A 72,089-nucleotide genomic window follows, 5' to 3' on the forward strand; every position below is an offset into this window, starting at 1 on the left:
ATTGTTTAGAGTGTAAATTTTTTTTTATTTTTTGTAAATTCTATAGGTATATCCCCCCTTAAACAAAAAAACAAATCATTACCAACTTACGTTTACTATTATTGAGCTATTCATTGGTGACGAAGGCATATCCGTTTTTCCCTTAACATATGAGGAGATGTAATGTCAGTTAAATCTTGAATGACTATTTAAACATGAAATTTTTTTGTGCGCAACAACTGCGGTTTAATTACACAACGTAACAAAATTTTAACTTTGTTTTGTTACATGAAAACCTATATCAAATTTTGAATTAAAATAAATTGACAAGTCAAGTTATTTTGTGACATCAAAGCATATGTATAAATTCTTAACCCTTTCATGTCATTTGTTACCTATATGCAACTTTGTCTATTCTCTCGTTATAGTTCCTAAAATATTTGATAAATATTTCTTCTTATTGTAAAGTTATTGTGTTAAAGCAATCATTTGCTAAGTTACGAGTATATGTTAAATGCATTGCTCGTGTTTACTTGGACGCAAATCGTAGCCTAGTTCCGAATTATGTAAAAAATAGTTTAAAAAAGTAGTTGTGGTAAAAGTTAAAAAAAAAGTAAACAAATAATAACTTTTTTATAAAATGTGAATTTTATTATAAACAAAAGGAAATAAAATGAAAACTTCGTAGAACATAAAAATAATGTCTTGTTTTGTGGCAGCAATATCGTCAATAGTAATCTTTTTATACTCTCGCAACAAGGTTGCTAAGGAGAGTATTATAGTTTTGTTCACATAACGGTTGTTTGTAAGTCCTAAAACTAAAAGAGTCAGATATAGGGTTATATATACCAAAGTGATCAGGGTGACGAGTAGAGTTGAAATCCGGATGTCTGTCTGTCCGTCCGTCCGTCTGTCCGTCCGTCCGTGCAAGCTGTAACTTGAGTAAAAATTGAGATATCATGATGAAACTTGGTACACGTATTTCTTGGCTCCGTAAGAAGGTTAAGTTCGAAGATGGGCAAAATCGGCCTACTGCCACGCCCACAAAATGGCGGAAACCGAAAACCTATAAAGTGTCATAATTAAGCCATAAATAAAGATATTAAAGTGAAATTTGGCACAAAGGATCGCATTAGGGAGGACGTATTTTTTTGGACGTAATTTTTTTGGAAAAGTGGGCGTGGCCCCGCCCCATACTAAGTTTTTTGTACATATCTCGGAAACTACTATAGCTATGTCAACCAAACTCTATAGAGTCGTTTCCTTCAGGCATTTCCATATACAGTTCAAAAATGAAAGAAATCGGATAATAACCACGCCCACCTCCCATACATAGGTTATGTTGAAAATCACTAAAAGTGCGTTAACCGACTAACAAAAAACGTCAGAAACACTAAATTTTACGGAAGAAATGGCATAAGGAAGTTGCATCCAGGCCTTTTTTAAAAATTGAAAGTGGGCGTGGCCTCGCCCACTTATGGACCAAAGACCATATCTCAGGAACTACTAGACCGATTTCAACGAAATTCGGTATATAATATTTTCTTAACACCCTGATGACATGTACGAAATATGGGTGAAAGCGGTTCACAACCACGCCTTCTTCCAATATAACGCTATTTTGAATTCCATCTGATGCTTTCTCTGTATACATTAGGAACCAATGATGATAACGGAATAAAACGTTACACAAATACGGTATTTGAAAAATATGTAAATGACGGATAATGAAATCTCGATTATCACTTTATCATGCGAGAGTATAAAATGTTCGGTGACACCCGAACTTAGCCCTTCCTTACTTGTTTTCTTTAACACTAAACCTACCAGTACCAGTCAAATTGACTATTTTCAAACTTTTGTAAAACTTACACATTCTTAAACGTTATAACACCGTTATCGAACTGTATGACAATTATTATAATATACATACATATAATATTTTCTTCATCATTTAATTTTAGTTATTTGTTCTATTTTCCAAGAAAATTTTGTTATATGGCCAACATACTTCTACCGGTCGGAAAAAATATTTCAGCGCGGGTTTCAATGGAAAGGAGTAGACAATAAATAGTATTGGTTACAGTGTCAAATAGTGCACATATAAAAAGTTACTTTTGTTTTTTTTTATAGCTGTTTATTTGTTTATAAAGATTAATACTTGGATGTACATTTTTTATTCCTTACATAGTGTAATGAATTTGTTGTAGATAAAAAACCTGAAAATGTCAAAGCATTGGAAAATTACCTAAGAAATATGTATAAATAATAAAATAGAAGAAAAGGATTAAGAATATGATGAAAAAGAAACTTCTCGAAATGAAAAAAAAACATGGAAACAGAGATATTTACAACAAGTGAATTGGAATCAGAAAGAGATAGTGAAGAAGAAACTATTATAAATAAGCGTCCATTACAGAAAAGAAGTAGAGTTTTATTGATATCCGAAAGTGAGACAGATTTAGAGCATAAACACATCGAAACAGCTGCTGATGGAACAGTCTGGGAAGAAATAAACGGAAGTTCCAACCCTGGCAGGTTATCAGTGCATCATATTTTTCGGGATACGTCAAGGCCAACAGGATATGCTAAACAACATATAATGAATGGACCAATGGAGACGGTATTTGATCATTGATCAGAGTATAATGCATCATATTATAAAATGTACAGAAGAAGAAGCATTTAGGGTATTAGGGACTAAGTGGGAGCTAAATGCAACAAAAATAGATGCATTTAATGCTTTGCTGTTTGCTCGTGGCGCATATGAGGCAACAAATTTGCATATTTCATATTTGTGGAATAAAAATTGGGGACCCGCTTTTTTTTCAAAAACAATGAGTGAAACGACGTTACTGAAATTATGAAGTTTATTTGATAAGAAGAGCGAAATAAGTTAGCGTTTACAAACTAATAAATATGCTATGATATCTACAATATGAAAATTCATAAAATTGTAATAAACCTGGTGCATGTATTGCTGTTAATGAACAGTTGTTTCCGTCGACGACTAGCTAAATGCAACAAAAATAGATGCATTTATTGCTTTGCTGTTTGCTCGTGGCGCATATGAGGCAACAAATTTGGATATTTCATATTTGTGGAATAAAAATTGGGGACACGTTTTTTTTCAAAAACAATGAGCAGAAACGACGTTACTGAAATTATGAAGTTTATTTAATAAGAAGGAGGATGGAGTCATGTGTAGAAGTTCACGCAAGTGAGGAAAGTTCTCTGATCGCCATTCACTTGGGAGTGGCCAGAAACGATTCTTTTACATATGACTCAAGCAGCTCACTACTTCCGGCCTTTGACCAAGTATCCTCTGGGTAGCCTAAGAACATCCGTTTGAAGGCGAGCTAAAGTGAGAAGGCGAAATATCCCCTACATAGGGTTGTGCGCTGGGTTTGGGACCCGCCACGTAAAAACACACCCCCAATGAACAGTAACAACCAGCCTCGGATGAGAGACCCCCCTTTTGATGACGACCACGGCAAACGAAATAAGGACTACGATTTAAGGTGATGCACCTGGAATGTCCGGTCCCTTAATTGGGAAGGTTTCGCTGCCCAGCTGGTTGATGTCCTCGTGAAAATAAAGGCTGACATTACCGCCGTCCAAGAAATGCGATGGACGGGACAAGGACAAAGACGAGTAGGTCCTTGTGGCATTTACTACAGTGGCCATATAAAGGAGCGCAAGTTTGGAGTGGGATTCGTGGTGGGAGAGAGACTTCGTCGCCGAGTACTGTCATTCACTCCGGTGAATGAACGTCTAGCCACAATCCGCCACAAAGCGAGGTTCTTCAACATATCGCTGATCTGCGCCCACGCCTCGACGGAAGAGAAGGACGATGTGACCAAAGATGCCTTTTATGAGTGCTGGGAGCGCACTTATGAGGGCTGCCCCGCCACGATGTCAAATTCGTGCTTGGCGACTTTAACGCCAGGGTGGCAAAGAAGGTATCTTTGGCACTACGGTCGGTAAATTCAGCATCCACGAGGAAACATCCCCAAATGGGTTGAGGCTGATTGACTTCGCCAGGGCCCGAAATATGGTTATCTGTAGTACTAGATTCCAGCACAAAAAAATTCATCAAGCTACCTGGCTGTCTCCGGATCGAAAAACTACCAACCAGATCGATCATGTTGTGATAGACGGAAGACACGTTTCCAGTGTTTTAGATGTGCGTGCGCTCCGAGGTCCTAACATCGACTCGGACCACTATCTTGTTGCAGCTAAGATTCGCACCCGCCTCTGTGCAGCAAAAAACGCACGCCACCAAACAAAAGGAAGTTTCGACGTCGAGAAGCTGCAATCACAACAGACAGCCCAACGATTTTCTACTCAGCTTGCACTCCTGCTCTCTGAGAGCACTCGTCAACAACTCGGAATAAGGGAACTGTGGGACGGCATTTCAAACTCCTTACGTACAGCTGCAACCGAAACCATTGGTTTTCGGAAAGTGCAAAAGAACAGCTGGTACGACGAAGAGTGCCGTGTCGCAGCGGAGAGAAAACAGGCTGCCTACCTCGCAATGTTACGATCGACCACAACACGTGCGGGATGGGATAAATACCGAGAGTTGAAGAGGGAAGCGAGACGCATTTGTAGACAGAAAAAGAAGGAGGCCGAAATGCGTGAGTACGAAGAGCTTGATAAGCTGGCCGACAGAGGTAATGCTCGAAAATTCTACGAAAAAATGCGGCGGCTTACAGAAGGTTTCAAGACCGGAGCATACTCTTGTAGAACCCCCAAAGGTGATCTAGTCACCGATGCCCAGAGCATACTTAAATTATGGAGGGAACACTTCTCCAACCTGCTGAATGGCAGCGAATGCACAACACCAGGAGAAGGCGAACCCAATTCCCCAATCGATGACGATGGAGCAGACGTTCCATTACCCGACCATGAAGAAGTTCTAATAGCAATTGCCCGCCTGAAAAACGACAAAGCGGCAGGGGCCGACGGATTGCCGGCCGGCGAAGAACTGATAAGGAGCATGCATCAGCTTCTTTGTAAAATATAGTCGGACGAAAGCATGCCCAACGATTGGAATTTAAGTGTGCTATGCCCAATCCATAAAAAAGGAGACCCCACAATCTGCGCCAACTAACGTGTTATTAGCCTCCTCAACATCGCATATAAGGTTCTATCGAGCGTATTGTGTTAAAGATTAAAGCCCACCTTCAACAAGCTGATTGGACCTTATCAGTGTGGCTTTAGACCTGGAAAATCAACAACCGACCAGATATTCACCATGCGCCAAATCTTGGAAAAGACCCGTGAAAGAAGAATCGACACACACCACCTCATCGTCGATTTCAAAGCTGCTTTCGACAGCACGAAAAGGAGCTGCCTTTATGCCGCGATGTCTGAATTTGGTATCCCCGCAAAACTAATACGGCTGTGTAAACTGACGTTGAGAAACACGAAAAGCTCCGTCAGAATCGGGAAGGACCTCTCCGAGCCGCTGGATACCAAACGAGGTTTCAGACAAGGTGATTCCCTATCGTGCGATTTCTTCAACCTCCTTCTGGAGAAAATAGTTCGAGCTGCAGAACTAAATAGAGAAGGTACCATCTTTTATAAGAGTGTACAGCTGCTGGCGTATGCCGATAATATTGATATCATCGGCCTCAACACCCGCGCCGTTAGTTCTGCTCTCTCCAGACTGGACAAGGAAGCAATAGAAATGGGTCTGCCAGTGAACGAGAGCAAGACGAAATATCTCCTGTCATCAAACAAACAGTCGTCGCGCTCGCGACTTGGAACTCACGTCACTGTTGACAGTCATAACTTTGAAGTTGTAGATAATTTCGTCTATCTTGGAACCAGCGTAAACACCACCAACAATGTCAGCCTAGAAATCCAACGCAGTATAACTCTTGCCAACAGGTGCTACTTCGGACTGAGTAGGCAATTGAGGAGCAAAGTCCTCTCTCGACAAACAAAAACCAAACTCTATAAGTCACTCATAATTCCCGTCCTGCTATACGGTGCAGAGGCTTGGACGATGTCAACAACTGATGAGTCGACGTTGCGAGTTTTTGAGAGAAAAGTTCTGCGAAAGATTTATGGTCCTTTGCGCGTTGGCCACGGCGAATATCGCATTCGATGGAACGATGAGCTGTACGAGATATACGATGACATTGACATAGTTCAGCGAATTAAAAGACAGCGGCTACGCTGGCTAGATCATGTTGTCCGGATGGATGAAAACACTCCAGCTCTGAAAGTATTCGACGCAGTACCCGCCGGGGGAAGCAGAGGAAGAGGAAGACCTCCACTCCGTTGGAAGGACCAAGTGGAGAAGGACCTGGCTACGCTTGGAATATCCAATTGGCGCCACGTAGCGAAAAGAAGAAACGACTGGCGCGCTGTTGTTAACTCGGCTATAATCGCGTAAGCGGTGTCTACGCCAATTAAGAAGAAGAAGATTTAATAAGAAGAGCGAAAGAAGTCAGTGTTTACAAACTAATAAATATGCTATGATATCTACAATATGAAAATTCATAAAATTGTAATAAACCTGGTGCATATACATATTGCTGTTGGTGAAGAGTTGTTTCCGTCGACGACTAGGTGTACAAATTTGGAATAAAGTTCTGGTTGGCGGATGACGTCAATAGTAAGTACAAAATAAATGGGTTTCCCTATTTGGGAAAGGATGACGGGAGAGACTGTTCAATGCCCCTAGAGGAGTTCGTTAGGACAAGCTGATGGATCCTTTTACAGGATGCGGAAGGAAAGTAACAACGGATATTTTTTTCACGAGTGTTTCATTAGCCAAGAAATTACTTTCAAAAAAACTATAATTGTTGGAACAATTCGTGGAAACAAGAGAGAGTTGCCAAAGTTAGCCAAAGAAAGAAAACATAAAATGGCTAGACTTTCAAGAAAATTGTATAAATCAAATTATATTGCTTTGAAAGTGTATAAAACTAAGCCGAAACAAGTAAGGAAGGGCTAAGTTCGGGTGCAACCGAACATTTTATACACTTGCAACGCACAAAAATCAAAACCAGTTAAATACTTTAAGGTGTAAAACCAAACATATAGTGAAAGTCAGCCGGATGTTCGAAAATCCTGATATTAGTTATTTAGGGGCTAGGCCAAATTTTCGCCCAAAATTATGTATTTTAGCAGAAATATACAGTCTTATGAATTAAACACACCCTCTTATTTCCATTGGAATAACTACATATTGAGCGCTACATGCAGAACAAAGTCACCCGGAAGTTCAAAATTCTTTATATTAAGTATATGGGGGCTAAGGGAAATATTGGTCCGATTCAACCCTTTTGATATGCAGACACATCATTATTTTTTTTTTACGTTTCTAGCGCATATAGCGCAGTTATCGATTTACTTGTATAGTGCTTTCAGTAGTTTTGAACAGTACCGTTATATGCGAAATGAGCGGGGTTTTCGTTTGATTTAATTCATTTTCACACAATCGGTAGTAGTTCTTATAATATTCGTGCTGGGCGAATGTAGTTGTTGTAGCTTTCCCAGTTAGAACAGTGACGGTCATGTTATCTAGTGACATGCCGGTAACGCGTGCCGGTTTAATTGTCACTTTTTCCTATCACGTTCTTAAGGGCGAATCAAAAAAGCTCCCAAAACTTTTGTATACATGTGATCTTGTATCACCTTCTCGCTCACATATTTTCTGCTGTAATAAAACTATATCCTTCTTTCTCACACTTTCATTAAATTTGGGATAATTCAACAAACTTCTTTCAGGAAAGCGTGACGGTGCATTCTACAATAGCCTAGTGGGTAAACCACTCGCTTGTCATTCCTTCAACCTAAAGTTCGAAACTCAAAAATATAAAGATTTTTTTTTATAAAACATTTTTTTTTTTTTATTAATTTTAATAATAAAATAATTTTATTTAGATTTACATTAAATTAATTTATTTCATCTTCACATTTTTTTTAATAATATAAAAATTATTTCAATAAATTATTATATAGATACATATGTCTAAAAAATTATTACAATGTTATCATTCTTCAGCTTTTCGCTTTCTATATTTTTTGTGCTTAAATCTATGGTGGCTCATTTCGATGGACTTCCGCATTTGTTACTCGAAATTTGCAAGTCCACAAGTGATGAAAGAATCTATAAAAAATTTAATGAAAAATCTATTTAAAACACATATTTTTAGGTAAATATGTATGTATAAAATTTACCATAAAATATGTTGGACAACAGATACTTTGATAGCGGTTGTTTGCCTCCCCTACCGTCCCAGTTACACAAAGTCAGAAATTCGTCAGTGTACGGATGCCGCAACACTGTCATCCTTAAAACAAATTTGAAAATATTATGCAAAATAAATATTGTTTATTGAAGAAATTGTATACATTACTAACCGTTGCTGTAGCAAATTCTTCGCATTTAAGTTTTTCTTCCATTTCCAAAGCTGCAGCTAGTGTTGTTAATGGTAGGGTGGAAGCAATTTCTGTTTGTGTGTTGTCGATTTCTTCGCCAGTCAGTCGGCATACTGATTGGTGAACTTTCCGAATTAGCACCTTACATTCGCGGACGGTTTGGGCCATTTCTTCGCTTTTTTGAATTATCTGAAAAGAGAACAAGTTCAGTTAGAGAATACTTAAATAATGCCTAAACAACAATATCTAAACAATACGTTTTCTTGTATTGATGAATACTTATAGAACAATAAAAACTTTTATGGACATAAACTTACATTTTCTTTCAAAAATCTGTCCTCTTTCTTTTCCATATTATCAACTCTTGAAGACAATTCCATATTATCAACTCTTGCGAGGTTTCTTTAAAAAGCGCTGGTGAATCCATCTGATTAAGAAATAAAAATTTGGCTGCATCAAAATTCATTTTAAATAAGTTAATATAATATAATAAAATACCGTCGGGACAATGCAATAATTACAGTGAAAAATACACTTAGATTAAAAGCCTTTTTTTCCTGGCTCATATATGCACTAAATGTATTTTTCTTCATATTGAATTATTAATTTCTCTACTCACCCTTTTTTCAAATATTATAGACACAAAATGTTCACAAATTTAACGAAACACAATTAGAATAGATTTAAACATTTATTTTAATAATTTTGCATAAATATGCACAATCACAAATCTGCACAATTCTCAATTATCGACGCGTTTGTAACCGAATTTTTGTTTTCTTCGAATTCAATTTGTCACAATGAATAAGCAAACGTCAAATTCACGGTATCATGCTGTACGCTTTCACATTCATCGTTTTCAATAAGCGGTGACAGCTAAAAAATTTGTTTGTCTTCCTTTGTTTTATTTTTGCTTAACTCTGTTGAGTGAAGAGCTTATAATATAAAACAAACAAAAGACACAATAGATTGACTTCTTACTCATTTCAAAGATTTGTGAGGGAGTGTTAGTGACAAGTAAAAATTGTGTAAAAGTGTTGGAGTTTCGGTCACGCAAGTTTTGCTGGGTTTATACTATGTTCACATATAAGCAGGTTAGCCAGGTTAGCTAGGTTAACTAGGTTATCTTGTAACCTACCCATAAAATGCGAGGTTAGCCATATAATATGTATGAAAAGATAACCTCGGTCTGCTCTATAACCTACGCGGTTATTTTATAACCTACTAAAATATGCATTGTTGCATTGGAAAGCAGTCGAAATATACTCGAAATTGCGACACTTCAGCATCTATTGTGAATATTTTTGCTTAAATTTGACAGCAACTGACAAAAAATTCGCAGGAATTTAAAAAATGGATCAAATAAGCCGGTAAGTATAAATTTGAATTCATATATTTTTATTTTTTATGCATACAAATATACTTATATATAATAATTTTATTAAATTGTAATTAGGAAAAGGAAAAACCGTGTTAGATGGACAGTAGATGCAGAGAAATTGCTGCTATTGCACTGGGCAGATAGTATAGAAGAATTACGAAGCGCGAAAAGAAAATTTTCATATCTTTGCGCGTTTGGAAAAGAAATGTTCAAAAAATCAGATGAACTACATTGCTGCTGAAATAAAGGAAAAAGTGCATAATTTTACCAATCGATACAAGTAAGTACATTTAAAATTAAAAAAGTATATTTTGCTGCATACTCACAGCATTATAATATGTATTTTATTTTACAGATTAGAAAAGAATGCGGTGGGTATGACTGGTGGTTCGCCTTCCTCTTGGATCCACTACAAGGAGGTGGAAGAAATACTCAGTGGTAGTAAAGCAGTAAATTTCAAAGAACTCATGCAAGAGAGTATGGGTAATATAAAAATGAAACTTTTGTTTGCTCTTTTATTTATTATTTTATTTTAATTGAAGATGTGGAACCAGAAGACAACATTGGTTGCGCTGCTATCTACCCTTCGACGAGCAGCCAATCCCAATTCATTTCAAGCGATGAGCTTGCAGGACTTTCGACGACTCCGGAGTCTGCAAAAAGAAGGAAATTAACCCATGAGCGTTTAGTAGAGAATTTGGAAAAAACTTCAGATATGTTTGATAAAGAAATGGAGTCCATTAGAGGGGTGCAAGAAAGAATGGTGGAACTAACCAAAAAAGCAGTTCTTTCGGAAGAGAAAAGGAATGATATTTTAAAAGAAATGAGTGAAAATACGAAAAATTTTTATAAAGACCTTATTAATTTGTTAAACGAAAAATAAAAATAATTACAAATGTAGAACAAACTTGCAAAATGAATTCGCAATCGCTCTTCTAATTGTTTCAGGTTCTGCTTCAAAATCTCCTACAGCATCTGTGTGCTCGGGCTGTTCCAGGCGTACACTACTTTCGTAAGTGGTTTGTTCTTCTATCCATTTGTGGTTGATGACATTATTATGACAATTTAAAAAGTTATGCAATGTACAGGCTGCTTTAATTATAAGAGGAACATTTTTGATGTGGTTGTCGACTCCTTTCCCTATTCTCCTAAAACGAGCCTTTAGGTGTCCAAACGGATTTTCCACCACTCTTCGGCATTTGGACAATTGGTAATTAAAAATTTTTTCATGCTCTGGAAGATGTACTTGGAATAGATAGGGCTTCATTAGATTGTTGGCAAATCGGAAAGCCGAATCACCCATAACTCCCGCAAGAACATTCACGCCATTAATAGTTTTGCTTTTTGCAGTGAAGATTGGGTCCTTCAATGCAGTATTTAGTTTGCTACATTGAAAATTTTTCGAGTCATTGCATCGACCTGGGCAGCCAATGTAGAGAAAGCGATATCTGGATAAAAAAGAAATTAATGAAAATATCAAGTGAAAATTGATTATACCTCTAACCTATAATCTACAAGGGCAAATAAAACTGTGGAGTACCACCCCTTATTATTGTAATAGTCCGTGCAATCCTTCCCAGGTGGCCGAACTTTAATGTGGCAACCGTCTATGGCACCAAGACATTGCCGAAAGCCAAGCTTCTCAAACCCATGAACACACTCATCCACTTTTTCACTGTTCCTTAATTGTTCTGTTAAATAAATGGGATGCAATGATTGCCACACTTCTTGGCAAAAAGCAAGAAATATTTCGCTGACGATTGCCTTCGAAACACCGAATAGTCGTGCAACAGTTTCATACTCCGCCGAAGATTTTAATGTGTAGACGGCAACAGCTACCCTTTTCTGCAATGGGATGCACTTCCTATAGCATGAATCCTGTTTGGTAATACCTTTGACATATTCACACAATATTTCAAAGGTTGCCCTGCTCATGCGAAAGGTTTCCTTAAAAACGCGGTCGTTCATTGATGGAGCATTCTTTTCCCAGAAGTTCCCATGTCGCTTCTAAAGTATGTACATATATGTATTTAAATGTGTTAATAATTTATTGTGCTTTTTTTACTTACGTATGCCCAAATACTTCTTGGGTTGATTTCCTTACAAAGAGGTACTGTTGTCAACATTAATATTTCATAATAAATCGATATTACTCGAGCTTTTCGTATCCGTAATTCATGCTCACTTTGTTGGATAGCAACTTTATATTCTCGGCTACAGGAATTTCATGCAGTTAGATATTTATTGCTTTCTTCTTGGTTTGTAGCAAACAAAAGTAAACATTTTTTCAATTTTGTATCCATCACTCATTTATTAACTTATTTTTTACAAGAAGAAAATATGTAAACAAAAAAAAAACCCAAATGGATACAGCTGTCAATTTCTCTCATTTAATTGGGTTATCTTTGCTATATGTGAACGCAACAAGGTTAGCTTCGAGGTTAATTTTTGTTAACCATTACCTGCTTATAAGAGATATGCACATTAAACATATTAGGGGGCGGGGCCATGCCCACTTTTTCCAAAAATTTTTATCCACAGAAGCCCTTTGTTACTGTGATACCCTGTTCAAAATTATAGTTTTATATCTTAATTAAGTGCTTAGTTATAGCACTTTGTAGGTTTTAGGTTAATGGCGATTTATGGGCGTGGCAGTGGTCCGATTACGCCCATCTACGAACTAGAACTTTTAAGGAACATGTATACCGAGTTTCATCAAGATATCTCAATTTTTCTCAGCTTGCACGGACGGACAGACAGACAGTCAACCGGATTTCAACTTTTCTCGTCATCCTGTTAATTTATATATATATTATATATATATATAAATATATATAGTATAACCCTATATATATATCGATTGGTTGTAGGTAATATGTACAACGTATAGTATGCCGGAAACTATTCGATTTTATAATAGTTAGTACAAAATTTGGTGTAGATGTGGCAGACCAGTTGGTAAAAATTCAGTGCGAAGTCGAAAAGTCGCAGGTGGCCACTTCAGATATTTTCCAATATTTTGAACCTAGCTGGAACAAATGCTTGGATGGAATTTTTGTTCCAGTTAGCTTTGGAGGATGGAGTCATGTGTAGAAGTTAACGCATGTGAGGAAAGTTCTCTGATCGCCATTCACTAAGTCCGTGCGCAGGAATAAAGGGTTGTTAAACTTATTCCAGTGTGAGAGCGCCCCAAAATTAGCGTTTTTTATAACGTTTTCCATTATGGCCAGATTGGAAAAAATAATTATTTGTGGGCATTTAAATTGAAACACCCAACATTTAATACGAATAAAAACTACTATATAGTTGTTGTTTATTATATGTAGAAACTATTTAAATCTTTTTAAAGAATATTATAACAACTGACTTTTGTCCTTTCAATACCCAATAATAGGATTTAAGCTTGTTAGCTCTCAATCATTAAATGTTTTTAATCATTTTCCATTGAAAATATACTATGATGCTTTAAATTACAAAACCTTTCATCAAATACCTTTAAATTTCTTAAATTCATTTAATTTTCATTTTTATAAGTGGTCTTGAACGATGCAAATAATCCCTCCGTTTACAAATTTTTTTGGTAAGATTTCAATCTGGCCATCGCTCGTTTCCAAATGATAAACGTCAAAACCTCCTGAACTCGATCAACTGTCAAAGTTTAGGTGGTTTTGACGTTTAGCAATTGTTCTCTCACTTCCAGTGAGAGAGGAGTTAAAGATCTCTTTATCTCTGTCCGTGTGTTTAGATCTATACGATTATTGGGTAGAATTGGGATGAAAAGGAAGGCATTTCGAAATCCAATTGCTCAAAATGTAAGGTACACTTAGTTGTAACCCAAAAACTGTTTTGTTTTATATAACACATAAAATATATTGGAAATTAATAGATATAATATATAAAATTAATATTAACCTGTGTTTTAAAAAGGTACTACCACAGCGCAATGTTGCTTATAAGCAACATTTCATAACGCTAAAACCAGCAGAGATAGAAGTTTGAAATTGATATCAGTTAATACTCAAGACTCAACTAATAACCGTGTGCCTTCAAAATCTTTTTAATCACGCCCACTTTTATTCTGACATAAAAGGGTCATAAAGAAGAAACATCAGCTACATCAGCACATAATTTTTTAAAATTTATATGACATTTATCAGGTCTTTATATGTTGATTTATTAAATCTTTGTAATTTTCTGATTTATGGTTCCAGATGAGTTTTTCCTGATCATTCAGATTTTCTTCGAAACTCTTATTCTCTAGCAGTTGGCGTATATATGGACATACAAATATTCCCTCTTTAATTTTTACTTCGCTAAGTTTTGGTTTTTATCAAGCGGAGCTTTATGTAGGATTCTTGTCAGTGCCTTTGAACTTAGTTGTAATACCTTCTGTTTAAGTCAAACGGAAATAACAATCACTTACATGATCGTTTGGTTCGGTCCATATCGCTTGTATAGCAAATGTCTTATGCCTAGGTTTTTGTTTAGCCCAACCTACAAGTATCTATTAGCAGTTTCAAACACGTTAAAAAAAGTTATGTGAACACTGGGTATTTATCGTGATTCCTAGCAAGAAATCCAAAATAGTGCAAATAACACTATTCAATTAATAACGTGAAATTACGACACTGAGTGGCATGTTAACGATGTAGCACACGTATGTACTAAATAATGATAAAAATAAATAATGAAAAACAATGTTGACCAGTGTTAAATCTTCATTTTACTTATAAAGGAAACTACAAAAACGGTAGATTTCAATTCAACTCAGTCGAGTTCTAAACAATAATAGGGGTTTTAATTTAGTAATTTTTTTTTTACTTCGGAAGCATTTTATTATAAACTTATTTCGTTGAAAAAATATCTAATTTAAAGGAATCACAAAAATTTTTATAACGATTATTTAATAAAACAATTTACACCTTTTTTTATAAATTATAAACTGGTATCTGCACATACCTTAATTGGTGACAGTTTATTTATTGTGATAACGGTTTATTTGGAGAATTTTAATATTTCGAACAACCGTTTTACAAAAATGTTTGCAAAGACTAGTTAACCCAAAATAAAGAATAAAGAAATAAAAGTTTAGAAAAACATATCTAAAATTTTTCGTGTTTAGATTTCGTGGACTTTTACTGAAATTTTTTCGAGAAAAATTTTTTGCCACTAAACTTTTAATTGTAAGTAAACGTTTAGAACGTCATCTACATCAATCCAAAGATCCGTTGTATTAAAAGTAGTAAGAGGATGGAGTCTGTTCAAATATCATTGAACATGCTTATTTATCAGCAAAGCCGAAATTCTACTGAATACAAATATCTATTTATATATTAATAAACATATATATGTACATACATAATGCATTTACATGCAATGCGCATGCAATAAAAACAAAAATGCATAGGGACACATGTCATAAATTTAGAGAAGAGATAAGATTATCATACACACACATATGTATCAAAACAACCCCATGTCAAGCAGCAATAAACAATATGCTGCAATACATATAATATACACACATACGCATATATTTAGATAGATAAGATAGTTTTACAAATTGTATATAAGCAAGAAAAATACGAAATAAAGATCAGATTTGAAAGAAAATCTCAATCGAAAACATTCCTTTTATTTACAAATTTTACTTCCCCCCACCAGTGGTAAGGGGTAAAAGAAGAATTAAAAGGAAATATTTCAAATAAAGGAGCCCTTAGCTATCACTTATTGCCCCCCACCCGAGGTAAGGAATAAGTGAAGCAAAACGCTTAACCTTTATTAACATAAATTTGGTCCAATCGAGCCTAAAAAAAAACAAAAAAAAAGAGCTCAGCCAAAATTAAAGAAGCCCTGTTATTAATACAAATACAGGCAAAATTAAATTGTAAGACGGGTGTATATTCCCGCATATTGACAAAATAAAAATAATAATTGTAAGACGGGTGTATATTCCCGCATTAAAACCGATCGCATAAGCCGTTTTAGCAGAGACTAAACGCAGTGATCTAACTGCTATCCAAAAAATATTCAGCGGCTGTGACTCGAGGCACAGCAAGGTCACCTAGGCGACCAAATCAAATACCTCCAACGATTTCTTTTTAGAAAAGCAAGCAGTTCATCAATAAATAGGAGAAGTTTTGCGAAAAAATTCTCGAAATGGGTATAAACAGAAAGAAAATTCTGGATGCCCAGGCAGATTTAGCCGAAAAAGTGTTGTCCACATCCAACACTATTTCAGGAAAGGCATTAAAGAAAGCAAAAATTGAAGAAAACATTAAAATTCTTGAAAAGTACCAAAAAGAATTCGATACCAACCACGAAAAGTTAATGGCAGATGGCATAGGAGAAGAAGATTACTTCAAGAAGAATGAATACAATAACACTATGATTAAAATCGAAGAGGCAATCAATGCATTAAAGATGAGCATTTTAAAAGATAAGCCTCTAGTCGAATTTGATCGGCAAATTGAAACAGTTCAAATACGATGCACTAATCCAGATCAAAAAACTTCCATATTCATGAGGAAAATTGAAAACCTCAGAAGAAAAATGGAAGATCTAAGCATGGAACTAACGATTGACAACGATCAAATAAAAGGCTTAGACTGCTTATTCAATGACATCCAAAATCTAAAAAACAAATTAGATTTTAATGTTGAAATTGATGACATATTCGAAAAAATATGTGACGAATATTACGAAGATCTTCAGAATTTAAAAAGGAAATTAAAAAAAGAAGAGCCTAAAATTTCTTTTCGCCCTAACTTTGAAGAAAGAAAAATAATAAAAATTCCAACATTTTATGGCGATATTAAGGAATGGGCCAATTTTTACAACGTGTTTCAAGTTATGGTACATGACAACGAGCAGATGCCGAACATAGAAAAAATGCTGCGTCTTCGTCAATGCTTAAAAGGCGAAGCTGCACGAGTAATACAGCATTTTCAAATTTCGTCGAAAAATTATGAAGCTGCATGGAGTAAACTTAAGAAAAAGTACGACAATCAGCCAATTCTGTTCATCATACCAAAATTATCTACAACTGCGACGAAACTAATTAATGCAGTGCAAAATATTGAAGACGAAAAACTAATAACAGTTCGATCACTCCCTCTATCTTCTGTTGAGGAAAAAACAACAGAAATAATAGAGGAAGATAAAAAGAAATGAATTTGAAGAAGAATTCTTTGAAGAATTACATAAACCTTCAAAAACTGAGGAATCTTACAATCTCATATCTCTTCCGGCAGGCTCACATTTTGGAAAAATGTGGGAAAATGAAGTCCAGGTTAAATCGTTTGAAGACGAAACTGAAGTAGCTGATCATATTTTGGAAGATGATGCTAAAACACAGAAGGAAGATTTTACTACTTCACAAAAATACATAAAGGAAAAATGCACCGATGCAGAAGGTGATAATACCGGCAGGAATTCAGCGCCAAAGAGTACAAAAACGGTTGCAGCTTTGAAGGACACAAGAACATCCAAGGGTGGATCCAGCAGCATTAAGGACGAACGCCAATGCAGCAAGCCCGATGACGATAAATCAAAGAGAAAAGATGAGAAATCCGGCTCGAAGGACCAAATATATGTTAATAAAGGTTAAGCGTTTTGCTTCACTTATTCCTTACCTCGGGTGGGGGGCAATAAGTGATAGCTAACGGCTCCTTTATTTGAAATATTTCCTTTTAATTCTTCTTTTACCCCTTACCAGTGGTGGGGGGAAGTAAAATTTGTAAATAAAAGGAATGTTTTCGATTGAGATTTTCTTTCAAATCTGATCTTTATTTCGTATTTTTCTTGCTTATATACAATTTGTAAAACTATCTTATCTATCTAAATATATGCGTATGTGTGTATATTATATGTATTGCAGCATATTGTTTATTGCTGCTTGACATGGGGTTGTTTTGATACATATGTGTGTGTATGATAATCTTATCTCTTCTCTAAATTTATGACATGTGTCCCTATGCATTTTTGTTTTTATTGCATGCGCATTGCATGTAAATGCATTATGTATGTACATATATATGTTTATTAATATATAAATAGATATTTGTATTCAGTAGAATTTCGGTTTTGCTGATAAATAAGCATGTTCAATGATATTTGAACAGAGTCATATGTAGAAGTTCACGCAAGTGAGGAAAGTTCTCTGATCGCCATTCACTTGGGAGTGGCCAGAAACGATTCTCTTACATATGACTCAAGCAGCTCACTACTTCCGGTCTTTGACCAAGTATCCTCTGGGTAGCCTAAGAACATCCGTTTGAAGACGAAACATCCCCTACATAGGGATGTGCGCTGAGTTTGGGACCCGCCACGTAAAAAATCTTACCAATGAAAATTAGCAATCAGCCTCGGATGAGAGACCCCCCTTTTGATGACGACCATGGCAAACGAAATAAGGACTACGAATTGAGGTCATGCACCTGGAATGTCCGGTCCCTTAATTGGGAAGGTGCCGCTGCCCAGCTGGTTGATGTCCTCGTAAAAATAAAGGCTGACATCACCGCCGCCCAAGAAATGCAATGGACGGGACGAAGACAGAGACGAGTAGGTCCTTGTGACATTTACTACAGTGGCCATATAAAGGAGCGCAAGTTTGGTGTAGTATTCGTGGTGGGAGAGAGACTTCGTCGCCGAGTACTATCATTCACTCCGGTGAATGAACGTCCAGCCACAATCCGCATCAAAGCGAGGTTCTTCAACATATCGCAGATTTGCGCTCACGCCCCGACGGAAGAGAAGGACGATGTGACCAAATATGCCTTTTATGAGTGCTGGGAGCGCACTTATGAGGGCTGCCCCGCCACGATGTCAAATTCGTGCTTGGCGATTTTAACGCCAGGGTGGCAAAGAAGGTATCTTTGGCACTACGGTCGGTAAATTCAGCATCCACGAGGAAACATCCCCAAATGGGTTGAGGCTGATTGACTTCGCCAGGGCCCGAAATATGGTTATCTGTAGTACTAGATTCCAGCATAGGAAGATTCATCAAGCTACCTGGCTGTCTCCGGATCGAAAAACTACCAACCAGATCGATCATGTTGTGATAGACGGAAGACACGTTTCCAGTGTTTTAGATGTGCGTGCGCTCCGAGGTCCTAACATCGACTCGGACCACTATCTTGTTGCAGCTAAGATTCGCACCCGCCTCTGTGCAGCAAAAAACGCACGCCACCAAACAAAAGGAAGTTTCGACGTCGAGAAGCTGCAATCACAACAGACAGCCCAACGATTTTCTACTCAGCTTGCACTCCTGCTCTCTGAGAGCACTCGTCAACAACTCGGAATAAGGGAACTGTGGGACGGCATTTCAAACTCCTTACGTACAGCTGCAACCGAAACCATTGGTTTTCGGAAAGTGCAAAAGAACAGCTGGTACGACGAAGAGTGCCGTGTCGCAGCGGAGAGAAAACAGGCTGCCTACCTCGCAATGTTACGATCGACCACAACACGTGCGGGATGGGATAGATACCGAGAGTTGAAGAGGGAAGCGAGACGCATTTGTAGACAGAAAAAGAAGGAGGCCGAAATGCGTGAGTACGAAGAGCTTGATAAGCTGGCCGACAGGGGTAATGCTCGAAAATTCTACGAAAAAATGCGGCGGCTTACAGAAGGTTTGAAGACCGGAGCATACTCTTGTAGAACCCCCAAAGGTGATCTAGTCACCGATGCCCAGAGCATACTAAAATTATGGAGAGAACACTTCTCCAGCCTGCATGGCTGTGAAAGTATAACAACAGGAGAAGGCGAACCCGATTCCCCAATCGATGGCGATGGAGTAGACGTTCCATTGCCCGACCATGAAGAAGTTCGAATAGCAATTGCCCGCCTGAAGAACAACAAAGCGGCAGGGGCCGACGGATTGCCGGCCGAGCTATTCAAACACGGCGGCGAAGAGCTGATAAGGTACATGCATCAGCTTCTTTGTAAAATATGGTCGGACGAAAGCCCGACGATTGGAATTTAAGTGTGCTATGCCCAATCCATAAAAAAGGAGACCCCACAATCTGCGCCAACTACCGTGTTATTAGCCTCCTCAACATCGCATATAAGGTCCTATTGAGCGTATTGTGTTAAAGATTAAAGCCCACCGTCAACAAACTGATTGGACCTTATCAGTGTGGCTTTAGACCTGGAAAATCAACAACCGACCAAATATTCACCATGCGCCAAATCTTGGAAAAGACCCGTGAAAGAAGAATCGACACACACCACCTCTTCGTCGATTTCAAAGCTGCTTTCGACAGCACGAAAAGGAGCTGCCTTTATGCCGCGATGTCTGAATTTGGTATCCCCGCAAAACTAATACGGCTGTGTAAACTGACGTTGAGTAACACGAAAAGCTCCGTCAGAATCGGGAAGGACCTCTCCGAGCCGCTCGATACCAAACGAGGTGTCAGACAAGGTGATTCCCTATCGTGCGATTTCTTCAACCTCCTTCTGGAGAAAATAGTTCGAGCTGCAGAACTAAATAGAGAAGGTACCATCTTTTATAAGAGTGTACAGCTGCTGGCGTATGCCGATGATATTGATATCACTAGCAGGGGAACCTCAGCTAGAATTATGAAAGGATCCACAGGGAATAAGAGCAAGGCAGCTTTAGCTAGAAAGCTAAAGTCTGACCGCCGATTGGCGGCCAAAATCTTGGAGCGCTACGGTGACAAGCATGCTGGTCAGGTGTCTGAGCAGCATGCTAGTACGCTTGAGTGGGCCAAGAAAGTGCTGAGCGAGGACGATAGGGTAGAACTGAAAACCGGCAGGACAGAACCGGCGGTCAAGCGGCAGAGGTCGCATGAGGGAGAAACCTCCCTTGTTAAGAAACCGCGGACAAGAAAAGCGCCAACCTTCAGCGAAATCGCTAAAGGTGCTGGGGCCAGAATACTGGGGGTGCTTGACCGCAGTAGAGAGGACGGTGCCATCTCCCATGATGAATGGAAGAGGGTAGCAGCGGCTATCTCATCGGTCTTCCTGAGGGTGGTCAAGGAAAACCCGGGGCCACCCCCGAAATGTGTGAGTGCCGGTTGGCACCAGGGGCTACATAAGCTCACTTGTTGTGCTGATGAGAGATCGGCCATCTTGTACAAGAAGGCAGTCTCTCAGGTGGGGGAGGTCTGGAAGGGAGCCAGACTGGAGGCCGTGGCCAAGGAGGATCTTCCCTTTCGTCCTAGGGCTCGAGTCTGGCTGCCGGCCGAACCTTCCACTCCGAGTGAGATTGAGGAAATCCTCAAATATTGCAATCCCTCACTTCCAGCGCAGGACTGGAAAGTCTTATGGCTGGAGAGGACTGATGAACCGTATCGGCAAGCGCTGATAATGCTAAACACGGAATCCATCGGTCCTCTCAGCAAAACAAAGGGAGCCATAAGCTATGGTTTTGAGATGGTAGTGCTGAAAGTACTGACTGATGGCCCCCAAGCTGCGGTGCCTGCGGTGGAGGTGTCGAAGGTTACTGACGGTCGAACGACCGTGGAAATCGGTGCGACAGAGGGCGCCAACGGTCAAATGACCGTGGAAATCGATCCGGATCTCTCGGATGTGGCGAGTGTTGGGGGCGGTTCGTCGATTGGCGACTCCGTCTTCAGCCTCGAACGACTGTTTGAGGAGGTTCGGGTCGACCACGACTTGGGCACTGAAATAGCGCTCCTGGAGGAAAGTCTGAAGGATGAAATTCCTCCAGATTAACCTCCAGCATGCGAAGGCGGCCTCCGCCAATCTATTGCTCCGTCTGGAACAAGATGGAGCTGATGTCGTCCTGATCCAGGAACCGTGGCTGACTGGTAACGGGATATCTGGATTGAGGACAAAGAGCCACAGGCTCCTGTCGGCCAAGGGTGCAGGTAGGAACAGAGCCTGTTTGCTGGTAAGGAATGAATTAACGGTATTTCTTTTACCTAATTTCAGCAGTGCTGACATTGTGACAGCGAAACTGGAGTGTGACACCGGAGATTTCTGGCTTATCTCCGCATATATGCCACACGATGATGTGGTGGAGCCACATCCCCTAATGCTGAGAAGGACCTTAGCCGAAGCGTCTAAGGCTGGCACTGGCGTCATCATCGGCTCCGACGCTAACTCGCGGCACCAGACCTGGGGAAGCTCGGATACGAACATTAGAGGTGAGTCGCTTTTTGATTTCATTATTGGCGAAGATCTTCGCATTTGTAATAGAGGAGACTCTCCTACTTTTGTGTCCGCTGGCAGGGAGGAGGTCCTCGACCTCACCCTAACCTCACAAGCGATTGCCCCGCTGATCTCGAACTGGAGGGTCCTCGACGATCACTCCTTTTCGGATCACAGGTACATCGAGTTTAGTCTAGTCGGAGAACGTCCGCCTACGAAATCCTTTAGGAATCCTAGGTACACGGACTGGGTAGGTTACCGCAGAAGGCTTCGGCAAACTCTCCCGCGCGCACCGAAGGTGGACGCGTTGGCCACCACCGATGCGGTGGAGGAGTGGGTTGAAGTCTTCAGCTCGGCGTGTAAGGCTGCGCTGGAGAGGTCTTGTCCGCTGAGATCGCCGAAGGGCAAAGAGAAACCTCTATGGTGGACTATGGAGCTCTCAGATATTAGGGCGTCTTGCAGACGGCTTTTCAACAAGGCCCGCAGGAGTGGGTTATCTGATGACTGGGCTTTGTATAAAGTTGGACTTTCAATATACAAGTCCGAGTTAAGAAAGGCTAAGAGGACCTCGTGGAAGCGCTTCTGTGAAAAAGTGGAAGGCTGTCACGAGTCCTCGAGATTCAGGCGTATTCTCGCAAAAACCCCAGTGTCCCTGGGGTATCTCAAGGACGAAAATGGGAAGTGGGCCCTCAGTAGTGAAGAAACACTTCAAATGCTTGTCGACGCTCACTTTCCGTGTAACATGTCCTCTGTTAGAGGATCTATCGGGGTGCCGCATGACGACTGCGCGGCCTTTGTCAGCATCCTGGATGAGCGGCATTTGACGTGGGCGATTAACTCGTTCGAACAATTCAAGTCCCCGGGACCAGACGGCATCATACCAGCGCAGCTGCAACAAGCTGTTAAGGTGTCATGCAGCTGGTTGGCACCTATCTATGCGAACTGCAACAGATTAGGTTACATCCCGGGGGCCTGGAGACGAGTCAAGGTTACATTCATCAAGAAGGCTGGCAGGGGCTCCCATGTCACGGCCAAGGATTTCAGGCCAATCAGCCTCTCGTCCTTCTTGTTAAAGACTCTGGAGAGGCTGATGGACTGGTATATAAGGAAGAGCATTCCGAGAGACTATTTGTCTAGAGCACAACATGCTTATCGCAAAGGCAGGTCAGTAGACACTGCCTTGCATACTATCGTGTCATGGCTCGAAGAAGCCATTGAAGCCAAGGACTTCGCCGTTGGGACCTTCCTGGATATCGAGGGAGCTTTCAACAATGTCCTACCGGAGGCAGTAGTAACTGCCCTTGACGGTATTAGGGTAGAATCGAACCTCAAGTGCCTCATTCTCAGTCTTCTGTGTGACAGAGTGATCGAAACGGAATGGGGCAGCGCGCGTGCGAGGCGTAGGGTGAGTAGGGGAACACCACAAGGTGGGGTTCTCTCTCCTCTTCTATGGATCCTGGTTGTTGACGAATTGCTCAAAAAACTAGAGGATCGCGGCTGCCGGGTGATTGCCTACGCAGACGATGTAGCACTTATGGTCAAAGGAAAGTTCCTTAGCACCGTGTACGAGTTGACGCAGGGATATCTCAGCGATGTAACAAAGTGGGCGGCCGGAAGTGGACTCGCCATTAATCCTAACAAAACGGAAATGGTTTTATTCAGCCGAAAATATAAAATCCCGGCGGCACCGTTGCCGCAGATAGGAGGTATTCACCTGCAGCCGGCGGACTCAGTGAAATATTTAGGGCTCATACTGGATAAGAAGCTTTTATGGAAGCCGAATATCGAGGAGAGAGCAAAAAAGGCATCTATTGCCTTATACTGCTGCAGAGGAGCTATTGGCAAAAGATGGGGTCTCTCACCGAAAGTGATCCTCTGGCTCTATGACACCATAGTAAAGCCCATCTTGTTCTATGGTGTCTTCATGTGGTGGAGGGCTTTAGGGAAGACCTCACTGGCCAAAAAGCTCGAAAGCGTTCAACGGGCTGCGCTAATTAGCATATGCGGTGCATTAAGATCTACCCCTACTATAGCACTTAATGCAATTTTGAACATTACGCCGGTGGACATTGCCGGTAGGTGCATAGCCGCGAAGGTGGCTATTAGACTCAGAGAATATGGTTTCTTAAAGGAACGTGCATCTGGTCATTCGGATATCCTTACAAACTTTGACTGCATACCGGATCATCTGGATCATGGAATCGCCGTACCGAACTCTGGCGGCTCCTTCTCTGCCCATATACCGACGAGGGAGATGTGGGTGGGAAGAAGCCGTTGGAGGAGAGGGGCAGCAAGCTTATTCACGGATGGGTCAAAGCTTGGGGGGAAAGTTGGTGGAGGGGTCTACTGTCGGGAGCTCTCCATCAACTCCTGTTTCAGACTTCCCGACTACTGTAGTGTATTCCAGGCTGAGGTCACAGCCATCAAGGTAGCAGCTGATTTGCTGTTGCAGTGTGCATCCACCTTCAGACAAGTGACTATTCACTCAGATAGTAGAGCGGCTATATTAGCCTTGAACTCATTCGAAGTGCGTTCAGGGTTGGTCGAAGAATGTCTAACGTCGTTATCTCTAGCAGCCAGATGTTTCGTGATTAGACTGGTGTGGGTGCCGGGCCATAGCGGAATTGCGGGCAATTGCAAAGCTGATGAGTTAGCAAGGAAAGGCACCCGAGAATCATTATCGGTAGAATGGAAACGGATCGGTGCTCCTGTTTCTTCTTGTGGTCTACTACTAGATAGCTGGGCCACGCGGATGCTCGTCCAACGCTGGGCCAGCACCGGCACTTGTGCGGTTGCAAAAGCCTTCTGGCCCAGTATAGATCGCAGGAGATCAAATGATCTGATAAGGCCAACATCTCATTGTTAGTGGGTCTTTTAACAGGCCACTGTCCAATTGGCTTACATGCGGCAAGAATGGGTATCTTGCCGGATGCTGAATGCAGATGCTGTTTAGAGGAAGATGTGGTAGAAACAAGCCAGCACTTCCTGCTTGACTGTCCTGCTTTTGGGAGGTCGAGACTAAGACACTTGGGGGCGCATACCTTTGGACACCCCACCGAATTGGCGGGGTTGAAGTTAAGCGTCTGTGTAACTTTATATTGGCTACAAAGCGCTTCGGCAATCTGTAAGTCCGAATACGGGAGTTTTCATTTAATGGCATCACAAAAGACTAATTTGTTAGTCTACGTGGGATCATCGATCAGCCATTTTTACCTAACCTAACCTAACCTAACCTAACCATGCCCACTTCCTATACATTAAATTTTTTACTAAAAATATTTCCGATCACATTACTCTTCGTAAATACTGATAGAATCAGTTAAATTTTTTCTCCAGTTTCCTGTGGGATTTTATTTGGTACATAAATAAGCAGAATAGGACTGATTTTCTTTCGCCGCGATTGCACTTCGGAGCGTGCGCGCACTGACTGGATTCGGTAGAGGGCGTTCCTAGCTAACGAATGTTTTAATATGTTAAAAGAATAAGAGTTAATTTTGGCGGTTCAACAGGCAAGCTCTTATTTAATTATTATTTTAATTATTAAAACGACAAATAATAATAAATTTTTAAATATATCTATAGATGAAAGCCTAGGTGAAGCTATAACAACGGTAAACTTTCTGATTCGTTTTTTTTATTTTTATTATTACAACTTTTATTATTGCAGATTAACAAGCTGAGAAACGTAAACGTGTAAATTAAATAAAGTTCCATGCCACTTCCATGGCCTCTGACAAACACATGGCCTCTGACAATCGAAATTGTGACTATCAACAGTTTCGTCGGACTCTAGTCGCGTCTGTGTTTTTTACGACAAGAGATATTTCGTCCTGCACTCGTTCGCCACCAAACCCATTTGCTTCGCTTCGCTTCTTAATCCATTCTGGAGAAAGAAAAACTAACGGCGCGGTTGCTGAGGTCAATGATATCGGCATACGACAGCAGTTGTACAGTCTTATAGAAGACAGTACTTTCCCTATTTAGTTCTGCAGTTCAACATCAGTTTACATAGTAGTATTAGTTTGGCTGGGATACAAAATCCAGACATTGCTCCTTTTCGTGCTGTCAAAAGCAGTTTTAAAATCGACGAGAGGTTGTTTGTGCCTCTTCTTTTCTCCCGGGTCTTTTCCAAGATTTGGCGCATGGTGCATATCTGGTCAGTTGTTGATTTTCTAGGCCTAAAGCTACACTGATAAGGCTCAATCAGTTCGTTGACGGTAGGCTTTAATCTTTCACACAATACGCTCGATAGAATCTTATATGTTATATTGAGGAGGCTTATCCCACGGTAGTTGGCGCAAAATGTTGGGTCTACCTTTTTGTGGATTGAGGAGAGCACACATAGATTCCAATCGCCCGTCATGCTTTCGTCCGATCGTATTCTAGCTAGGCGGGCAATGCATCGGCTCACGCCGCTTTGTTTGTTTTCAGGCGGGTATTTGCCATACGGACTTTCGTCCGACCATATTTTACAAAGAAGCTGATGCATGTACCTTATCAGCTCTTCGCCGCCGTGTTTGAATAGCTCGGCCGGTAGTCCGTCGGCCCCTCCCGCTTTGTTGTTCTTGAGGCGGGCAATTGCTATTCGAACTTCTTCATGGTCGGGCAATGGAACGTCTACTCCATCGCCATCGATTGGGGAATCGAATTCGCCTTCTCCTGTTGTTATACTTTCACAGCCATGCAGCAGGCTGGAGAAGTGTTCTCTCCATAATTTTAGTATGCTCTGGGCATCGATTACTCTATATCTATTCCATCCCGCACGTGTTGTGGTCGATTGTAACGTTGTGAGGTAAACAGTCTGCTTTCTCTGCCACTGCGCCATGGCACTCTTCATCGTACCAGCTGTCTTTTGCATTTTCCGGAAACAAATCGTTTCGGTTGCAGCTTTTTTGCCTGCAACAAGATATTGGTCCGAGTCGATGTTAGGACCACGGAGCGTACACACATTTAAAATACTGATGACGTGTGTTCCGTCCATCACAACATGATCGATTTGGTTGGTGGCGTATCGATCTGGGTATTTACTCATAGGTTTATCACGATTTTAATAGTTTTTAACCCTTCCATTATATGGGGAATGGGCAGAGTTATCATCAGTTTTCCATTTTCACACCGTCGGTACAAATTCTTATAATATTTGAGCTGGGTAACTTTGGTTTATGTACATTTAGTAGTTTAGGAGATATGTACATTAAACTTATTAGATAGTATTCCACTACTACTACTACTATTTTATTGCTACACCTACCTCGCTACAGTTCTCCACGGCACTTTATAGGTTTCAGGTTAATGGTTTGTGGGCGTGGCAGTGCTGCGATTACACCCTTCAAAGAACTTGTAATTTTTTTTGTATTCCAAGTTTCAACAAGGTATCTAAATTTTTGCTCAAGATACAGCTTGCACGGACGAACGGACAGTCACTTAAATTTTTCTAGTCATCCTGATCATTTACATGTATATACTAGAGGACCCGTCCACGCTTTACTGTAGCTGACACATAGATAATACTACTACTACCTTCTTATTGCTATTAGTTAGATGATTTCTATTAGTTAGATTTTTGTGAACCAACTTGGAATAGTTTACAAAAAAATGGATCATAAAGCATTTCGTGTGTTAATAAAGCATTGCTTCTTGGGGAAATACCGTTGAATTTGGGCTCTGCAGCAGAGCAATCAATCGTTGAAAAAGGATTGTCTAAGGTGAGGCGAAATGAGCACCGACGACAATGAAGGCAGTAGACGGCGTAAAGAGGCGAAAGCTCTGTGCAAAGTGGGTGCCTCGCGAATTTCTGGTTCTGAGGAGTGTTTGAGTGCTCTTTAGTCGTAATAAAACCGAATTTTTACTTCGGTGTGTGACATCAGTCTTTTGGGATGCACGTGGTATAATTCATCGACTGATTACTGAGTCAGTTATAATCCATTGCACTGCGTATTTGGTTGTATTCCTATTCTACTATTCCAAATATTTAGCAATTGTATTATTTTTGAGGATCAGTTTGAAATTGTACACATATACTTTATCCTTTCCGTTTAAATATTCCTCGCTAGAGAGTTCCGTTAATAAACGCGTCCGATCGCTGCTAAATGCAAAGTTATATAGGGAAAACCGCTGCCTCCGACAAGCTATTTATTGGCCTCGCAACAAAGCTGCTAAGGGGAGTATTATAGTTTTGTTCACATAATGGTTGTTTGTAAGTCCTAAAACTAAAAGAGTCAGATATAGGGTTATATATACCAAAGTGATCAGGGTGACAAGTAAAGTTGAAATCCGGATGTCTGTCTGTCCGTCCGTCCGTCCGTGCAAGCTGTAACTTGAGTAAAAATTGAGATATCATGATGAAACTTGTTACACGTATTTCTTGGCTCCATAAGAAGGTAAAGTTCGAAGATGGGCAAAATCGGCCAACTGCCACTCCCACAAAATGGCGAAAAACGAAAACCTATAAAGTGTAATAACTAAGCCACAAATAAAGATATTAAAGTGAAATTTGGCACAAAGGATCGCATTATGGAGTGGCATATTTGGACGAAATTTTTTTTGGAAAAGTAGGCGTGGCCCCGCCCCCTACTAAGTTTTTTGCACATATCTCGGAAACTACTATAGCTATGTCAACCAAACTCTATAGAGTCATTTCCTTCAGGCATTTCCATATACAGTTCAAAAATGGAAGAAATCGGATAATAACTACGCCCACCTCCCATACAAAGGTTATGTTGAAAATCAGTAAAAGTGCGTTAACCGACTAACAAAAAACGTCAGAAACACTAAATTTTACGGAAGAAATGGCAGAAGGAAGCTGCACCCAGGCTTTTTTTAAAATTGAAAATGGGCGTGGCGTCGCCCCCTTATGGACCAGAAACCATACCTCAGGAACTACTAGAATGAAATTCGGTATAAAATATTTTCTTAACACCCTGATGACATGCACGAAATATGGGTGAAATCGGTTCACAACCACGCCTTCTTCCAATATAACGCTATTATGAATTCCATCTGATGCCTTCTCTGTATAATATATAATTAGGAAATGAAAATACAATTCAACACTCAAAGTACACAAATTGATCTAATCTAATTAATTTTACAGCAAAATAAAAAAATATGTAAATGATGGATAATGAAATCTCGATTATCATTTTATCATGCGAGAGTATAAAATGTTCGGTGACACCCGAACTTAGCCCTTCCTTACTTGTTAAATCTGTAATATCTTCGAAAATATTAATTTAAAACATATGCTGTAAAGGGCCATATAGGTTTATATTAAATCCACAATATATTTAAGATATTTAATTAAATAAGTATTAATGCTGTATTGGTTAAAATCGCTTCGAAAATTAGCCCTTATTTCTCGTGAAAAGTAAATGACAAAAAAATGTTATTGTGGGATATCCATAAGAGATTGACATATACCATCGCTGAGTTTTCTGTATAACTTTTCAATGTGTACAATACTACACATTATTTTAATAAATCTTCAGCCTGAGTTTAAAATGTAAGCGGAAAAAATTTACTTATGTACATCACATTAGAAGCTTCAAAAATAAAAGTATTTCTTCACTATTTAATGGATGTTATTATACTTATAAACCTTCCTCTTCAATCACTCTATCCGTTAGGTGAAGAAAACTATTATACTCTGTAGCAACAGGTTGCAAGAGTATAAAAATGTATAATAAGTAGCCGGACCCGCGCAAAGTTTTATTTCAATAACGTCAATGACTATCGATTTATAAGCTGTAAAATGAGAAAATAAGATTGAATTGATAATTGTTATATATTGAAAATAACGAAGGTGTAGTTCGATTTCACCCATTTCAACAATTTTAAAATGTGGTTAAAATTGATAGATTATATGATTTTACTAAAAATTGGTTTTGATAGCAGCTCCTTTTAAGCCTTTCTGTACCATATAGAATAAAAACTTTAGCTCCTCTTACAAATTTATTTAGTGAGTTTTCAAGAAGATATCTCATATATAGCACAAATTATATTCAACTTTTCTCGCCCACCAAAAATACCGAATACTTTATGATAACAGGTTTATAACTGATTTCATCATCATACATGCAGACGAGTGTTGTCTTCATAAATATGAATAAAGCCTAGCAACATTTTGTACATTGCAAATAATAAAATTCCATGAATGCCCAAGGTACCGGATCCACTGCCGTGCAATGGCTGCAGATGTTTTTTCCAAAACAAATTACCAATTTTACACTCATAATAATGTTCAATCGAGGCATTGCCCTATTGTTTAGTAATTCTTCTCCAACCAGAATATTGCTATAAACATCAAATACCTCTCCGTTATCAAAAGGAACATAAATTTTATCATTTTCACATATGACATTAGGATTTGTTTTCTTCAATTAATAAGAGCTTTATACTTTATAGGCATAAAGCCAAATACAATATGAATTTAGTGAACTCAGATATTAACATCGTACCTTCCGCAAAACTACTATCGGTGCAAAAGCGTACAATCGATGTATTTCCTTTTAATTTAATTTAATTATCGGAAACTAATGTAAACGGGGGGAGATATGAAAATGGAGCCGTGGTGGCCATGGACCGAAATTTTATTCAAATTATAAATGGCCTAACATTGTCTTCGTGACCAAAAAGCAAGGACCGAATTTAAGTATTTTCTAAGGTATATTAAAAAAATGTATTATTTTCCACACTCACTACAGTCTCTGAATAAACTTTTCAGAGCGGATTACTATAGCATATACATAGCTGCCATATAAACTGTATGATCAGAAGTTCTTGTAAGAAAAATTTCTTTATCTGACTAAAAATCTTCACGAATTATCGTATGAAATACACTAGTTTACAGTCATTTGGCAACTCTGTTATTAAAGGCTGTTTCTTGATCATTTTGAGTTGCTAAAACTGAACGTGATAATAAAAAATTGGCGTCTTTACCATGTACTAAAATGACAAACATAGCTGTATATGATGGACATTTGTTGTATTCAAATTCGTAATTTAAATACCCCACAAACCTCTTATCACATCAGTCGCAGATTTTTCCTTCAGTTTTGTTGTTAGGTTGAAAATTTAGATTTCTTGCATGAAAAGTTTTTATTTCTGAAATTCTTTCTTTCTTCGACTATATAACTTCGGATTCGCAGAGAGATCCAAACCCGATGAGGTTCGATGTTCTGATTACATTGAATTGGGAAAGAGTAGGGTCTCGTTGTTCTCTTGCGTGAGAGCAGTGGTTCGCTGTACTTCGCGTAAGTACAGTACAACTTACTCTCAGTAAGGTTCATCTAGCCGCAATCGTAGGACTGCCCATCGCCCAATAAGCGTACATGTGGTAAAGCTGAAAATTTTGTCGGACGCTAACTGTCAAAGTGGAGAAAGAAGAGATGGAAGCATCAAAGTAAAACCATTGTTGAAATATCTCGATTAACATATCTTCGGCGAACTTGGTTAGGTAAGCAGAATTGATATAATCTGGCTCGAAAGGGTTGTGTCTTCTTTTGAGAGTATTTTAATCATTACTTATGTGTACTTAGTTATTAGAATGTATAAGCGTTAATGTAAATATTTTGTGCCAAAAAAAATTTAACAAAAAAAATAATGAATCTTCAAGTCCACGGTTAAGTTCTACATTGAATTAGTATTTCAATTAAATAGAGAGCAAATACTATTTTAATAATACTAAACATTTTGAGGAGCATTTTCGATTTTTGCGTTTATTTATTTTGTTTCAGACATTTGCTTTGCAATTATGCTCGAGAGTTCGATGCGAAGCAAAGCAAAATGTTGTTATTTCTAACTACCCTTAGTTTTTTTCGCTTCACTGCTAAGTATGAACTGTCAAGTAAGGCGGAGAAAGTTTCGCTAACACATGTTCGATCGTGATCACTGACACATACGATTCATTCAAGAATGATAGAAACCAGATTGCGCAATGACGAGTTCAAATTTTATTCGTTCTGCGCATCTACGTCACGGTTGACCAACGTACAATCAGCTGATTTTCAATTGGTTGTTTTTCTTTGCAATAAGAAGCAATTTTGTATTGCAGGCATACAAAAACATGAATATCATCAAAAGTTAACATCAATATACATAAGTGAATATTTTATAGTGAACATTTACCTACATATTCACTTAATTGTGTTTTCATTGTATTATTTAATTTTGTCTCTTTGCTGTGTTTGTTTCAACCATATATGTACATTAGAGTGGATCGATTTTTTACTAATTTTTGATTTCTGTTTAGGTATACCTGTAGAAAGTTGTTGTTTTAGGTAAATAAGAAACACAAAAAAAAAATGTGTAATCTCACGCTATGTTTAGAGGTGCCCCCATCGACTTGAAAAATTTATGCCAAATATTCATAAATTCGCAAACAGTTTATAATAGCAGAAGCATTCAAAAACGCTACTGCCTTCCTTCCTTTTCCTTCCTCATCGGCAAAATGTGTGCACAGTAAAAAACGTGGTAAGAACGCAGAAATCAGCCATCTTTGTTTGTTTACATTTGAACAATGTTGTCATTGCCCAATACGCATATAGAGTTTTGAGCACATCTTTGTTCTCCATTACAATTTTTTACAATATAAAATATCAAAACTGAAAACAAACTATTTAAAATAGTTTACATATTTATAAATAATAGCATTCGACTCTGATTTTAAGTTATTTTATGAAAAATTCAAACATATTGAAACATATTGAACAGATTGAGTTATAAAAGTTGATAATTACTATAGTATATCGATATTGGCAACCCTGCGTTGTGAGAGAGCAATCAGCTGACACGTTTCCACGGAAAAAATCCAAATGTCGTCAACTCTCACGTCATCCCACGTCAAAGAGAGAAGGGAGTAGCGTTTTTCACTGTGCAGTTACATTGCGCGCCCATAAGATAGGTCGTGGCAGCTGACACGAGCCACGATTCTACGTTCTCCACTGTTTCTGCTATAACCGGTGTTTGATGTTCTAAGCGATGCTATGTTAGAGTAAGATAGAAATTAATACTCTTAAAACATATATATCACTCTCTACCATATTATAATAACATAGCTACGTTCCGCACTTTAATTTCACATTCCTTATTTCACACTCCAAAACTTCCCCCATTCTATATGTTATGCTAATTTTTCCAGGCACTCACTTTCCACAATACTAGGCCGACAATATCCATAAAACGGTAGATTTAAGTAAGCAACTGACTGTGATCTGTCAATTCTGTACAGTCTTAAGTTTAAGTCGAATAAAGTGGTTTGATTAAAAAAAAACCTAAGTTGTTACCTATATTCCTTAGTCGCACGCTTATAGCAGTTCACTTGTTCGTTCATTTATTTGTTACATCAAAATTCACAGCTATAATCGAAACATTTACTGTAAGTAGTATTTTTCATGTATATTTGATGCTTGTAGCTTAGCTGTAATTAGTACTTATTACTTGTCTTGATTGTAGAAATATATCTCAAGTTAAAACACGACAAACGACGAGGTGTCCTGTCTCTGGTTTGCCGGAGAAGTTACCTGTTTCTCACTTACCTACGTATAATGATCCGGTGAAATGCTATCTGTTCATAAAACATGAATTGAAGCCCGATAAAACAACTAGGGAGCGAACAATTCTTGAAATATCTGAAAGATTAGCGGGTGAAGTTCTAAAAATATGAAAAAATCTTCTCTGCCAACTGTAAGTGTAAAAAGAATTTTAAAATTGATTCGATCCTACCACGTCAATTACAGGAGCTTAATGAAACCATATCAAGGCCGTCAAACCAACATTAAATACCAAGAAAATATTAGAACATTTGTAACAGAGTCCCATAGATTATTTAATATCTGCAGCTGCAAGTGCAAAGATATCAGGAATTATTGCTGTTTAAAAGGGTGTCGTTTTGCCAAGGAGGAAGTAAGTTTTTTACTCGACCAAAGATCAACCAGAAAAATGATGATAGGCGGTGTCGATATAGTTTCAACTATGAAGAATAAGAAAGAACATCGGAACCAGGAAAAAACTATTTTGGTCATGTCACCTGTGAGTCGGGGACTGCTAAAAATATAAAAGACACTATATTATTATATTTGAAATCTAAGTCGGTTAATGTGAGTAGATTAGCTTTGTTGGGTGCGTTGGGACTGTAGTGGATGCAGGTTTCAAAGGTGGTGTTATTCGTCTGATGGGGGAGGAATTCAACAGGTCATTAACAGTGGTTTATCTGTCAATTGTATTCAAATGAGTTACCACTATGTCATCTTTCATTACATTTAGACCGAAAAAACTATCGGACCTAAATGGTTTTAAGGCGCCATCGGATCGCAATTATAAACTTGTCAAACAATGCCGATAGTCGAATTTACCGTTATACCTACATTGTTACCTGAAATAACTAGGGAAGAGCTTAATACCGAACAAAAGTATTTCTACGACATAACGACCGCTATGAGTACTGGTATATTTTCTGCTCTTTAGCTAATATGGAAGCTAGAGCCCTTAACCATTCTAGATGGCTAACAACAGCTAATCGAATTCTAAAATTGTATGCCACTAAAACTGGCCCAGAAGAAAAGCTAGTTGTATTAGCCACGTACATATTATATGAAAGTTTATGGGCCAATGTGGTTTACAATAAAATGTAATTCATCATACATTAACGGAGCCAAAAACATATGGCAAACCATTAACCTGAGCCGTTATTTGAATTCCCATATGAAAGCAATCGTTGACAAAGTAATCCAACGAAATTGATACTTTCGTCATGCTTGTTGATGACATAGAGATTATAAAAGATCATGCATATCGAAGAATTGTAAAAGCAAGATAAGAGAATGCTCGAAGACTTCGAACGTTTAAAGTACATACTTTCAATGCCACACCCAAGCTGTGGAGCGCTGCATCAAGTTGGTAACAGAAGCATCGAGTGCAGTTTGTGGGGAAAATAAACGAGTTGATTTCATTAGGGCAAGACTACTATCACGTCAACGAATGCCTCATTTCAATAGAAAAAAAAGAGTTTGATGTTTAAGTAGTATTTCAAGTAATGTAAGAGAATATTTTTCGTAATAAATGCTTAGAATGCCATTTTTTGTTTCATTTAAATGTTTGACTGTACTGGGGCACCTCAAAGCATTAAGCCAGCTGTTTGATATTTTGCATGTTTGTTTTATATATTAAAAGGCAACTTATTATAGTTATGCCGTTAAAAAACATAAACAAATTTTTTTCACCATACATTATCGCTCCACCTTAATGTACATTTATGCAAATAAAAAGATTGAATATTTTGTGACCAAGTATCAATTTATTGTCTTATTTAATTTTCTTTTTTTGCTATACATACATATGTTCGATTAAGTTTTTATTTAAGGAACGAACCCTAAAATACATTCTTGCTCTAAAAAACAATTCTTTTACTTTCGAGCTACAATTTACAAAATTACTTAAATCTAAGTGTTTCTGGACGTAATTTGTACATATATACAAATCAGTACCATTTACATCGACAAATACTGCTTGCAAGGCTCTCATATGCTCCATCATCATATCTGTTGGTAATTAAATGGAATAAATTGTTAGTTAAGATTATTATTATAATTAGGATAATAAACAGTGCAAAAACTTAGTTGTATGTTAGTACATATTTGCATGTGTTAACATCAACACATTTTTATAAAAGAATGTTTTCTGTAGTTTTAGGTTTATAATACTATATACGTTTAATATTTTGATAATTACCGGTTAGAGATAAGTAATTCCCTTCCAAATCTGGCGTGTTTTCGACTTCAACATTTCCTTCTTCTGTGATCGCTCCTTCGTTGTGACCAAGTATATAGGAACGCAGCCTATATTTGAACTAATGCCTGTCAGGGTGTTCGTGAAGACCGCCTTTTGACCTGATTGTCCCAAAAAAATTTTGCAAAACGTCCTGGTTTAATCGGTAGGTCATAACGTAATCAATTTTGTACCGCTGCCTTAAGTCATCCAGCAGCAATTTCAAAGCATTATTTCTTTGGAGTATACCTGTAAATCATAAGTAAAATCAAAAACTGTAGAAAATCAACTTATCTAAATATATATGTAGCTTGAGTATTACCTGTTTGGGATGGAAGCAACCCATTTTTACCAATGACTCTCATTGATGAAACGATCTCCGTCAACTGTTCCATAAATGAATCCATTGTTTTACTATTGTTATGTCTTTAGGGAAATGGAAAAATCTCCATTTCGTAGCACAATTTTTACCATTATTATTATTGCACCCGAACACTGCGCAACGCATTTTAAAAAATATAAAATTTCACAATTAATTCAACACTTGAAAACACAATCGAATTCACTTTCAAAAGCGCGGGCGAATAATTAGTCAACCGTGACGTCAGCAAGAACAACTGACTGAAAGCAAACATGCGCACTGCGCAATCTTGTTTCTATCATTCTTGCGATTCATTGGATATTCCAAGCGAAACCAGGGATCAAATCGTTACATCCGTGAACTGAACGGCAAACATACGAAAGAAAACTACGTGATACGTCAATCGCATGCGGTGATTGGCATTATGACATACGATAGCAAACGGATCGTAATGTATTTTCAATTCACAATAGTTTTTAAATTTCACACTGCTTTGGATCGTATTTTTAGGTCACAATAGATGCGGACCTGTCAAAACTGTTGCAAAATTTTCAATAAACTAGCAAAACTTGAGCTGTAGTGAAAGTAAAGGGGATAAAAAAATAGTGCGGAGATAGCCAAGAGATCGTAGCAATAGCGTAGGTATAACAAAAAAAAAAAACAAATTATGAATCCTCATTAACAAAATTTTCTTCTTAGATGTATCGTTGAACAGAGCAAACAGAGTAATCTTAAAAAGACGATGGAGAATTTTAGGATATAGCAAGAGAGGAAGGTATTATCCCACAAAAGTGGAAAATTTGCTAACGTTTGTGCGGCATTACATAACATCTGCATAAAATATAAAATAAGATTTGACCCTCAAAATTGCGATTTTGATCACACACAAGAAACAGACACCGGGGTAGTGAACCGCCTCACCGCAATCCTCCAAACGATAAGAGGCCAAATAAAGTATTCTTTAATATATTTAATTAAAAAATGTATATTTCCTTAGCCTTGTAAATAATTTTATTTTTTATGTAAACTAATGGCAAATTTTGTTTATATAAATATTTTTTTATTTTAAAGTAATATTCCATTCATCGGTTTCTTGTTTATGTTTTTTATTACTAAAAATTGTAAAAAAACATATACAATTTAAAAACATTTGCTCACATTTCCATAAATTTGTCTATTACGATTGGCATTTTTCATTCGAATGACATTTCGAACGAACGGATACGTTTATAAACTCGTTCACGAATGTCATCATGCCAGATTACGATAGAAGCGTTACGATCACGTATGTCAAAATACGAAAAACAGACTTCTACGTGACTAGTGATACGTTCACGGATGTAACGATTCGACCCCAGGTCCTTCTCCAGCTGGTCATTCCAACGATGTCTTGAAACTTTCTATTATAGCATTGACAGACGGCAGCGTTAAACCAGATTAATTGCATTTTTCGGGATTAATTCAGGAGTTACCACAGCTAACTCCGTTGCTGAATCCAAAAATAACTCTCAAAATTTTAGGGAGTTTGTGAGATTTTCGTTGGCAACATTGTTAAAAATGGCCAATTTTCATCTATTGTGAATGAAATACAAGCAACCGTGACAGCGGTGTATCAAATTCTCAATATAATATCAATAAAACTTCTATGTTATGATGCAGTTTTAAAAATAATGTATTGATATGCTTTTGTAATAAAAAATGGTTTGGTAAAAATTGGTCGGCTAACAACCGTAATGTTTATCTTCTATCAATTTTCATTGAAAATATTATAAAAAGGACAATGGGCTGTTTATGAGAGTTTCAAACTCGCATAGCTGCCGTCTGTCACCTACAAATTTGGATCTGATTAAGTGCGCAGTTAATCCGGATAAACGCTGCCGTCTGTCAAGGCTATTAGTCGCCGCATCTTTTCATAAATTTTCGAGCATTAACCCTGTCGGTGTCTATCCCCTCGCACGTGTTGTGGTCGATTGTAACATTGCGAGGGAGGCAGTCTGGCATGCACGAATCGTCAAATATACGAGAGAAAATTCCGTGATTCATCAATCGTATTCGGTGATTGGCATATGGCATACGATAGGAAACGGATCGTAATTTGTTTTTAATTCACCATAGTTTTTAAAACCCACAATGCTTTGGATTTTAGGTCACAATAGTTGCGGAACTGTCAAAACTGCTGCAAATTTTCAATAAATTAACAAGACTTAATTGAATATCTAAATGGATCCGACTTGAATTTTTTTATTTGAGCTCTAGTGAAAGTGATGGGGATGAAAATATAGTCCGGATAGCTGAAAAAAAAAACAAATTAAGAAACCTCATTAACAAAATTTTCTTTGTAGACGTAGCGCTGAACGAAGCATTGGAATTTTAAAAAAGGCGGTAGAGAATTTATGGATATGGCAAGAGAGGAAGGTGTCATACCACAAAAATGACAAGATTTGCCAACATTTATGAGTCATTACATAAGATCTGCATAAAATTTAAAATAAGTTATAATCCTCAAAATTGCGATTCTGATCACACACAAGAAATAGACACCGTGGTAGCGAACCGCCTAATCGCAATCGGTAAAAAAGGAGACAAAATAAGGTACTTTGCATTAAATTTGAAAATGTATATGACTTTAACCTTGTAAATAACTTTTTTTTAATGTAAACTAAAATACAAAAATTTGGTTAATATAAACAATTTTTTTTTTTGGTTTCTTGTTTTTAAAATATAAAATTTTAAATAACTGCTCACATTTTTATAAGTTTGCATGTTACGATTGGCATTTTTCATCAGAAGTGCACTTCGGGTAGAAAATCATTCGGCTGCCTGTTGAGATTGCAGCTTCTCGACGTCGTAATTTCCTGGCGTTTGTTGACGTGCGGTTTGAGCTGCACAGAAGCGAGATCTTAGCTACAACATCTAAAACACTGGAGACATGTTTTCCGTCTATCACATGATTGCTCTGATTGGTGGCTTTTCAATCCGGAGCCAGTCAGATAGCTTGGTGAATTACTACTACAGATAACCATTATTCATTCGGCTGCCTGTTGAGATTGCAGCTTCCCGACGTCGTACTTTCCTGGCGTTTGTTGACGTGCGGTTTAAGCTGCACAGAAACAAGATCTTAGCTACAACATCTAAAACACTGGAGACATGTTTCCCGTCTATCACATGATTGCTCTGATTGGTGGCTTTTCAATCCGGAGCCAGTCAGATAGCTTGGTGAATTTTCATATACTCATATATTGAATCTAGTACTACAGATAACCATTATTCATGTTTCATCATGGTTTCATCCACTTCTTTCCACATCCTTGAACGCAAACCTCTGCGAATGGTAGGCACCTTGAGGCGGTGCAGGGGCTTAGGCGCAAGGCATACCCGGCATACCCCAACCAGTGTAGGTGGTGCTGATGGGCACTGCCCAGGCAGGATGTCGGGTGCCGCATGCGTGCGCCAACCAAGAGCTACCACCTACTAATCCAGGGTGTTATGCGACTCTCGTGCTCATTGGATGATTTGCACCCAGGAGGTAAATTCGGCTGTATTCTAACGGAGCCTCCCCAACACCGGGCCGAATTGGGGAGTAACGGTGGCCTTACCGCGTCAAGGGGCTCTGGCGTGGCGGACCCCCTAGTTCCCCATTAAAACAATAGAAGCGACAGCTCACCTTGTTGAGCCAAGGATCGACGGACAAGATGAACACAAATAAACACACAAATACAACAACCACACCAAAAATCCGACAACGAAGCAACATCAAAGGACAACGGCCACAGAGAATGAAAAGGAGATCGGCGCAGCGGAAGGCAAAGGGGGGTCAAAGAGCTAAGCGGAAGTTTAGCTTCCTTAACGCTCTCTCGCTAGAGGAGCGGGCGCTGTTTGAGGAGCATGGGAGGATGATGATGACATGCCCTCATGCAGCGGCGCTCGCCTGGCGAAAGTGCCTATTGCCACTGAGGCAGCTACGAGCGCCGCCACGACTCCCGCCAGGAGGCGTAGCAGGTCGGACTCGGGTGAGTCACATCGGGCAGAGCCCGACGGTGCTCGTGGAAAGAGGAGGAGGCGCAGAAGAGGTGGGCAGTAAAGCAATTAAAAGAGGTAATGGGACATTTACGACCAGCGCAAAGGACAGAGCCACAGAGCTTCTGCGTGCGCGCTTCCCGGAGACTGTATTCGAACACAGGCCATCCCGCGAGGATTGGAGAATCGCCAAACAGCTATTTACAGCGGACTCGATCAGGTGGGCAATGTCCTCGTTTGAGAGATTCAAGTCTCCGGGAGTGGATGGCATGGGGTGGTGTAGGGAGATTGAATTGAACATCAAACCCTCCAAGACCACCGTAGTCCCGTTTAGAAGACGCAGGTCCCTGCCCGGTCTCAGCACTGGAGGTTCTGCTTGAACTTACTCCGCTTCATTTGGTTATCGGTCAGGTAGCCAAGCACACACTTCTGCAAATAACGGCAGAGGGGTGTGGCAAAGGCAAGGTAATCTCGTCCAAGAGGATGGAAAAGATAAGTGGCAATATACCATTAGCCCTCCTCCCGAAGGACAGCACTAACAAAACAGCTAACTTCAAGAAAAAATTTAAGGTCACCCTCGGCAGGAAGGACGAGTGGAACGACTCGAGTCTCGAGATGATGTTGAAGAATAACACGATGAGGTGGTACACCGATGGCTCGAAAATGTAAAAGGGAATCGGTGCAGGGATCGTGGGCCCACGCACAAAGCTCTCCACACCCATGAGAGAGTTCTCGAGCATCTTCCAGGCAGAAGTTTTTTCGATAAGTCGGTGTATAGAAATAAACCTCCATCGCACAGCAGTCTGTAGAGGCAGGATTAAAGCCCTTGAATACATGTTCCCGGATAGGGATCGCATCGCCTCACTAGCACCCGGTAATCTGTTGGACTTTATCAATGCGCTGGGGCTAAGTGACATTATGTGATTTAGGAGAGGACACAATAGACCAATCTAATCTTCATCATGGGGGCTGAATTTACCGACTGTTGTGTCAAATATGAAGGAATCTTTGAGTCACCCTGGAGAGTGGGCGCAAATCAGTGATATGTTAAAGAACTTCGTGGCTAAACGTTCATCCATCGGGGTACATGCAAAGACTCGGCGACATAGTCTCTCCCACCACGAATTCCACACCGAATTTGAGCTCCTTTATATGGCCACTGTAGTAAATGCCACAAGGACCTACTCACCTCAGTCGTTGTCCCGTCAATCGCCCTTCTTGGACGGCGATGATGTCAGCCTTCAGTCTAAAGAGGATATCAACCAGCTGACCGGACATTCCAGGTGCATGCCCTTAATTCGATTGCCATGGTCAAAAAGGGGGTTCTCTTCCGAAGCTGTTGTGTCATTGTTTGGCGTTTGTTACATGGCGGGTCCCAAACCCAGGGGAGAACATGGTTCGCCTTAAAATGGATGTTCTTTGGCTACCCAGAGGATACGTGGTCTAAGACCGAAAGTCGTAAGCTGCTTGACCCATATGTAAAAGGATCGTTTCTGACCACTAGCAAGTGAATGGCAATTAGAGAACTTTCCTCACTTGTGTGAACTTCTACACAAGACTCCATCCTTGATAACTCATATAACTGACATATTCAGTAACAAATGCATTTTTTACATCTAAAAGATTGTAAACAGATTCGGTAACCAAGGCCGTGTTCAATGCTGTCACCCTGTAACTAACTTGATACTCTGTTGCTGATGTTCAGCTGGGCACGATTCCGATTACTTTGGCGGAGGGGTAAAAAAACCGAATTTCCGTATAAATGGGGTATGTGCGGATAGGGGAGCTTCTCCAGAGAAGAAATATCCAAAAATAATAAAAAAATAACTTTTATTTTTTAAAATATTCACGATTAAAAGTTAAAAAATTTGCACTAATAACACATGGTATTTCATGTTTCATGTATGTTTTACTAAATTTTTTCACGTTTTTCACTCTGTATATTAAATACTATACACCTAAACATTGAAATAAGTTCACATTTCACTTTTATTTTGCTATATTTTACCTAAATTTATTAATTTAAAAATCACTTAACACACTCATCGTTGAAAAGGTTAGATTGTTTACAATTATGAGGAAAACGAGCCTTGCCACATCATAAACAGTAAACATGTAGGATTTTTAACAATTTTTCTTTGTTTGTTTTTCGCGTGATTCTTTTTTCTATATTAACTATATAAAAAAATAATTTCTACATATGTATGTATATGTGTAATATGTGACTGAAGTACTTTCGCGTAGTACTCCTTTCTGCCTTAGAGGCCTTCGGCCGCGCTTTAAAAAAATAACCCTGGTCGAGCGAATACCCGGGGTGACTGAAGTACTTTCGCATAGTACTCCTTTCTGCGTTAAAATAAAAAAAAATATATGGGGTTTCGTTATAAAGTGGTTATATTTTTTGGTTATCTTGCACTGATATTGAAACAAAATTTGAGTTTTCATTATAAACTAGTTAAATTTTGGTTATTATATCTGTCAGCGCTTTCCATTTATTTTTGATAAAACGTTGTTTTGTATATTATGTGACAATATATATAGTATTATATAATATTACTTATTTCTTTATTAAATTAAATAAAGAACATATCCACATGAATGGATAGAGGAATTTTTGGGAAAAATGGCATTTCAGCGAATTTCCTTATTATCACATGGCAGCGCTCCAGTTCGTCGTAATTTTTTGGTGTTCACTACGAGTGTAAAATGTAATTTTTAAAATAAAGATTTCCTCGGTAAAAGAGCTGTTAAAAGTGTAAATGTGGATTTATTTAAGTTTATAGTTTAATTTAATTAATTCAAAGTGAAACATGTGAGTAAAGTGTGTTTAATGTGGTAAAATAGCTTGTTGAAATGTTCGAATTTTGGGAATTTTTGAACTTTAAGGTCGAATATCTCGTAAACTAAGCGTTTGCGGTACCTATAACCATATACATTTTTTAATCAGGAGGACTTCTTCTTTCCAACGGTATCTTCAAATCGCGGCGCCAAAGAAATCGGAATTGTGCCTTCAGCTGATACTCTGCTAATTATTTCAAACAGAACATGTTGCTAAGAAATATGGAAATTTTAAAAAATATAAAAACTGCTTACTTATGTTGGAAAATGAAAGTGAGAATTTTATGAAAAAATACGAACAGAAGTATTGAGTTATACCCTGATGACATCTCTTATTACATTAATAGAATATATCAAATATAAAATTAATATTTAATAAAAAATTCACTTACAATTCCTCTTTCATCTTAGCGCGCATTCCAAATAGTTATGCTGCGTTTGTGTGTGACTTTTGCACTGTCGCATCAAAGTAAGCACTGCCGCAGTAATTTCACAACGAACGAACCTCAATATTTGACATATTACTAAGCACCACCAGCAGCCATCACTCTATCACTCAATTCCCACGACAGCCGGTTCTACGCACCGGAATTGACTCGGATTTCATCCGACCAAGGACTGTTCTTTCGGCGATCTAACCCCGTTTGGATCGGTAAGTGTTAATGTGTGTTTGTCGTCACTGGAGCAATACCTTGCAGCAGGGTTGCTCCGTATCCTCCTGACTCGCGCTGGCATTGAGTCCAACCCGGGCCCGGAGGAATTTTGCTGCGTATGCGCAAAACGGCTCCATCCAAACTCCACCTCGGTCAGGTGTAACACATGCAATGAATGGAGCCATCTTAAGACCTGCTCAGGCCTTAAGACTCATAGGGAGTGGACCACGCGTTACGTGGCCCCATGTTGTCTGCGCAATACTGCGACCCAAGCCTCTACGGCTGTGCAATCCGCACATAGTTCGCGCGCCGCGCCGCCACTCAATCCGAGTGGCCAACAGAGGACTCTACGGTCCGCAGGAGCTCAACCAGGCAACATAGCTCCCTCTCTGACTTACCTGCCTGTCAAACGATCGTAGGGGGATGGAGCTGGAGGAACAGACTGACGATTCGACATTCTGCACAATGAATGACGAAGCCCCCACCAGAGTTATGGGCACCTGTAATAGCTCGCCTGATATTACCATTGCTAGCGGTGGTCTGATAAACAGCATAACCTGGCGATCTATGCTAACTCTCGCATCAGATCATCTGCCCATAATTATTTCGATCGAGAAGCCTCCTGATTTTGTTTCTGTGGACAACCGCACCTACTTTAACTTTAACAAAGCTAAATGGGTCGGCTTCACAGAATTTACTGAGAGCACCTTCAACGCTCTACCTATTCCTATGGACGTATGCGTTGGCGAACGTCAATTCCGGAAGGTGATCGCAGCAGCTACCGCTCGCTTCATCCCGGCTGGAAGAATAGCGGAAATCCGCCCCAATTTCCCAGCAGAAGCAGCCGTTTTAGCTAATGAGCGCGACACCTTACGCTATGCCGATCCCGGGGATCCCCGAATATGGGATCTCAATTTGGAGATTCGGCGTATGGTAAACCAACATAAGCGGACGAAATGGATAGAGCACCTGAAGTCCTGTAACCTCTCCACCGGAGTGAGTAAGCTTTGGGCTACTGTGAAAGCTCTGTCTAACCCGAAGAGACATGACGACCGAGTTGAAGTTCAATTCAATGGTCATGCCTCTTCGGACCCGAAGAAGTGCGCGAGCTATTTTAGCCGGCAGTTCACACTGCACCCTTCGGTAGACAAAGCTAAACGATGTGTTTACCGACGGCTGCGCAAAATGCCAAACGACGGCGCGCCACTTACTTTCACCGATGAGGTGGTTCAGGGTGTCATCAACAAAGCAAAATCATCCAAATCCATTGGCCCTGATGGAATCAACATGCTAATGCTAAATCATCTAAGCTCGACGGGAGTAGGATATCTCACCAAGGTCCTCAATCTGTCGCTGACCACTCTTCAAATACCTGGAAAGTCGGAAGAGTGGTCCCACTACTGAAACATGGGAAACCCGCCAACAAAGGGGAATCTTATCGACCGATAACTCTCCTCTCCCCAGTAGTGAAGACACTTGAGGCCTTGCTACTCCCGACCTTCACTCACCACCTGAGCCTAGCCAGCCACCAGCATGGATTCCGAAAAGTGCACAGCACCACCACAGCACTTAGCGTCATAAACGTCCAGATAGTTCGTGGCCTCAACCAGAAACCATCCTGCGAAAGAACTATCCTCGTAGCGTTGGACCTGTCAAAAGCTTTTGACACGGTCAATCACACAATGCTACTGCAGGACATCGAAACAACTACGCTCCCTCCAGGGCTAAAGGGGTGGACCATGAACTATCTGAGCGGTCGCCAGTCATCCGTACTATTTCGAGGTAAAACATCTAAACTGAGAAGAATTAAACAGGGGGTTCCGCAGGGTGGTGTCCTCTCCCCACTACTGTTTAACTTCTACATCTCAAAACTCCCACAACCACCAGAAGGAGTTTCCATAACCTCGTACGCTGATGACTGCACGATATTGGCGTCGGGCAATGGAATCGATGGCATGTGTTCGAAGGTAAACAGCTACCTCTCCGACCTGTCTCGTTTCCTCACTGCACGAAATCTCACACTTTCCCCCACCAAATCCACAGCGACCATATTCACAAACTGGACGAAGGAGTATAGACATTGCAGTCGACGGCGTCAAAATTCCGACTGTCAACAATCCTAAGATTTTAGGTGTAACATTCGACAGTCTATGCTCCTTCTCTCCTCATACGACCGCGATTATCGCCAAAGTACAGAGCCGCAACAAAATCCTCAAGTCGCTATCCGGCAGCACATGGGGAAAAGACAAAGAAACGTTGTTGGCAACATACAAGGCAATCGGCCGGCCGGTCCTCAATTACGCAGCCCCCATATGGTCGCCTGGATGCAGTGGTACGCAGATGAGGAAACTACAGTTTCCCGTTGAACACCTCCACAGTGAGACGCTTATGCTCCCAGTTAAGGAGCATAATGAACTCCTCTCCAGGCAGTTCCTGCTGGGATGCTTTCGCAGAAATCACCCCTGCAGTCATCTGCTTGGAGCGGAACCGCCTCCTAGGAGCATCAAAAGGTCATTCCTGGATTACGTCGACGACGTCGTACAGTACGCCGACCGGACTTCGGACGCAACTAACTTTCGACAGGTACTGACCGCCATCCACAGCGGAGCCATCAACACCTTCACCGACTCCCTTCCCGTGAATGGCGTTCTTGGAGTCAAACCACCACCCATCGCAGACGAAGAGCTCCAGCTGCCGCGAGAAACGCGTGTTACCCTTGCGCAACTTCGTTCTGGATACTGTAGCAGGTTAAACTCCTACTTATCCAGAATAGACCCTGATATACCTAATGTATGTCCTGCATGCAACGAGTCTCCGCATGACACTGACCACCTCTTTGCATGCCCTACAAACCCTACCCATCTAACACCCTCCACCCTTTGGTCCGACCCCGTCGAAACAGCACGTTTCTTGGGCCTACCGTTAGATGACATCGACGACAACACAAATAACATTTACCATCCCAACGGGGATTAAATTTCCGTTAAAACAACAACAACAACAACAACATCACTCTATCACTTCCGTGCTTTACTAATTTAATAGTATTTTTGGAGTTGTATACTTCTTGATATCCTCTATACTTTAACTTTGCATTACATCCTAAAATGTTACATTTACATCCATCAGAGAGTAAAAAATTCCGCCAAAACACAAGATGCATTTTTTTAGCGAAGTCAATGTGTTTTCTACGGTTTATTATGTTTTCGAGTGGTTTTCGACGAGGCTTGTGAGATTTAAACATAGCATTAATGATACTTTTCGCTCAGTTTAGAGAATATCTTTTTTTTTTACTGAATTAATGAAGCTGTGTAGTGATTTCTTGGGCAGTTACGAATGGATCTGCTGTGACCAATTGCTTGATTTTAAGCTGACTGTCATCCGCGAGAATTGAAGGTCGTCCAGATTTTTTCTACACTGCCTTAATTTTTAAAACGAGCAATAACTGATTAGATAGTCACAAAATGATGCAAGTTAGTGTAATTTTGGCCAAACACTGGGGAGTCCTGTTAATTCGCATATAACTCAATATTTATATACTTCTCCAAATTCATTAATAGTAACCCCTAAACAATATTGGATTAACAATTAGCGCAGAGGTATGAGATACTCTTGAGAAAAATGCATGTTTGTCTTGTAGGGGTTAATTACGTACTACTCCATCTACTGGGAAACTTGTCCATATAGAATATAGTTTCTTACGACCAAGAATAAATTAATCTTTAGTGTCCGCATTCTTTTAAGCATACTATGCACAAAAAAACGATACACAAAGTATTCAGGTATATTTGAGGATACATTTTTTGGCCTTTCTATAATTCAATTACTTTTTATTTTAATAAAAGATGAGATACCAATAGTTATAACATAATATTATGTATAAAGATTTATATAACATATTTCTCTATATATTTTATCGTCTTCATTGCATTCAATAACGAAATATGACAAAATGTGCTTATAAAAAAATAATATATTATATGTTTGATTATCACTTATTCAGGAATAATTGATAATATTGTATTAATGCATACAGGGAACGAACTCGCAAATTATTAAAGGTAGAAAATATTCCTGAAGTTTTAAAGAATGCTGCCGAGTTGATAGTCATTAGCCGAATTGAAACCAGGGTCCGTTCCTGATATGGTTCCCGGCACGATTACGATTCTTTCAGCGCCGCGATTTGATGGTTTCGGAATTCTTTCTTTTTGTACTTAATTAGTTTTTTGCATCACTTTATGTCCTAAGTTTAACGCACGGCACTCACAAATTATTGCATATTACTCTAAAATAATCACAGTAACAAATTATATATATTCTTTAATTATTAAAAAAAACATATAATGTATAAAATTATTAGCTAGAAGTGTTTAAACATTTTTTTGAAAATAAAAAAGAAACTGTTGTCATTGTATAAGGCATAGTCCATTTAATTTGTTCTATTTCGATTTTATATTCATTGATTGACTTTTTTGGATCTAAACACTTAGGACAAAATTTATCGCTTGAACTGTGGTCAACACATTCTAAATGGCAAGCGTGTTGACATAAAAAATAAATAGAAGGTAGACTTAGCTTACATTTACAAATAGCGCACACACTGTTTCTAAATTCAATTGGACACAATCTAAAACTAGATAAGGAAGCAATAAAAGTGCGCAGAGAATTAACCATAACTTTAACACCGATACATGATTTTGTTTTGTAGTCTGATTGCCTTTTGCAAAATAGTTGCTTTAGGTGAATTACATTAAAAATTTTTGCAACCGATATTGCTTGAACTAGTGCCAGTATATTTTGCTTATTTTCATCAAGCATATTTGTTATTATACGGTCTAAATGAACTTTTGCGATTTGCGAACTACATTTCATTATATCTATTGCCTGCAAACTAATATTTTTACTCATAATACTTATTTTCTTTACATTGGCATTATCTAAATCATTATACTTAATGCAATATCTAAAATACATTTGTAACATTTTAAAATTTTCACACAAGTAAACAACTCCTGGCCAGAACGAATAATTTACAAAGTGTATTAAAATTTGTTCCGAATATGCTCCAGAATTTTTGTTTAAAAAATTTAATATAGGTGAAATATTTTTTCTTTCACAGTACCATTCAAGCAAATGTAATTCTAGGAGAACGTCAAATACAACCAATTTATTATGGACAGATATTAAGTATTCCAAATATTCAATACAATTTGCTTGTGTATTAATTAAAGGTGATATATAACGTATAGGATTTTTTGACACCTTAAGCAAAGCAAAAATATTTTTCCAATGTTTCGAAATTATCATAGGCTGGTTTGTTATCGCATAATACAATTCATCCTCATAGGATTCCGACAATGTACAAATTGTTGTACCGCTAAAACAGTTTTTAGAAAATTCACTTTCATAGGAGACGACATCTGTACTAGAGTTAAAACACAAGTTATTTCTTATATTACAACTTTTCATAAGTTCCATTTGAGTATTTGAAGTATTATTAACATTTACAAAATAATTTATGTAATACGATAAGTGATAACTGTATTCTGCATTTAAAAGTCTCTTTATGATGAAGTAGGGATCTATTATGCCTATCGTTTCCTTATATTTCGACGTAGCAGTTATCGAGTCACCTTTAGACAGTAGGTAATCTCCAGAAGTCAACAAAATACAACCAACAAAAGCTTTTTTTTTCTCACAAAGGCTTAAAGCAAGATCAAAAAAATTATTATTCATTAACGTTAATATTTTGTTAAGAAGACTTCGTTCCTTAGTAATGTAAATCGCATTACGCATCAAAATGTAACAGGATATGTCATTGGATACCAATATATCTTTGTTTAAGTTTGGAATTTCCTTTTGAAAAACAATAGCCTTGTTATATGTATCTATTATTATTATATAACTACGGCTACTGTCTTCAGATTCAATTAATATGACAATATTATTATTTAGACAAGTAATATATTTTTTTTTCCCACCAATGGCGTAACAAGGACCTCTTCCATCTATGGTAAAACAATAAAGGGCATCCTCTCTGCCGACCAAGAAAAATGAATTTTCTGAATTATATAGAATTGAACTAGAACTTATAGTCGAAATATATTCCAAATTTTGTTCGGCACTAATATTATTATCCAATATATTATACAAACCAACTCTTTCTTCCGAACATACAAATAAATATAGGGAATCTTTCCTATATTGAAATTCTATACCGATGATGCTGCATTTACCAGTTGAAATACAAAAAAAATTAGATGACATATCCTTACTCATAACCGAACGATGAATTAATAAATTTCCATTATCCAATCCAATAGAAATGCATAAATAATCTTTTAATAAGCATGTGCGGATTGTTGTTACACGTCCATACTGATTTAGAACTGCTGAAGCCACACATGGAGCGCCTTCACGCTTACTAAGCTTTGCTAGGTTTAACACTTCCACACGAATTTTTTTAGATGATTGTTCCTCAGCTACTAAAACCAAGAGTTCGTTATTAGTTGTGAGAGCGCAGAATCGAAGCTCAGAGCATTGGTAACGAAAACTAATGGTCCAAGAGTTTCTGAAGTAAACATGAATGAAACCCAACACCTCACAGAAAATATAGACATTTCCATTCGCGCAATGTGCAACTATTTCTGATTGTACGTTAACTTTACAACAACTGGATAATAACACAAGGTCGAAAAACTCACAGCTTTTCCACTCATGAACAATCATAATTTATGGAATTGAAAAACAAATAAGTTTCGGAGCAGATTTTCAAAAGTTATTCAAGAATTAATAATATTATTATTATTTAGTAATGGTCGATAACCATCGATTTTTCTTTAACGGGGCATCTCGACAGGCAAAATTTATTGTATACTAACTGTATTACTTCATATTGCTTATGGAAAGCAATATATGGAATACTAATTCGTATGGAGGCATATCGACAGGCAAAAATGTTTTGCATACTAACTGTCGAATCTATTGCTATTGCCATTACCAACTCTGTAATAGTGCCCATACACGAGCACACAAGTGCGTTCGATCGGTATGAATTCGTTTGCCCATACACGACACACAAATCCATTTGCGTTAGTTCTTCGCAGAGTTAACATGTGCGATAGGCAAGCGGAACATTTCTTGGAATTTATTTCTAATGTAGCATTTTTATCTATGTATGTATTTCATTATATTTCGTTAATAAGTTATTCCAACTTTTATTTTTCTTACACTATGTATATGTATGTATTAGCGCTTAGGCAAAAAGCGAAAACATTGAAGCGTGATTTCTCGGTTTTTCATTTTTACGATTATTATTAATTAGCGTGCAGGATAGAAAAAAACTAAGCGTCGTATGGAATTAGGGCAAAGTTTATTATCATTGACATAAAATTATCTTGTATTTAAACTAAAAAAAATATTAAGAAAAGTCAAGTTTTGACATATTTTTAAACAGCATAAAGTAAAATTCTTTTAATCAAAAGCCACTATTTATACACACATACCGATCGAACGTACTTGTGTGCTCGTGTATGGGTGCTTTAAGTGGGCATTTGTTATAACATAATAGGGGTAATCGCTTGCTCCTGCAAAACCCTTACACGGTGCAAGAATTGCATATATTTCCTCTTGGTGCACCGGCACAACAACAAACACACGCAGAAAGTTATTTGCAATGGCTGTAAAATATGTCAGACCGAAACCCATGTATATTTGCGTCACTCAAAAATATAATTGCAACCCTGTTTTAGCTGTCATTTTACATAAAAACATATTACGTCGTTAAATTGTTGAGGAAGGTAAGTTTTAAATAGATTTTATAATTTCTATTTAAATTATAAAGATTTGTTACAGTTTTTTTTGTTAAAAATTTATGCAGAAGGTGCGCCAATTCACAATAGCCATGCATGATAGTCATTCACAATAAATTGACCGAATCAGCCGTTCATATATCATTAGATTCGGCAATGGGTGCTCTCGTGCCCTTGTATATTTCGGTATAGTATTTTTGCAATCTGCAATCTTGCAAGAGCAAGCAAATACGCCTAATCATTTGCTCAAAGGCGCAGGGTACGTAGGTTCGAGCTGATGTAGGGCATGTTTTGAGCTCTTGAAGTGTTTACATTTTAATATGGATGAAAAAAAAATTATGTTTAAAATAAAAAGAGGAGAAATATCCTACGGGGCATACGGAGCATCTTGACAGGATAAAATTTATGTCACACTAACACTATTTATTTATTTATATTTATTTATTTATTTATTTATTTATTTAACGCCAATCGGCTCTATACATCTAATAACAATCATACTGCTAAATAAGACAACAGGCTTAAACATATAAAATTAGGAATTAAATTCGTGACCTAGTTCGTATACTAGTATTTTAAAATTTTTTTTAACGATCTTTCTGAGGTTCTGTAGAGACCCGCTGAAGAAGTTGATGTCAACGTGCAAAGAGTTTACCAATCTACAGATTCTTTATTTGGGCCATTGATTACATAGTTTTTGTTCGATCTGCAAGTTTTCAGGATCCTCATCTGTCTAAGGTTAAGTTCATTTGGTACGATTTCAAAGTCTGCAAGGATTTCTGGGGCATCAATTAATCCATTGAGGATTTTGAATAAGAAGATGAGGTCTGCTACCTGCCGTCGAGATTTCAGGTCATTTATTTTCAGGATTTTTCGGACGTCTTCAGTTGAATTGATATCGTTTCTGTGTCTGTTATGAAATAGCAGCGCTTTGCAGAACTTGTGCTGGATTCTCTCTACTCTGTTGATCATTGAGTCCGTGAATGGGGACCAAATCACTGTTCCATATTCTAGAATAGGCATCTAGCACTATTGCTGAGAATAGGCAGGTTAACGAGCAATTGTTCTCGAATTCCCTACACATCCGCTTAATCAACCCTAGTATTTTGTATGCCTGCGAAGTAATGTTATCGATGTGTTTCTTGAAATTTAGTCTTCTGTCAATAGTTACACCCAGGTCTCTGATGTCTTCAACTTCCGTGAGTCTTTGGTCGTTCAACGTGTAGGTTAAAGGTACCTGCGTATGCGCACGGGTGAAGGACATCAATGCGCATTTTTTCACATTCAAAACAAGTTTATTTATCTTACATCAGTTATACAGCTTATCTATATCGTTTTGTAAGATGTGAATATCAGAAACGGTGGAAATTCTACAAAAAATTTTTAAATCGTCAGCGTATAATAAGTACTCAGACTGCAGTTTCCTCCCAATGTCATTCACAAATATGTTGAAGAGTATGAGTCCAAGGTGGGATCCCTGGGGAACACCAGATGTGACATCATACTCATCTGAAATGTGTCCATCGATTCTTTCTTGTAACCTTCTTCCTGTTAGGTAAGATCTGATCCAGCGCAGTGCATTGAAATTCACTCCATAATTTTCTAGCTTCACCATAAGAGTCTCATGGTCCACTTTGTCGAATGCCTTGCTAAAGTCCGTATATATTGAATGAACTAGAATACTACTGGCCTTCAAGATGTAGTTGACATAGGTATATAAGTTTGTTGTAGTGGATCTGCCACCAACAAATCCGTGCTGCTTAGGAGAAATGATATTTCGGAATGATGATATCAACTGAGGCAAGACAATTTTCTTAAACAGTTTTGCTAATGCAGATTGGATACATACAGGTCTATAATTGGTAACGTCAGATCTTGGATCGTTTTTGTGGATGGGACTGATGAACGACGATTTCCACGCCGATGGAAAGGTTCCGTGATAGAAAGACTTACTGAATATATGCGTGATAGGTTCACAGAGCCCGTCAGGTCCTGCTCCTTTTTTTGGATCCAGAGCCAACAACTGCTTAAAAACTTCATTGAAGTTAGCATCAAATTCATTTAGCTCCACATTTCCTACAATGTCAGCAGATTGATGATGACCAACTCCGCTGGGGCTCATTGTATAGGTGTCTTTGAAGTAAGATGCGAAGATATTACAAATCTCCGCACCCGAATGAGCGGTTAGGTCATTCCATGTCATGGTAGCTGGGACTCCCATGTCGGTACCCCTTTGGTTCTTGACAAACCTCCAGAATTCATTTCTGTCTGAAGAGACTAGATTTTCCACTTTATTAATGTATGACTTGTAGCATATTGCACTTAATTTCTTGCATTCTAGTCTCAGTTGGCTAAAACATCTATAATTTGACTTATTTTTATTCCTCCTATATCTGATATGTGCAGATTTCTTCAATTTAATTTTATTTATAAGTTCTTTAGAGAACCAGCAGGGAAATTTACTTGGTTTCCTCGAATATACAGGGACGAACTGAGAAATACCTTCTTGTACTTTATTATAAAACCAACTAACCTTATCATCCACTTCTTTTATTTTGTATAGCTCAATCCAGTTAGATCTTAAAAAGAATGCATTAAGACTCACATAGTCGGCTTTCTTAAACGAATAAGAAGGAGGATAATTTGGTATTAAGCTAGGCTGAAAATTCAAGGAGATATCCACAGTCGTGAAAGCAAGAGTTTCGTTGATTGAGAGATCCAAATTACTGAAACATAAATTCAACAGTTTATTATTTTTATTTAAGATGCTATTGAGTTGTTGACACTCAATGAGGGCAGTGGTATCGTACAGCAGCTTCTCACAATCAAAGCGCGGTGTACTGCTATTAAAATTGTAGTCTCCCACTATCATGATCCTTGAATCCGGAAATTTTTCTCTCAAATGTATTAATATTTCAGTATGGGCATAGTATATCTCATAATTAGATTGTGGTGGTATATATACGCGCCCAATGAAGATACAAGTATTATCACCTTTGATCCTTATGAAGATCTGTAGGTTATTGTTCCCAATGGATATAAGCTCAGCTTTAATTATTCGTTTAAAAGCGATCAGGAAACCACCTCCTCTCTCGCATCCTGTCGAAGTATCCCTGTCCTTCCTTAGTGTGATATAGGAGCTGTCGATGAATTCGTTATTTTGAATAGTTGAGTGAAGCCAGGACTCTGTGATACATATTACGTCGTACGAACTACTTGCTGACGAGGTTAGGAACTCGCTGAGTTTTGTCCTTAGACCGCGCGTATTCTGGTAGTATACTTGTAGCTGCTTTAGGTTTCCTTTTCTCGACGACTTGGCGAAAGTTTTTGTTAACAATTCTAGGCGTGCCATTCACGTATTTAATGGTTTTGTTTTTCACGCCACTGTCATTCAGCAATCTAAGTTTTTCCCTCAGTGATTGCAAATGTGACTACTGAGCCGGAGTGAGATCTGACTTGAAAGAGACTCGTGTGCCAGGATCAGGTTTGGATCTTAGTATACTTCTGGCATAAGTGACAGACTGTGTCTCAATCAGCAAAGGCCTAGACCGATCGGGTGTTGGACGCCCTAGCCTGCGTAGCTTGAACGATTTCATATTGTCATGGAGCTCTTCAGGAATGACTGATGATGACCGTGCTCTATCTTCTTCTAGGCGTACTTTACCGTCTACCGCCTCGGATTCGGTAATATTAAATGCGATCACATTGGCTTTCTGCAACTCTTTTTTCTAAATGTGAGCACTTTTTCGACATAGCCTCGTTCAGTTTATTTATCTCACTCCTTAAATCTGAGAGGTTACCCTCAATAGACTGCTTAAATTTATCGAACTTTGACTCAATTTTGTTTGACAGTTTGATAAGTAAGTGTTCATATTTATCGAGGTACTCGTCGTCTGTGACGTCACTGTCATTCTCAACTAACTCAGAATCTCGCTGGGCATCTGATATTCTTACACTAACCTCGCAAAGACACTTGTCGCACTTCCAAACTGATTTATTTTTTAATACTTTATTAGCTGTAGCCCTAAATTCTTCGCTGCTAAGTCCGGTACACCGAGCGTGGTGCCAGTAGCTGCATTGAGCACATTGAATGCTGCTGGTACCTTCACGAATAACATTAAGACAAGCCCCGCAAGCAAATTTGCTGGTTGACTTTTTAGGAGGCATAATAACCGTACTTAATGTTCACTTCGATTACTTTCACCTAACTTAACAAATCGTTAGGCAATTAAAATTAGATATTTATGAAAATAAAACAACTAATAGCATTGACAGACGGCAGCGTTAAACCAGATTAATTTAATTTTTCGGGATTAATTCAGGAGTTACCACAGTTAACTCCGTTACTGAATCCAAAAATAACTCTCAAAATTTTAGGGAGTTTGTGAGATTTTCGTTGGCAACATTGTTAAAAATGGCCAATTTTCATCTATTGTGAATGAAATACAAGCAACCCTGACAGCTGTTTATCAAATTCTCAGTATAATATCAATAAAACTTCTATGTTATGATGCAGTTTTAAAAATAATGTGTTGATATGTTTTTGTAATAAAAAATGGTTTGGTAAAAATTGGTCGGCTAACAACTGTAATGTTTATCTTCTATCAATTTTCATTGAAAATATTATAAAAAGGAGAGAGAGAGTTTCAAACTCGCATAGCTGCCGTCTGTCACCTACAAATTTGGATCTGATTAAGTGCGCAGTTAATCCGGATTAACGCTGCCGTCTGTCAAGGCTATAATAAATGATCAGCACAAAATTTAGCAGTTGCTGTTTAGCCCAGTGTTGCCATTATTATATGTACTGCCGTGCCTATCGCTTATGGAGACTCCATATTGCTTATGGAAAACAATAAATGGAATACTAATCAGTATGCCATATATTGAAAGCTATAAGCTGCCACTTCACCAGTTTACAGCGCAGTTTTCATTTCTTCGAAGAAGCAACATATCCCATTAACACATATACCGACGGCAATTTTATTTCGGTAATATTAAATTAGTAGAGCGAGTATTAAGACGGTTGTTTTAAATTATAAAACGTACATTTTCAAAGTAACATTTTTCCAAAAAATTAATATTTTGTTTAATATTAGGGGCATTCTCTTGCACTTGCAAAACCCTTGCTCGGTGCACGAATTGCAGATATTTCCCCTTGGTGCACCGGCACAACAACAAACCCACGCTGAAAATTATTGGGAATGGTTGTAAAATATGTCAGACCAAAACCCATGTTTATTTCGCGCAATGACACGTAAAAAAACAATTGCAACCCTGTGTTAGCTGTCATTTTGCTTAAATACATATTTTGACGTTAAATTGTTGCGGAAGGTAAATTTTAATTAAAGTTTATAATTTCTATTTAAATTTTTTATTAAGAATGAATGCAGAAGGTGCGCCAATTCACAATAGCCATACATAATAGTCATTTACAATAAGTTGACCGAATCCGCCGTTCATACATATATCACTAGATTCTGCAATGGGTGCTCTCGTGCTCTTGTAAATTTCGATATAGGATTTTTGCAATTCCCCTATTGTTAATTTGCAGAAAAATTATGTAAAATGGGTTGGGAATGAGCAAAGTCTTAAATTTAATAAACTTATACTAGCATACATAAATCAAAATATCTTTGCTCATATTAAATATATTATTTTAATTGGTATATAAAATTTATGCCACGATTATTATAGTCCGAAAATATAAATCTTTTTTTTCTACAAATACATTTGTAGAAAAAAATATGTTTCTCAAGAGCTCAAAACATGCGCTAAATCAGCTCGAACCTACCTACCCCACGCGTTTTCATGGATAATATGGTACGAAACTCTTTGATTCGAGAGAGAACTGTCAAAACTCGCGCTTTTTATAACATTTGCCAATGATGCCACTGATGAAAAATATTAGACCGGGAATTTTATAAATAACTTCTGGGTATTTTGCAATTTCCACACTACCGCTGAGGTATGCAAATAGCAAGTTATCGATATTATTTTTGGGAACTCGGTTCCCCAGTAGGCCTATGTCATCGACATACAACATAATATATACATATATATGTGCTTCTTCTTTACTGGCGTGGACACCGCTCACGCGATTATAACCGAGTTAACAACAGCCCGCCAGTCGTTTCTTCTTTTCGCTACGTGGCGCCACTTAGTCCTTCCAAAGGAGTCGAGGTCTTCTTCTTCTTCTGCTTTCCATGTTCCATTCGGATAACATGACCTATCAGGCGAAGCCGCTGTCTTTTAATTCGCTGAACTATGTCGATGTCGTCGTATATCTCGTACAGCTCATCGTTTCATCGAATGCGGTATTCGCCGTGGCTAACGCGCAAAGGACCATAAATCTTTCGCAGAATTTTTCTCTCGAAAACTCGCAACGTCTACTCATCAGTTGTTGTCATCGTCCAAACCTCTGCACCATATAGCAGGACGGGAATAATAAGCGACTTATAGAGTTTGGTTTTTGTTCGTCGAGAGAGGACTTTACTTCTCAATATCCTACTCAGTTCGAAGTAGCACCTGTTGGCAAGAGTTATCCTGCGTTGGATTTCCAGGCTGATATTGTTGGTGGTGTTTATACTGGTCCCCACATAGACGAAATTATCTACAACTTCAAAGTTATGACTGTCAACAGTGACGTGAGAACCAAGACGCGAGTGCGACGACTGTTTGTTTGATGACAGGAGATATTTCGTCTTGCCCTCGTTCACTGCCAGACCCGTTTGCTTTACTTCCTTGTCCAGACTGGAAAAAGCAGAACTAACGGCGCGGGTATTGAGGCAGATGATATCAATATCATCGGCATTGTACCTGCTCGATTAAGTTCTTCAGCTCGAATTATTTTCTCCAACAGCAGATTGAAGAGGTCGCATAATATAGAGTCACCTTGCCTGAAGGTTGAAAAGATCCTGACGGAGCATTTGGTGTTGCTCAACGTCAGTTTACACAGCCGCATTAGTTTTGCGAGGTGTGTCAAATCTTCTTTGACGGGTATTTTCAAAGATTTGGAGCATGGTAAATATCTGGTCGGTTGCTGATTTGCCAGGCCTAAAGCCACACTGGTAAGGTTAATTCAGTTTGTTGACGGTGGGCTTTAATCTTTCACACAATACGCTCGATAGAACCTTATACGCGATGTTGAGGAGGCTTTCCCCACGATAGTTGGCATAGGTTGTAGAGTCTCCCTTTTTGTGGACTGGGCAGAGCACAGTTAAATTCCAATCTTTGGGCTTTCGTCCGACCATATTTTACAAAGAAGCTAGTGCGTGCTCCTTTTCAGTTCTTCGCCGCCATGTTTGCCGCTTTGTAGTTCTTCAGGCAGGCAATGGAACGTCTGCTCCATCGTCATCGATTGGGAGATCGGGTTCGCCTTCTTCTGGCGTTGTGTTTTCACTGCCATTCAGCAGGCTGGAGAAGGGTTCCCTCCATAATTCTACAAAAGTATGCCGCCGCATTTTTTCGTAGAATTTTCAGGCAATACCCCTGTCGGCCAGCTTGTCACGCTCTTCATACTCATGCATTTCGGCCTCTCTCTTTTTCTGTCTGCAAATGAGTCTCGCTTCCCTCTTCAACTCTCGGTATCTATGCCATCCCACACGTGTTGTGGTCGATCGTAACGTTGCGAGGTAAGCAGCCTGTTTTCCCTCCGCTGCGACACGGCACTCCTCGTCGTACAAACTGTTCTTTTGCATTCTCCGAAAACCAATGGTTTCGGTTGCAGCTGTACGTAACGAGCTTGAAATGCCTTCCCACAGTTCCCTTATACCGAGTTGTTGACGAGTGCTCTCAGAGAACAGGAATGCAAGCCGTTCGGTTATCTGCTGTGATTGCAGCTTCTCGACGTCCAACCTTCCATGTATTTGTTGACGAGCGTTTGATGACAGAGGCGGGTGCGAATCATGAACACTGGAGACGTGTCTTTCGACTATCACAACATGCTCGATCTGGTAGGTGATTTTCGATCCGGAGAAAGCCAGGTAGCTTGATGTATTTTCTTTTGTTGGAGTCTAGCACCACAGATAACCATATTTCGCGCCCGGCGAAGTTGATCAGCCTCAACCCATTTGGCGATGTTTCCTCATCGAGACTGAATTTACCGACTGTTGCGCCAAAGATACCTTCCTTGACCACCCTGGCCTTAAAGTCGCCAAGCACGATTTTGACAACGTGGCGAGGCAGCTCTAATAGGTGTGCTCCAAGCGCTCATAGAAGGCATCTTTGGTCACATCGTCCTTCTCTTCCGTCGGGGCGTGGGCGCAGATCAGCGATATGTTGAATAACCTCGCTTTGATGCGGATTGTGGCTAGACGTTCATTCACCGGAATGAATGATAGTACTCGGCGACGGAGTCTCTCCCTCCACGAATCCCACACCAAACTTGCGCTGCTTTATATAGCCACTGTTGTAAATGTCGCAAGGACCTACTTGTCTCAGTCCTTGTCCCGTCCATCGCATTTTTTGGACGGAGATGATGTCAGCCTTTATTTTCACAAGGACATCAACTAGCTGGGCAGCGGCACCTTCCCAATTAAGAGACCGGACATTCCAGGTGCATGACCTCAATTCGTAGTCCTTATTTCGTTTGCCATGGTGGTCACCAAAAGGGGGGTCTCTCATCCGAGGCTGATTGTTATTTTTCATTGGGGGTGTTTTTTACGTGGCGGGTCCCAAACCCAGCGCACAAACCTAAGTAGGGGATGTTTCGCCTTCTCATTTTAACTCGCCTTCAAACGGATGTTCTTAGGCGACCCAGAGGATACTTGGTCAAAGACCGGAAGTAGTGAGCTGATTGAGCCATATGTAAAAGAATTGTCTCTGGCCACTCCCAAGTGAATGGCGATCAGAGAACTTTCCTCACTTGCGTGAACTTCTACACATGACTCCATCCTCCATATATGTATATAGTATGCATATGTAATAGAATATATACTCGTATAAACATCAGAAATCAAAACAATTCATAAAAAACTAGCTGTTGCGCCCTGTGCGTTTCGCTACACCTAAATCGATTAAAACTCTTAAGGGTCTTTACTTTGTGTTTTATTTATTGTTGTAAAACTGTTACTTATTTATAAAACATATTGGTATACAATCTTTTTGGTTTTTCCACCTGGCGCGTAAATGAATAAGCACCTTGGTGTTCCCACTCTCGAGCATGCGACGAACAATTGGGCGTGGGAGAAGCACGGTTCTTCCAAGTTGACGCCGCACACTTGAAACGTTTGCCCTTGCGATTTGTTGATGGTCATCGAAAAGGCAAGACGTACTGGGAACTGCAAGCGCTTAAATTCAAACGGCATGTCCGTTGGAATCATGGGAATGCGTGGTAAGAGTACAACTTCACCTGCTGCCTTGCCATTTAGTTTTGTTGCTTCAATCAAATGTGGCCACAATTTTTTAACTGAAAGTCTTGTGCCATTACACAAAGTCGGTGGCTTCAGATTTCGTAGAAGTATAATGGGTGAATCGACTTTCAGGACCAAACGATGCGGTGGCAGACCGGGGGGATCCAAAGAATTCAAGAATTCCGTTGGATAATTGACTACTTCATCTTGATTTAAAACGCTATCAATCGATTTACATATATGTTTTAGCTTCTCCTGGCAGTTTTTCTTGAATGGCAAAATTGATTTCGTTGACGTGTACATTTTTCGGAGCCAATATTGCGCGTTCACTTAAATAATCGTGGGGTTGATAGTGTTGAACAATATTCGGAAATACACTTTCAATCAATTCTTCTTTCGATTGTAAAAGTGTACAAAAGTTGTTCGGCAATGTGATCAAACCGGTATCATCGATTGGCATTTTGCCTTCGCCAATGTCCAACAACTGTTTCGAAAACGCCGCTGCGGATCGATCATTTTGCAATTGGACTCGCATGTTGATGAACAACATGACGATTTTAAACATACGTTTATTTCGTCGGCAGAAGTTGATCGAGGAATGACTGACAAAGTTTGCCGAAAATCGCCGGATAATAAGACTAATGCTCCGCCAAAAATTTGTTGCTTTTGGCGTAAATCTTGCATTATTCTATTGAATGCTTCCAATGACTTTTTGTTAGCCATTGGGCACTCATCCCATAGAACTATTCCAGCTCCTCGCAAAACTTTTGCCATTGTTGAATTCCTCGATATGTTGCACGTTGGTGTTTCAACGACTTGGATGTTCAACGGTAGTTTCAATTGTAAGGCACAGATCTTCAACCAATATCAAAGCAGAATTATACATTTGTAACGTATATAGCAAGTCTGCGTCCGATGCTCGATTACGCGCCAAAATTAATAAGTCCTCGGTCATGCAGTCTTTGTACTTATTCCACAGTTATTGCGGATTTGACGGAAGGCATGTAGATATTATTATGGCGAATAGTACGCGTATTTGTTTTGGATGAGATGTGAGTGATGCGTCATGAAGTGCGGTGTCGCAATGCATATCATCTTCTAACAAATTCGGACAACATGACCTACCCAGCGTAGCCGATGTCTTTTAATTCGCTGAACTATGTCAATGTCGTCGTATATCTCGTACAGCTCATCGTTCCATCGAATGCGATATTCGCCGTGGCCAACGCGCAAAGGACCATAAATCTTTCGCAGAACTTTTCTCTCGAAAACTCACAACGTCGACTCATCAGTTGTTGACATCGTCCAAGCCTCTGCACCATATAGCAGGACGGGAATTATGAGCGACTTATAGAGTTTGGCTTTTGTTCGTCGAGAGAGGACTTTACTTTTCAATTGCCTACTCAGTCCGAAGTGGCACCTGTTGGCAAGAGTTATCCTGCGTTGGATTTCCAGGCTGACATTGTTGGTGGTGTTAATAATGGTTCCTAAATAGACGAAATTATCTACAACTTCAAAGTTATGACTGTCAACAGTGACGTGAGTGCCAAGTCGCGAGTGCGACGACTATTTGTTTGATGACAGGAGATATTTCGTCTTGCCCTCGTTCACTGCCAGACCCATTTGTTTTGCTTCCTTGTCTAGTCTGGAGAAAGCAGAACTAACGGCGCGAGTGTTAAGGCCGATGATATCAATTTCATCAGCATACGCCAGCAGCTGTACACTCTTATAAGAGATGGTACCTTCTCTATTAAGTTCTGCAGCTCGAACTATTTTCTCCAGAAGCAGGTTGAAAAAGTCACACGATAGGGAATCGCCTTGTCTGAAACCTCGTTTGGAATCGAACGGCTCGGAGAGGTCCTTCCCGATCCTGACGGAGCTTTTGGTGTTACTCAACGTCAGTTTACACAGCCGTATTAGTTTTGCGGGGATACCAAATTCAGACATCGCGGCATAAAGGCAGCTCCTTTTCGTGCTGTCGAAAGCAGCTTTGAAATCGACGAAGAGGTGGTGTGTGTCGATTCTTCTTTCACGAGTCTTTTCCAAGATTTGGCGCATGGTGAATATCTGGTCGGTTGTTGATTTTGCAGGTCTGAAGCCACACTGATAAGGTCCAATCAGTTTGTTGACGGTGGGCTTTAATCTTTTACACAATACGCTCGATAGAACCTTATATGCGATGTTGAAGAGGCTAATCCCACAGTAGTTGGCGCAGATTGTGGGATCTCCTTCTTTATGGATTGGGCATAGCACACTTAAATTCCAATCGTTGGGCATGCTTTCGTCCGACCATATTTTACAAAGAAGCTGATGCATGCTCCTTATCAGTTCCTCGCCGCCGTGTTTGAATAGCTCGGCCGGCAATCCATCGGCCCCCGCCGCTTTGTTGTTCTTCAGGCGGGTAATTGCTATTCGAACTTCTTCATGATCGGGCAATGGACCGTCGGCTCCATCGTCGTCGATTGGGTAATCGGGTTCGCCTTCTCCTGGCGTTGTGCATTCACTGCCATTTAGCAGGCTGGAGAAGTGTTCCCTCCATAATTTAAGTATGCTCTGGGCGTCGGTGACTAGATCACCTTTGGGGGTTCTACAAGGGTATGCTCCGGTCTTGAAACCTTCTGTAAGCCGCCGCATTTTTTCGTAGAATTTTCGAGCATTGAGTTGACTAATAGCAGACGCAAATAAAAACATTCGGCGTTATTCGGATGGATGGTGTAAATGCGTCTTATGGCATCGGTTTTACGGACATTTGGATAACCGTCAACACGCTCCCCTTGCTTTCGTCGTTGAAATGTTTTCGATGATGGGTTCCAAGTGAAATATTGTGGTATTTCGGAATATAGCAATGTTCTTGCAAATTCATCGTTTTCACACAAATCGAAAAAGGTAGTTAGTGTTGTCCCCGGTGGTCGTGCTAGAGTATGCATATTTGAAGTACATAAATAAAAATATGCATATTTGAAGTACATAAATAAAAATGGAAAAAATAACCTAAAACTACATCTTAAACTATGTATTTTACCCACACACGCATATGCAATAAGACCCACCAACAGTGTATTTGCGAACCGTATGGAAGCACTTACGAAACAATAACAATACTCACTTGCTTTGTGTGTGTTGCACGGTCAGCAGAAAAAAAAAATCGGTTCGAATAAATGTAGCAAATCGATGGAATTAAATCTGGAAAAAACACACAATGTTGAAACACTTTTTTTTACACACACCGCGCATTTTCAAGCGACAATCGAACCGCATGGCATCACATATGAAACAACAACAATACTCACTTGCTTTGTGTTGTACGCAGAATGTTAATCACGTTGAAATCTGATAAAAATACACACAATGTTGAAACATTTTTTTTGATACACTCAGTGCATTCGGAACACTTACGTTCTGTATGTCTTGTTAGCTTGACAGTCATCCATAGAAAGAACGAATGACAGGCAAAAACAATCAACATGCGATGTCAATGTGTTTTATTAATTGTAAACATCCGCCAGTTGTTTCTTTTTTTTTTGCAAAACGTGCAATTATACACGCATTAAATTTCTTATGTGCACCCTCGAAACAGACCCCAATCACCCCTGAAAATTTCATTGAAATCGGGCAAGCCGTCTAGGAGGAGTATGCGAACAGGAAGTTTTGCCACTTAATTTTATATATATAGATATCTCAATATGCATGCTAGTACTAAAATGTACTTAGATAAATAAATACTTTTCTTATAACTAATGTAACAATTTAAAATGATAAATGAACACAAAAACAAAACAATTCATAATGTAACAAATTATTGTAATAAAAAAACAAAAAAACAAAACAATTCTTTTAAAAATATCACATATTTAAGATATATCGGGTGATTTTTTAAGAGCTTGATAACTTTTTTTTAAAAAAAAGCGCATAAAATTTGCAAAATCTCATCGGTTCTTTATTTGAAACGTTAGATTGGTTCATGACATTTACTTTTTGAAGATAATTTCATTTAAATGTTGACCGCGGCTGCGTCTTAGGTGGTCCATTCGGAAAGTCCAATTTTGGGCAACTTTTTCGAGCATTTCGGCCGGAATAGCCCGAATTTCTTCGGAAATGTTGTCTTCCAAAGCTGGAATAGTTGCTGGCTTATTTCTGTAGACTTTAGACTTGACGTAGCCCCACAAAAATAGTCTAAAGGCGTTAAATCGCATGATCTTGGTGGCCAACTTACGGGACTGCCCATGCATCCCGAAAAATGCACTGTTTGGTGTGGTTTGTACGCTGGTGGAATCATTGGACCGTATTTTTTCAAAGATGCTGTTGGACGCAACGTTACGGTGAATGGCGATCGTTGATCGTTCGATGCAACAAACTTTTTGTTGCCAAAAATGGAAGAACTGAACTTGGTTGACATGTGGTTTCAACAAGATGGCGCTACATTCAACACAGTCGCGATTCAACAGCATTTTGAAAAAAACGGTCCAGAACAAAACCATCTCAAGAAATGGACCCGTAAGTTGGCCACCAAGATATGCGATTTAACGCCTTTAGACTATTTTTTGTGGGGCTACGTCAAGTCTAAAGTCTACAGAAATAAGCCAGCAACTATTCCAGCTTTGGAAGACAACATTTCCGAAGAAATTCGGGCTATTCCGGCCGAAATGCTCGAAAAAGTTGCCCAAAATTGGACTTTCCGAATGGACCACCTAAGACGCAGCCGCGGTCAACATTTAAATGAAATTATCTTCAAAAAGTAAATGTCATGAACCAATCTAACGTTTCAAATAAAGAACCGATGAGATTTTGCAAATTTTATGCGTTTTTTTTTTAAAAAAAGTTATCAAGCTCTTAAAAAATCACCCGATATATATTCAATGCATATAGGGGAAGACGGGGTACATTTGACACTTTCATTTAAAAGTTCTTTATTTTCTACCAAATATAATATAGTTTTAAATGAGTTACAGCTTTAAAAGCACCAGGGTTTGGATACTTAGTAATGAAAGTAAAAAGTTGGAAAAACACTCAAAGCTATTTTTTATTTGAAATTAAAAAATAATACATAATTTGTCAAATGTCCCCCACTAAGGGGCTTTTTTTTGATTTAATTTGGTTTTCATTTAAATAAAACTCATCTTTTATAGTTTGTTTCTGAATGTTTTATTAAAATAACAGTAAATGTATTCATAAAATAATACCACTATTTTTGGAAAAACATACATATCAACGACAATTATTTTGGGAAAAGAAGATAAAATTCAATATTTCAGACAATTTATTTAATGTATAAGCTTCCAAAGTTAACATCAAACAAATATTTAGCGCGGCAGCGAGAAGTTGAAGCTGGGTTATTAGGAGTCGGAAGTTTGAACTCAATTTCGCTTCTAAGAGTTATAGATATGTCTTCCACAACTGGTTTTACAAAAACCCAGTTGTCTGGAGATAGTCTACGCAAATAATTTATGTTGAAGGTAGCATCGCAAAATACCTCTACAATTTCGCCAATGTAATAAAAAAGGCTTCATACCATTTTCCCCAAAGTTTACCAAAACGTATTCTCCAACCTTTAAATTCTCATCATCCAATAACGAAAATTTTAGCAAACAATTATCTTTGTTGACACATTTCTCTGTGCTGTCTGATCTCAGACTGATAATACTTTCGTCAGGTGATGTAAGGTTTTCATTTAATGAACGCTTATTTTGTTTTGATTTTTTTTTTTTTTTTTGATTTTTCTTGCTTTCTGTCGAAAATTTTAGAGAACGTTTGGCAAACTGAGTGATTCTCTTAGTTTAGAAATCCAAAGCTCAATTTTTTTCTGGTGAACTAGTGAGGATTCGCGAAGATTCACTTTTCTGTGTTATGTGTGGCGCCAAGCGCGCAATAGGCCTCAAATGTTCTGGTGTTAAAGTTTGTGTTGGAGTTACTTCAGAAGCCCCTGCAAACCTAGCGAAGTATGTTTTTTCAGGCTTTCGTAGTGTGAGGGATGGATTTCGCTTCAAAAAGCCGTAAAGCCAACTTTCTCCAGCTGCCTTGTTAGTTTCCCAAGTAGATGGACATGGTATGTTTTTAGCGGCAACAAATTCGTAAACAAATCTTTTGAATATATCATACGACAATCCATATGAAAAAAACGCACACTTCTTAGCATATTCGACTAATTGCTCCTCTTGAACTCTCGTTAGCGTTTGATGGCTTGTGTATTTAGAGTGATAAATTAAATTTTCATCACAGCTACTCTCATTTCCAGAATCTGAATCGTTCCTCAAAGGATCTAGTTTCTGCAATCGCATGACTAAAGTTGTTCTTTTCAATCCGTACTTTTCTGCTGCTGACGTAGCTGTTTCGCGTTGATGCTTTATGTCTGCAAGAGCTTTTTTCATATCATCCTCACTTATCTGACATCGGTTGGTCTTTTTCGTTTAGTTGCGCACCATTGCTAAAGTAATACTTAGCATTAGAAAACTCCTTAATTGTTTTAACATTACCAAATGTTAAATGGGGTACATTTGACATTTGTCAAATGTGCCCCTTCTACACAAGTCAAAGGTGCCCCATTCCACTCACCGTCTCGTTTCTTTATATTTTGCAAATTCTATTACACTTCAGATAAACACACTATTTATTTTCATAGCACACATAAACGGAGTAACCAATTTCGTAAGATGCTTTAAAAAATGTATTTTATTGTTTAAGAAAGAAGTTACTTCCGATCTACCGAAAATTACAATTACGTTCCCGAAAATAGAAAAACACGTGTAACTCTATTACGCGCTGGAATATAATTGTGAAATTTTTTGACGCTTCGTTTAGTTCAATAATGGTGGTGGCCACGTTACATTTTTCATTTCATTTTTACATTTTCAATAAAGCCCCAGTTAACGCCACAGAGACTGAAGTCAAATGTGCCCCAGTGTCAAATGTACCCCGTCTTACCCTACATATATACTTAATTGCTATAATTTAAAATAATATTTGCATATATATTCACCACAATGTCAAAGTTTCCCAGAACACAGTTTTAAATAACAAAAGATAATTAAAAAGACGAAACAAGAAGCCGAAGAAAAATTAGGACTCAAAATTATCTCAAAAATATTATATTTATGTGCCAATTTTAAAGCTATTTTTTTCTAAAATCCCACATATGTGAAACACATAATATATTTTTTTTAAATGAGGTGTATTTTAGTTCCTATTGAAAAAATTTAAGGGCGAAAAATATACGAATTCTAATATATAATGTTAGAATAGCATTACTGTCGGTATTACTACAACATTTATAACGGCTAACATGCTTCATCTTATCGAATAATAACTGTCCTATGCTTATCCTGGGACATGTGCAATCAAATTCCTTAACAAAAATGATTTCGATTTTAACAAAACAATCCCTGAAGCGGCTTAAATAAATTGCACCTGTCAATTTGCCTTTCCTGCGTAAAGAGGTATTCGACTGAAATCTCATCTCCTAAGTATCGTAAGGGTTGAGAGCAAATGTGTGTCCTAAATATTTTTAAATATAAATAGCCACTAAAATATGCGAATGCATTGTCTTTCAAAAAATCTACCTCAACATCATCTACCTCAAAGTTGCTGTCTAATCCTAGCCTATTGAACGAATGTTCAGGTCGTGGAAGTCCTTGGAACTCTTGCCACGATAAGTCCTGTACTAAGGGGCTATACCAGTGTGACGGATGAAAAATTTGGCGATCTTCGTGAATTTTTTTAAGAGAAAGTACGCGATTGAATATTTCGAACTTTTTTGAACGTAATAAGATATTTTCAGCTATATTTAAAATTTTTTTTTTTTACAAAAATGTTGAAAAATAACGAAGTTATGGGCTTTCTTCGGAGTTGCAAAAAAAAGGCCCCTACTGCTAGCATGATTCCGCCCTTTGAAAAATATCAAAAATTAACAAAATGGCGTAGTTTTGAAAAAAAAATCGTTTTTTTTTAGGTAAAAAAATTTTTGTTTTTTTAATGCCAAATTGACAATTTTCAACCAATCAAAAAGCTACGATCTAGTAAATTTGTATAGTAAATTTATTCAAAAATACTCAGTTTTAATTTGAAAAATGTAGTTTCGAGATAAACGCGTTCAAAGTTTTACTTACGAGTATATATGTTTGCACCCCCGAGCAGTCACTCTTTAGAACGCTGCCATCCAAAAACTATTCAAGATACGACCTTCCCGGGTTCACAGGATATTTATGGAAATATAAGCTACCGAAAAAGCAAATAAAATAAATTTTGTTTTGAAAGTGGTCACACCTTAAGCGTTCTTTACACACACTTTATATTATTTCATTGGAAATGTTTGGCGAAAACTTTCGTTAGGAGTTGTCGGTTGGCAAGTTGGCGTAACGAAACCTTCGCGATTTTTTAAAGAAATTGCAGAACATGTAAGGTGTTATTCTTACACATCTACTACCGCCCCTTCTTATTTGTCCAAAATAATTTTCAAGATTGTCCTGACATAACCGTCTCGTCTGTAGATATTGAAATCCTAAGCGTGACAAGAATCATGCCACAATCGTTTTAAACTATTTATATTAAGGATGCAACCTTTAAGGTAGTTGAAAGATGAAGTTAAAAGTTTAAGAGCCTAGTCTAAAAATTGCAACTGTTCGGGTGTTGCTGAAAAAAACTTTTTTGTTAGGCAAAATAGCTTTAAAATTATTACTATTAAATATATCAAATCATTTGTTAATAAATAAAATATATTCCGCAGTATTATAAAAACTATTCGAGGGACAAGTCAGATGACCGGAACTATAAATGGATAACATTCCGGAAGCGACTGTGTCACTGAACACTTGACTAGCAAGTTTGACACTCATGTTTTGAAAATTTTTTGGCACATTTGGTGCACAGCGAATGTGATTTTGGGAGTCTTTGTTATAAAAGTGGACTATAACGGAACAACTTATCGGACGAGATTTAAAACTTACTTTATTTTTAAAATTTTCGAGACAATTTCTGGTATTTTTTAAAAGGTGGGGACAATCATTAAAAAATAATACCTCTTTGCCATTTACGTTGAAGTATGGGCACTCTTCGCATACCCCTAAAACTCTAGCTAAATTAAGAAAGTTAGAACCCTAATCACAAACAAAATAGCATGGATTAGGACCCATGTTTTGTAGCTGGGTAATGGCCTCAAAAAAATATTTTTTGGCTACATCACCTTTACAGGAACTATGGACAATAAAATATAATACGAGGTATCGCCTCGTGCAATTTTCATCACAGTAATCCTAAACTCCTACAATTTTCTCAAATTTAGGTAAATATTGCATATGACTCTTAAGTGCCATTTCGTTAAACAAAATAGACACGAATTTGTGTTCCTGACTAAATCCCCGAATTCTCAATTCTAAACGTCTAATGCTACTGCTATCACATCCTGGATCGCGGGGCCATTTCGAAACAAACTCGTTCAGAGTCCTCTCATCCGAAAACCTAAGCATTGGCATAATGCGTCTACAAGCTAAATGTGGTAAGAAGTATACACCTAAAGCCAGTGTTTTAAAATAATTATCGTATCTACGACCTTTGGGATTTCGGTGGAAATTTTTTATACTATACTATACTATTGCGCTTATCTGTGGAGGAAAATTATCATTAAAGTGGCCTATTAAATCAAAACCTTCCTCTTTCTCCTTTAATTCCTTCTTTATTCTTTTATATTCCTGTGCTAAATCTTCCATCTGATATTTTAAGTAATTTCACTTTCCTTTTCTTCAAATTTATTTTTCAAACACAAATTTTCCTCCACCAATTTTTGCTCCCTAAGAGCTCCTGATACTAAACTTAAATTTGTTTGACTTTATATTTCCCTGGAATTAGCTATCCCTAAAACCCTACTTCCTCCTGGGCTTCTTTTGCCACGGATGCTAATAGCATTAAATTATTACCATTATCGAGCAATTCTGCTTCGGTATCATTATTTTAAAAAGAAAAATCTTCCGTTCCCATTTCAATGATTGAACTGGGACTAAAACCATATTTATAATTAAAACTGGGTTCCGGTATATTTGGCAAATTTGTGTCCGGAACACCATCAAGCCTTAGCTTTTTTTCCCACTTCATTTTTATGGAAAAGTGCCGATCACAGGCAAACAGATGTTTAGTTTCCAACCGACTCAGCCAAATTAAATATCTAATAAAAACACAAATAAAGAAACCCTACACCTTACAACCAAAATCTTATTTACAATTATTTTAATTGAAGCATATACTACTATAGCTATACTTTTCTACTAATTTAACTATTGTTTCTTTTTAAATACTACAACTAATGTATACTGTTCTAACTACAATTTTAACAAGCAAAATGGCGTCGAGTAAACACGTGTGTAGACAGATAGTGTTATGAGGTAATGCACCGCGACCTAAGGTCTATTGTGCCCTCTCCTATATCACATGTCTTCCCAGAGTCCCAGCAGCCTGAATAGTTCCAGGAGTTTGCCGGACGCTACTGAGGTGATGTGATCCCTGCTGATATAAATGGAATCTAGGGCCTTAAGCCTTTTTCCACAGACTGCTGTGCAATCCAGGATTAGGTGTGCTGGTGTTTCCTGTTCAAGGTCGCAGAACCGGCAGTTAGCACAGGAGACTATGCCCATGTTGGACAAGTGTTTCCTGAGCCTGCAGTGCCCTGTGTAGATCGCAACGAGGAAACGGAATTTGTCACGGGGGAGGTGAATAAGTTTCTTGAACCTGGAGAGATTGTACCCTCCTAGGAGCAGCTTGGCGTGGTGCATGCTTGATGCCTGTTGCCAATGCCGTTCTCTCTCCACTCTTTCCTTTGTGCGGAGCAGCTCCTTAAAAGTGTGGGATCCTACCGCTATGTATGGTTCTGGTCCCATCACCTTGGACGCTGCCACAGCGCGGGCCAGTTCGTCAGCCTTCTCGGTTCCTTCTATTCCTTTGTGCCCTGGCACCCAAATTAGGTGCACCCGGTTGCACAAGGACAGGCGGTTTAGCCTTTCTATGCATTCCTCGACTAAAAGTGATTTGGTCTCATATGATGAGATCGCCTTTAGTGCCGCTTGGCTATCACTGAGAATATCTATACGCTGGTTGCGATAGTTGCGGCTGAAGTTGACTTCAGCGCACTGACATATGGCAAAAACTTCAGCCTGGAAGGTACTTGGGAAGCATCCCATTGGTATGGACAGCTTAGTACGCGGTCCCGCAATGCCTGCCCCAATACCCTCCGGTGTTTTTGAGCCATAGGTGTACCACTGAATGGTACTGTCTTCCAGCAGTCTTTCCAGCGTGGAATCGCTTCACTCCGTCTTGCTGCCTAGAGTAACTTTGAAATTATTTTTGAGGTTTATTTCTTCGTTGTGCCGTCCTTTGGGAGGAGGACTAGCGGTGTGCTTTCCGCCAGTACGTCTATCTGTCTGG

At 38.8% G+C, this 72,089-nt stretch overlaps 2 protein-coding genes and 1 long non-coding RNA gene across 10 annotated transcripts; 1 reads left to right on the plus strand and 2 right to left on the minus strand.

Moving 5' to 3' along the window:
• Positions 1 to 7,904: 7,904 nt before the first annotated feature.
• On the minus strand, positions 7,905 to 8,682 carry LOC126765432 (uncharacterized). The gene is made up of 3 exons (XR_007668386.1): positions 8,365 to 8,682; positions 8,182 to 8,294; positions 7,905 to 8,110 (listed from the first exon to the last, which is right to left on the minus strand). It is a non-coding gene; the product is annotated as an uncharacterized LOC126765432 (long non-coding RNA).
• A 1,077-nt stretch (positions 8,683 to 9,759) lies between these two features.
• LOC126765211 (uncharacterized) lies at positions 9,760 to 50,343 on the minus strand. Of its 8 annotated transcripts, XR_007668303.1 has the most exons (6): positions 43,268 to 50,343; positions 11,833 to 12,017; positions 11,268 to 11,770; positions 10,672 to 11,211; positions 10,090 to 10,416; positions 9,760 to 9,997 (listed from the first exon to the last, which is right to left on the minus strand). XR_007668303.1 is itself a non-coding variant. In XM_050482834.1 (5 exons), exons 2-5 carry the CDS (start codon positions 11,887 to 11,889, stop codon positions 10,343 to 10,345), a joined length of 1,170 nt encoding a protein of 389 aa, XP_050338791.1. In that variant the 5' UTR covers positions 11,890 to 11,977; positions 50,233 to 50,320; the 3' UTR covers positions 9,760 to 10,342. The 8 variants fall into 8 exon arrangements, 3 of the variants coding, with proteins under 3 accessions (XP_050338791.1, XP_050338790.1, XP_050338789.1); XR_007668301.1 differs by having other exon boundaries at positions 9,760 to 10,416; positions 11,833 to 11,977; XR_007668300.1 differs by having other exon boundaries at positions 9,760 to 10,416; positions 11,833 to 12,014.
• Positions 20,342 to 25,578, plus strand: LOC126764826 (uncharacterized). Its single transcript, XM_050482396.1, is given in 3 exon segments — positions 20,342 to 21,372; positions 21,428 to 22,579; positions 25,566 to 25,578. Coding segments are annotated over 3 exon segments (2,196 nt in total).
• Positions 50,344 to 72,089: the final 21,746 nt, after the last annotated feature.

This window comes from Bactrocera neohumeralis, unplaced genomic scaffold (genome assembly GCF_024586455.1).
Source record: "Bactrocera neohumeralis isolate Rockhampton unplaced genomic scaffold, APGP_CSIRO_Bneo_wtdbg2-racon-allhic-juicebox.fasta_v2 cluster10, whole genome shotgun sequence".
Classification (NCBI taxonomy): Eukaryota; Metazoa; Arthropoda; class Insecta; order Diptera; family Tephritidae; genus Bactrocera; species Bactrocera neohumeralis.

Excerpts from the sequence above, each read along its gene's own strand:
- LOC126765211 (XM_050482834.1), bottom strand. The coding sequence starts at position 11,889 with ATGTTGACAACAGTACCTCTTTGTAAGGAAATCAACCCAAGAAGTATT. Across the intron at positions 11,212-11,267 it reads TTTGCCCTTGTAGATTATAG|ATATCGCTTTCTCTACATTG; the intron begins GTTAGAGGTATA and ends TTTTTTATCCAG. Across the intron at positions 10,417-10,675 it reads AGCGATTGCGAATTCATTTT|ACTCCGGAGTCGTCGAAAGT; the intron begins GCAAGTTTGTTC and ends TTCTTTTTGCAG.